This window comes from Hyperoodon ampullatus, assembly GCF_949752795.1.
Source record: "Hyperoodon ampullatus genome assembly, chromosome: X".
Lineage (NCBI taxonomy): Eukaryota > Metazoa > Chordata > Mammalia > Artiodactyla > Ziphiidae > Hyperoodon > Hyperoodon ampullatus.
In genome coordinates this window covers 5,428,413-5,500,501 of record NC_136913.1, presented here as the reverse complement: position 1 = coordinate 5,500,501, position 72,089 = coordinate 5,428,413, and positions in this window count along the sequence as shown.

The window sequence follows — 72,089 nt, the reverse complement described above, 5'->3', positions numbered from 1 at the left end:
TGGAGAATATGATCAGGGATACATCCTGTGTTTTTCTAGGACAAACCTCAGTTATGAATCAAAAGGAAACAGCGGGCTTCCCTGGTGGCGCAGTGGTTGAGAGTCCGCCTGCCGATGCAGGGGACGTGCGTTCGTGCCCCGGTCTGGGAAGATCCCACATGCCGCGGAGCGGCTGGGCCCGTAAGCCATGGCCGCTGAGCCTGCGCGTCCGGAGCCTGTGCTCCGCAACAGGAGACGCCACAACAGGAGAGGCCCACGTACAGCAACAAAAAAAAAAAAAAAAAAAGGAAACAGCACAAATATTTTATTGAACTGCTATTATGTACAAGGTATTTTCTTAAGTAGTGGGTATGTTAAAATGATGACTAGTATATGACACACTCACTTTGTTTTTATTTTTTTGCAGGGATAAACTGATTTTTTAGGGTAGGTGTTCTGCAATTAAACTGATCTCTAGTTAAAGCCATGATAATATCACACAGAGAGTATTTTATTATGGATATCAGGGATACATTGTGTGTTTTTCTGGGACAAACCTCAGTCACGAATCTAAAGGAAACAGCATAAATATTTTATTGAGCTGCTACTATGTCCAAGGTATTCTTTTAAGTAGTGGGTAGGTGACAATGATGACTAATATATGACATACATACTTTATGTTTTTATTTTTTGCAGGTATCAGTATCTTATTCTTTTTATTGCTGAGTAGCACTGATTATGGGACTATACTACAATTTGTTAATTCATTCTCCTGTTGGTAGACATTTGGGTTGTTTCCAGTTTGGGGCTGTCTTTTGGGGAGCGTACCCATTTCCCTTGGATATATACCAAGGAGGAGAAATGCTAGGTCATAGGGTAGGTGTGTGTCTATTAGGAACTTCCAAACAGCTTCCCAAAGGGTTTGTATAACCTTACACTGCCACCAGCAGTGCATGAGACTTCCAGTTGCTCCATATCCTCTCTGACACTTGGTAATGTCAGTCTTTTTAATTTTAAGAATTCTGATGGGTGTGTAGTGGTGTCTTTATTTATCTTTCGGTTGAAGTATAGCTGATTTACTGACACGTACACTTTAGAGTGTGGCCGTCTGTAATGCCTACAAACATGTAACGAGATAGGGTGAAGATTTTGGTGACACTATAAGTCAGTTAAAAACAAAAGGTCAGGGTAGTCATAGGGTTTGGAGCAGGTTTCAGGTGTTACACAGCTGGAAGAAAGTCACCGAGGTGGGAGTGTGCTCGGTGTACTTGGAGGATGGGCAGGTTTCTGTGGGGCTGAGATTTCAGTGTCGGGGAGGGCGGGTGTGAAATGAGGATAAAGGGTGGACTCGGCCTGCCTAGGGGATCCGCACGTCAAGTTGAACGCTGGAATATACTTTATAGGTGTGAGAGGCAATTAGAAGTTGAACGTTGGAGTATAATTTATAGGTGTGAGAGGCAATTAGAAGGCTTAGCTCTACGGAGGTAACTCGCTTGACATATTCGGGATGGATCAGAGTGGGAGAGACCGGAGGCAGAGACAGCCGTCGGAAAGTGAAAGAGAGGCTGTAAGTCTGAGCAGGGAGGCGGGGAACTAGAAGCGGATCCTACGAGTCCCTGAGAGATCAAATGGGCAGAATTTCGCTACTGAAAGACATTAGCAGCAAGAGTGGAGATAGTTCTGAGGTTTTGAGAAGAGCCAGCGGCCAAGTCACCAATTCAAACGGGAATAAGAAAGAGTCGAGCTGTGGGGAGACACTGACCAGCCAGCTGGCCACGTTAAGACTCACAGAGCCTAGGGAGCCGAGCGGAGAAGAGGCAGGTTTGAAACAGACACCAGCCGCCCAGATGCAAGCGGTCACGGGAGAGACACCCCTTTTTAATTTACAGGAGACCTAGCTTTGATCTGACCAAGCCCCGACTCTTAGAGTTTCCCTTGTCCAACTTGACAGTTCGATAAAGTGGGTTGTACCGACACGGTATGTCACTGACTTCTTGCTTAAATATCATGTGTAAGGATTTTACTAGCTCGTAACCAAATGTGGTCTTAGGTGAAGCTAACAATGCTTCAAAACCACAGGGCAAGAGTGAGGGAGGGCACTGGCAAGAGACGATCAGCGTGACACAGCCGTATAAATCACCTCGCAGCGGACCAGCAGATATCAACGCCATCCAGTGTGACAGTACGTGAGGCTGACCTGGTTGAAATGCTAGCTTGGTGAATCTCCCTGTATACTCTTTTACGAGGAGGTTCTAAATTATTTCTGTTGGCTTCACCCACAGTTAAAACTTGCGTCCTGGAATATCATTTGCACTTGTTGACCCAATAGTTTCTCCTTCTCACACAATCAAAAATAAACCTTTCCCCTTAACGTTATGCTATTGCTTTACATGTTTTATTTGTAATTTTTATTTATGCTTATTGTAAAAAATTAATGTTTTTGCTTCTTCAAGTTTAACGATAAATTAATTGTTAGGAACCAAAGACATTTCACCAGTCATGAAAAACATAAGACAAGTTGGCAGTCTGTTCTGTCCTCTATATGTGTATTGGCCTTCCCTTAAGTCAGTGCATTTGAAAAGATAATGCATGTGTCCAGCACGGTGACTGGCCGATGTGCAATTGATAAAGAGTTCTACTCTTCCCTTGCCTCCCAGGTCTCTTACTTCTAACTCTTGTAGGTGGTGTTATGTTTCACACAGTTCAAAGACGGTTTTGGTCCTAGCCAGGCTGCCACGTAGTTGTTGGAGCTTAAAAGAGCATTTACGTTCTCTGGTCTCAAAGTCTTCACATACAGATTAAAGGGCAACTCAGCTCCTTGCTCTCTGACTTGCTGTCCAGCCAATCACATGCTCATTTCACGTTCACCCTGTTCCCTCTCCCTTTCTTTGTTCCTCTTCATGAAACAAAATTGACTTTCTCTCCTGAAAGACTCTATCTTTAAGCCAAGTCTCTAATGACTTTTATGGAAAGGAATCAAGCCATCCATTCATTTAATTTACCATCATTAAATACTTATTAAGTAACAGGCCCAGTTTCAGAAACTGGGAATACAACCATGAACAAAATAGAGCAAGCTCTACTTTCGTGGAGCTTACGTTCCAACGTGGAGAGACGGAAAACAATCACGCAGTTACAATATAAATATATAGAATATATAACAGGGCAAGTGATAAGGAAAGCTAGCAGGAAAAATGTGCCAGCTTATGGGGATAAAGAGGGATAGGGTGGGTGGCATTTATGACAGAGCAGCCATAGAGAAAAGTCTCTGATAGTGGCAGTAAAGGAGGGGGCACTGCCAGCACCTGGCGGGGGGAAGGTCTAGGTAGAGGAAACAGTAAGCAGAAACACCCATGAGTGCACAGCAGTGTGCTTGGCTCCACCTGTTTACAACAGGTAAAGAGGCTGAAATGACATCGGAGAGACAGCTGGGCACAAGACCACGTAGCTGACGCTGGTACAGACTCTGGATTTCTTTCCGATAGAGAAGGAAAGCAACACAGGGCCTTGTTATGACTGACACTGAAATATGTGAGTACCATAATATATCGTTGAATATGTAAGAATGATCATTTATACATTAACAGACTCACTGTGGCTGAGTTGTAAGACAAGAGTAGAAACGGGTAGACCAGTCAGACGGCCCTCACGGCCCTCAGGGTGAGTTATGCTGCTTGTTTGGTAACTTGGTTTAGGGTGGTAGGGGCAGCAGTGGTGAGAAGTGGTTGTATTCTGCAGGGAGCTGGAAGACACAGCCTGCGAAGTACGTCAAGGATTTAGATACAGAGAGCAAGAGCCGCAGGGAGCTCAGAAACGGCCCAGCTACCGAGGAGGAGCAAGTGGACAGAAGCTGCCCTTTGCTGCAAGGGGCAAGGCTGCGGGAGGATCCAGATGCTTCTGTGGGTTCAGAAGCTGGGTGGCTGTGGGGTGATGGAAATCAGAAGTTCTCACACACGGACCGTTTCTCTGTGTGAAGAAACAAAAATATAACTACAAATCCAAATCCTGCTTTTACACAAGCATCGGGGTTATGGGTTTTGAGACGTCCTGGGCAGTGTGACTTAGTTTATACTCGGCGTGCCGGGGAGATGAGGCAGTTTCTAAACTCCACTCGCTCCAGGTGGCGGAGGACTAGACACAGAAAAGACACACTGCTCGTGATTCATTCAGCAAACGTGGATGGGGCGCCTGCCATGCGCCCGGCACTATCCCGTGGCCTTGGGGTGCAGCAGTGAACTAACGGACCGTACCCCTGGGTTCAGTGTTGAACTCGACACCGCCTGACAGAATGTGCCCTGTGCTTGGCACCCTGCCCCTCCAGAGCTTCGGGGAGTAAAGGGCCGCCCGGTGCTCCCTCCCCACGCGGTGTCCTAAGGGGCTGTGAGAACAAGCAGCGTCGGGTGCCATCAGGGGACCCCGGCGGGTCGCCCGTCTGCCTGCCCTCATCCTTGTACCGACCCTACCCCTCCTTCAGCCTGCCTCCCGGTCCCTCCCCACCCCCCTTCTAAAGTCCCCCACGGTGCTTCTGCACCAGGCTTGCATGCTCAGCAACCCCTCTTCGTCCTCACATCTTCCCCGGAGACTCTCTTCACCGTCTTTCCTTGGCACAAACCTAGTTTCTGCAGGATGACACGGCTTCGTGTGCAGCCCTCCTTCTGCTCCCACAGCTGACAGAGGCGGCAAGGCCTGGAGGTGCCCCTCAGTGTGCTCTAACCTCTTTCAACCGAGCGGTCTCTCCTTTGCGCTCCGTGTCAGGGCCACTCTTCTCCGTGCTCAGCCCCAGTGCCCGCTAGCGTCCTTTCCGAAAGCACAGCTGAGCACCCTCGTGTGTTCCGCCTTGATCGCGCTCTCCTTGCCCCGCTTGCCTCCGAGCCCTCTGCACATCTGTCTTTCGCTTCATTTACCAGCTGGAGAAAACTGCTTTCGTAGGGCCCTGCGATTAGGTCAGTCCTGTCCTGATCATCCCCTCTCTGAAGCTCAAGTGATTGGGAACCTGAATTCCATGTGCGAAGTTCCTTTTGGCGTGTACACAATGCGACAGAATAATGACAGGAACACCTGGGGCAGACGTCACAGGTGCCGTCTAGAAGTCCACCTGCCGTGCCTCCCGATGAAAACTTCCAAGCTGATGTTCTGTTCTTACCAGTGGGAGTGCGACTTAAGGGTCCTAACCCTGAAATGGAAAAACTAGCATATGTGTATAGGAGGAGATTGCTGACTGATTGAACTCACTTCCAGACTGTATTTTCATCTAAACATGGCCGACAAAGTCTGCTAGCAGCTGACAATACTTCCAGACGATACAACAAAGTCAGGCCACAAAGACCAAGAGGAAGCAGCCAGATAAAATGAATAAGGGGGCTGGGAATGAAAGCAGGAGAAAACTGTGCATCTGTAAAGATTTTATTTTTTTAAACAATAATGAGAAGAGAGCAAGTGCCAGACACTTGAGGTCTATGTTTTCGGCTGATCTCAACTCATTGATCTAAGGAGCAAAAGGTCAGACGTTTCAAGGGATCATTACATGGTGTTGAGTTGGATGAATCACACCATTCGTCATGGTGACATGGATGAGGAGGCCCACAATGAGTGATGCTAGGCTCAAAATAATACTCTTTTTTCACATATACTTTACATAGACTCAAATGTTTAAAAACAGTGGGGGAAATTAAACAAACACTAGGTGGCTGTTTCTTCTATGCTTTTAAAACAACACTTATTAAACTTTTTTTTGTTTGTTTGTTTTTTTGCGGTACGCGGGCCTCTCACTGTTGTGGCCTCTCCCGTTGCGGAGCACAGGCTCCGGACGTGCAGGCTCAGCGGCCATGGCTCACGGGCCCAGCCGCTCCGCGGCATGTGGGATCTTCCTGGACCGGGGCATGAACCCGTGTCCCCTGCATTGACAGGCGGACTCTCAACCACTGCGCCACCAGGGAAGCCCGAAAATCCCTCTTTGAGTAAGCCCCTTTCGTCTTGTTGCTTTGGGGCTTTACCCATTCTGGCGTATTGAAAGCAATCTTCCGTGAAAATCTCCTTCAATATTCATCACAGGTTGCTTCCTCTCCATCTGGCTCCTTTCTCTTACCTTCTCCATCAATGTGCTCTGACAGACCTGATTCACCTTGTCCTTGTCCATTTTCCTTACCGCCTGAAGCAAATCTAGCATCAGTGCCTACCAATTCTGCCTCTATAATATCTTGATAATTCGTGGTTTCGCTCTCAGACACACTGTGCCACTTTTTGCCTCTATTATTTGTAGCAGTGTCTTTGCCTGTCTCTGCTCCTACAATACTGTACCTACAGCAGTATGGCTGAGTACTCCATCATGAAACACTGCTCCCTTCTGGCTTCTTTTACTGTTACTTTTCTCTTTTGTTGTTACTGCTATTGTTGAACAGCTTTATTGAAGTATAATATAGATACAAAAAACCGCATGTATTTAATGCATACCAGCGATGAGTTTGCATATGTGGAAACCTATGTATGCATACACTCAGGAAACCACCACCAGTCACTAAAACTCTCTGCTCTCAAGGAGATTACGATTTCCTTTGAAAAATAAGTCAGGCTCACTTGAGCACCAACAACACGTTAGAACTGGAAGAATTCCAGAAAGACCGAGCCGTGTCTGTGTGCACATCAGCAGTCTTGGCCCCCGTGGGAGACTGGCTCAGGCCCCCAGGGTGGAGTGACAGCTCATTTCTACCTCCCTGAGCTGGATGCATGGACAAGGGGAGGATATCACCTATTTTCAGCGCTGGAGTCAGAGGACCCCAAAGCCTCAGCACTTAGCCATTCGACTGAGCTCCTGCAACCGTTCATTTGACCAATGGCTTCTCTGCGAATACCGTTTCCTCAAGGTGACTGGCCTCTGCATTTCCATCTGGGGTGGGTTCTCTATCCCTGTCAGCCTCCATCCTAGTTTAAGACAGTTGTGTCTAGGGTTACCACGGGCTGGATGGCTCAAGCCTGGACATTTTTTGAGCAAAAGGGTTTATACTCAGGCCTTGCTCTGAAACAAAGGGCAAAACCTAAGACTGTCCTGGACAAGCAGGGTTCTTTGGCCACCTCATCTCTTACCCTATTCTGATCTACCCAAAACCTCTGTTTGTCACAAACAGAAAATGATCAAAAAAGGTTTTGTCTAATGTAGTTGTGTGGAAAATACTGTCTTGATAAAGAGGCTATGGCAATAAGCTAAGGCTGGCGTCGTTAAGAAAGGTGTCTCGGGCTTCCCTGGTGGCGCAGTGGTTGAGAGTCCGCCTGTCAGTGCAGGGGACACGGGTTCGTGCCCCGGTCCAGGAAGATCCCACATGCCGTGGAGCGGCTGGGCCCATGAGCCATGGCCGCTGAGCCTGCGCGTCCAGAGCCTGTGCTCCGCAACGGGAGAGGCCACAGCAGTGAGAGGCCCACGTACCACAAAAAAAAAAAAAAAAAAAAAAAAGTTAAAAAAAAAAAAGAGAAAGGTCTCTCTTGGAAGGAACGAGCTTTGGAAGAAAATGCGGAGTAAGCCATGCGCTCTGTTCCTCTAGTTCACGCAAGGGACTGCTTCTGTCTAACGAGTCTTTTTACTCAAGGCACACACATCTGCACCGCATCTGTTGTCTGTGGATCCTGACGGGCTGTGACCCTCGCAAAACAGGCTCCGAGGCTCACACTTGCTGTCCAAATTCACACACTCAGCAGACTACATTCTGCAGTCCTACATTTTGGAGGTGAACACTGAAATGTTGATTGAAGAGACAATGTGAGTACAGACTTGGCTCCAAAACTATCCAAACTGGAGGGAGGGGAGATATAGCTGAAACAAGAGCGACCGTGAATGCATGTTTCGAAGCTGAGTGATGGGAAGTTTATTATACTATTTTCTTAAGTTTTGTTATTTGTCTAAAATCTAAAAAATTTTTAAACATGCTTTTTACCAGCCCTTTATATCTCTTACACCCAAATTCAATCATGTCTTCACGTCTTGAGTCAGCCGATTTGAACTTGGCTTATTGGTGATTTCCATTTCCACTTTCCAGCTCTTTATAAAACATTAATATGCTGTTTAATCATTTCACATTTGCACAATGATTACCTATCATGGGTTCCTTACTGTCCTAGCACTGTGTCTAGAATAACCAATACAACATGACTCCTGCCCGCAAACAGCTAACAGTTGCACAGGTGCCCACAGGCATGGAGGTATGCATACAGGTAGGCAGGTGTGACCAAGTGTCAAGTGTGCTTGGCTTGTAGTCCACAACAGGAGCCGTGGTGCTTTGTAACTGGGGTGGCGTGGGGTGTGAGAACTCAGCAGACAGCAGGTGACCTCTGAGTAAGGAGATATCTGGTGACACCATGCTAGGCAGATGGAGATTCAGGACCAAGAATTGAGAGATGTCATCTACAACTGGAAACAACTCTAAGTGACCACAATATTGTTTATTTTGTACACTATATATTGACAGTCATCATTCTACCTATAAAAAGAGGATGAAGAAAACTGAAGAATTATCCTAGGTGCAAGGCCACCATCGTATGACAATTTACAATATCTCAAAACAAAGTTAATTTTAAAGATCTATTTTTTCTCCTTAAATTTTTCATTTTACTAATTTTGTTAAAGTCCAGCTCCTCCTTTCTTAATATTCAAGGCTTACTGCTCTGCATAACTTGGAGAAAGAGATATTTGAATTGAAATAACACTGCCTAGTTCTCCGTGAAAATCCCAAGCGAATATTAATTATGAACAGTGACGGAAAGTTTTATTCCCAGATGCTCCATTATTTTCTGACTGCACCCAAATCATGGTACGCCACAATGTACAAAGTACATTAAACAGACACACATGCCCTGCTGCAGCTGCTTGGGTATCAGCATTCTGTTATCTTCATGGACAACTGCCATGTCTTCTCATGATAATGGTAATAATCAAGATAACAATTATGCCACTATTCACAATAGCACTAAGAGATAGTACTGTTTCTTGAATACTTAACCCCCTGAAACCAATTTATGTAAGTTATCTGTCTTTAGTATCAACACATTATGATCAGAGGAATTATTTAGTCCATTTTACAGGAAAGAAAAATGGGACTCCCTGGAGTTTATATAAGTTGCCCCAAGGTGCTCATCCAGTAAGTGACACAGGTGATGAATCTACAGCTCTGGAGCTGAGCTATTGCTTCTTCCCCATTGTGTAACCACATGTCTATGTCAGGGACACAGCAAGTACACAATGATCTTTAAGCCAGTAGATAACACACATTCCAAGATAACAAAATTCTAATTAGTAAGGTGCTTTTCTCGTCCCATGTGGGTAACAGCTTAAGAACAGTGATTGAAAATCAATGGAAAACAAATTAAAAGGTTCAACATTATATGCACAAATGAGATTATTTACGAATTCATATTCTATGAGAATTTTGCAAATTTCCAAGGGTGAAATATATTTATCTTGTATCTTGACTTAGGAAAAAAATTATTTCACAAGCACCTAGGTCATTTTGTAAATTGAGTGTGTGGTTAATGGAGCGTGAATTCCCTCAATTAGTGCTTCCCTGACTTGCCTGATGATATAGGAAGCACCTTGGGAAACTTGTAAAAAGTACGTATTCTTGGGTATTAATAAACCTGGGAACACCAAAGCAAAGCGTCTACGGGAATTAGTTCCCAGCTTAGTGTGTCAGTCGTCTAATCCACGTCGATTCAGGACAAGCAGAGAAAGGAATACACAAAAACAAAGATAAAAACACAAAAGCATTTTCAGGTTAGTCTACAGTCCCTCAGTTATCTTTCACCAAAAATACTAAAAGAAGGTAGAAACAGACATCTGCCCATCCATGTGCTGCATTTGCAATTTAGCAAATTTCCAAAGACCAAATATATTAATTTTGTAACTTGACTTTACTGCTTAATAGGAGAAAAAAAATCTCCCCAGGCATAAAGATAATTTTTTTAAAATTTGCATGCAGATCCTGGCTTGAAGTATGCACGCAAAAAGACAACTATGTGATACCTTTCTAAGCTTGAGTATGATAAAAAGTTTCCACTGCCCAAGACTTATCTTTAAGAAAATTTGCCTTTGTACAGAAAAGCAAAGCCATCTTCTTTATTCTACAAACACAATGCCATTCGACTAGAGGAAAACTGTCAGGGTAGAAGATGATGAGTGTGTCCCAGACTAACATTATCAACATTTTCAAGTATTCTGGATACTAGGTTATACTCAGAATCAGTCTCTAAAAAGAGCACAAGCTTTTCCTGCAGTCTCCACCTCTGTTCCTTCCCACCAACCATGTACAGTTTATAGATTTCACAGTCTGAAGGCTCAAAGGCACCTTTATGAAGTGTCTCTACCTCATAGAGACATATCCAAAAAATTACATTAAAAAAATTACAAACTGTATGATTTCCCCCTACCAAGAGTGATAGTCATTAGAATCAAACAGTAGGATATAACCCCCAAAGATACCAGACATTAAAATTATCAATGCAGAATATAAAATTAATATGTATTAAATATCTAAACAAAAATAGAAGGAATTAACAACATGAGTAAGAAACAAGATACCATAAAAATGGCCAGGCAGGGCTTCCCTGGTGGTGCAATGGTTAAGAATCCGCCTGCCAATGCAAGGGACACAGGTTCAAGCCCTGGTCCTGGAAGATCCCACATGCCACGGAGCAACTAAGCACATGCACCACAACTACTGAGCCTGGGCTCTAGAGCCCATGAGTCAAAGCCCACATGCCACAACTACTGAAGCCCCTGTGCCTAGAGCCTGTGCTCCACAATGAGAAGCCACCGCAATAAGAAGCCCGCGCACCACAACAAAGAGTAGCCCCCACTCGCCGCAACTAGAGAAAGCCCGCACGCAGCAACGAAGACCCAATGAAGCCAAAAATAAATAAATAAAATAAAAATGGCCAGGTAGATTTTTGAGAGACTACCAAGTAAAGTGTTTTAAATGAAAACAAAAAAAAGTTGAAATTAAAAAAAAAATCAATGGAAGGATTATAGGCTGATTAAGATAGCTGAAAAGAATACTAATGAATTATAATATAGATGTGTAGAAATAATGTAGACTGAACTACAGAAAAGTGAAGAAGTATAAAAATTAAACAGAAGTTTTAGATTTAACTGACCATATGACAAGATCCAAAATATATTTAAGTGGATTTTTTTTTTTGATGCAGAAGAGGCAATACTAAAAGAAAATGGTTGAGAACTTTGCAGGTTTGGTGAAACACACAAATCTTCAGAATCAAAGATCAACCAATCTCAAGCTGGAAAATTAAAAAGAAAGCCGAATCATATGCTAGTCAAATTGACAGTATCAAAGACAAGGAGACAGAAATTTTGAGCCGAAAATGCATGTAACAGAAAAAAAATAGTTAAAGATTCCTGTGCTAAGAACTCAAACAAAGCAGTTGAAGAAATAGAATAAACTCAAGGAAATTACTCAAAGAAAGTAAAAGGATGGTAATAATAAAGATAGCACTGGGGCTTCCCTGGTGGCACAGTGGTTAAGAATCCGCCTGCCAACGCAGGGAACACGGGTTCGAGCCCTGGTCTGGTAAGATGTCACATGCCGCGGAGCAACTAAGCCCGTGTACCACAACTACGGAGCCTGTGCTCCAGAGCCATCGAGCCACAACTACTGAGCCCACACGCCACAAGTATGGAAGCCTGTGCACCTAGAGCCCATGCTCCGCAACAAGAGAAGCCACCGCAATGAGAAGCCCACGCACCACAACAAAGAGTAGCCCTGATGGCCGCAACTAGAGAAAGCCCGTGAACAGCAACGAAGACCCAACGCAGCCAAAAATAAAGATAAATTTATTTTTAAAAAAAGATAGCACCAACTGATAAGTAGAGCAAAAAGACATGAAATAGAGTAGAACAGAGCGAAGTACTCAATTTTTTAACAGAAAGGTAAAATTAATAATCAACTGGAAAGTTGACCCAGAAAAAAAGGAAAAAAATAAATAAAGCACAAATAATTGATGCTGGAAAGAAACTGGGAAGGTATCTACATTATACGCAAAATTTCAAAATTTAAATCATACACATTCCTTTAAAAACATTAAGACGAACTCAAAAAGAAATTGAAATCCTACATCATCTGATACACGTTAAGTAAAAATGGTATAATTACGTTTCTGCATAACGTGTGTATGCGTTATATTTCACAAAAAAAATTTAGAAAAGGAATATCACAGCAAGGTAGCAGGATACAAGATTAATATACAGAAATCAATTGATTTCTCTATGCTAACAATGAAATATCAGAAAGGGAATGTAAAAAAATAATACCTTTTAGAATTGCACCAAAAAAAAAAATCTTAGAAAAGGAATATCACAGTGTGACCACAGCTCCCCAGATTTCTTCTTTCCTTAGTTTGTGATGCAACCAAAGAACTCTTTCATGCACCCAACAGAGCAGCCAATAGCCATATGTAGCCACGTAAATTACTTAAAACTAAATAAAATTTAAAACTCAGTTCTTTCGTCATGGCAAGCACATTTCAAGTACTCTCTAGGCACATGTGGCCAGTAGGAGACTTTTTTCTTTTTTAAGACGTTTTTGATGTGTACCCTTTTTCAAAGTCTTGATTGAATTTGTTACAATACTGCTTCTATTTTATGTTCTGGTTTTTTGACCACGAGGCATGCGGGGTCTTAGCTCCCCGACCAGAGATCCAACGTGCACCCCCTGCGTTGGAAGGCGAAGTCTGAAGCACTGGACCTCCATGGAAGTCCCGGGATATTTTGCTAAAGAGATGCTGGGTTAGCTTCTGCCAAGGAGAAATTCGCAGATGAGACAGTGAAATGCACACCGTGAGCAGAGGAAGGGTCTTTCGCACGGTCAGCAAAGTTTTCTGTAAATCTTAAATAAATATCATAGGCTCTGTCAACCAAAGAATGTTTTTCACAACAACTCAGCTCTCCCGGTGTCTGACAAAAGCAGCCATAGACTGCTCGCCCATGAGGGGCCATGGCTGTCTTCCAATAAAACTTTATTTACAAAACAGGCCGTGGGCCACATTCGCCCCAGAGGCTCAAGTTTGCCAACCCCCAGAATAGCGGGAGGGGCACGCCGTGAGAACAGCGGTTTCACATTTCCTCGGAACGCTGGTCTGCTAAGATGAGAAAGTGACTGCATTACAGGGGATTAATATTTATCCCCTCGTGGTACCTGCTGAAGCGCAACACATTCAACCAAAAAAAAAAGAAAAAAAATCCGACCAGGCCTTTTTTTCTCTCTCTCCCATGAAAGCAGTCCTGCACTCTAAATGCGAGTAAGGCCAGTTGAGATGTTTATCATCTCTTTCCCTCACATTATGCTTCACAGATTCCCTTAAAGAACGTACAGGGATCACATGGGTCGGGCTGGCTTGAACTGTAAAGCTACCTGGGGAAGGTCATGTCCCTTTAACACCAATGTTTTTCAAACCTAAGAGGCTCTCCTAAGAGGCCAGCAGCTCTGATGAGGCGCTGGACTGAGGAGCCCCGTTGGAAAGGCGGCAGCAGCTTGTTAAGGAGAAGCCCTTGACCTCTGCCTTCCACGCCTCGAGACGAGCCTCCTGTCATCTCTGGCCCCTCGTTCTACACCTGCTCCTTACTCCAATGAGGAATAAAAGCTCTGCGCCCTCTTGACTGTCACAGAGACGCCGTTTGGAAGGCCTGAACTCAGAGCTCAGGGCATACAGATTCAAAAAAAGCCTCCCGCAGCCTCCCCAAAGCAGAGATTAATTTAGCAGCAACCTTGGCCCCCTAGAGACAGAAACACTTAAGGCTATGCTGCTCTATCGGATGCCTTTACCAACAGCAGGGGTTGCAGGCACGCGAGGGAAAACACCGCTCACTGCTCAACAAATGTGAAATACAACACCAGCACAAGACAAACAAAGCCTGTGTTTATTGAGAAACCATTTGGTGAACCGCAGTGATTTCCTTCATGTGTAGGGCTGGGGTTCAGGCATGGGTTTCCCTATAAAAACACGGTGACACTGTCTTTGACGTAACTCCTATGCCTGTCTCCACTCAGCTTTGTCTTCCCGGTTGCTTGTTAACAAAGACCATCTATGTGGAGAAAACCCAAGGACAGCAATGACAAAATCTGGACTGCTTTCTGGGTGCGTAAATTTAGGAAATGTACACTATAATTCTTCACAAATTGGGGGTAATATTTAGTCACCTCTTTTATGAGTTTTGCACAAAGTTGATACTCATTAAATAATTGCTGAATCCATAAATAACTCTCCAGCTGACATTACTATCTGACTCTACCTCTGTTAACACATACTGTGTCTCAACCACATACTGCATCTTCAGAAATGCCTTAGATAGACAGATAGATACATACATACATACATAATACATATATTCATAGACAGATGATAAATACATAAATACTAGAGACATGATAGATAGAGGCATACATAATACATGACAGATAGATGATAGATTGATAGATACGAATAAAGTAAAGGATCATTTATTCAACAGCGCTAAGTCTCAAAGTCTCTATATATAATCTATTTTTCAGTTATCCAGATAAACAAATTGAAGCTCACAGAAGTTAAAATGGGATCCGATCACATGGATAAAAAGGAAATGAGTTGTATCCCAACCCTTGACTTCGCTTGACTCATATACCTGTTTTCTTCTTCTGTTTCCTTTAAGAGTGGGGTTACAATGACTGATTCTTATAGGGTATTTACTTAGATGAGATAGCTTAGGACTATGTATTGCTTCTACATAAAAACTGCTACCATGATACATATATGTGTATCATATACATGTGTTCTTTTTTTTTTTTTTTTGCAAAGACTTCCTTCATTTCACATAAAGTTGACGTCAGATGCTCCCAAAATTCAAGATTAATCAGGAACAGAAAGGATCTTTACAGGATCTAGCACAGGAAGAACCATCTTCCAAAACTTTAACAGATTTACTTAGAGTATGTATCGGCTTATCTTGAATTTATATCTTCAGGACAGGGTCAACAGAAGTCCTACGTGCAGACGTGTGCAGAGTTGGGAGTCCTGGGTAACGGGGACTTGCCCCACTTTACTGACGCATTTGAAGTGGGTGGTTCCCAGGCTGGGAGGAGCCTCCTGGCACTGCGGAGGCGTCCACGTGTGGGCGCCCATCCGGGTCTGGCTGTGCCACTTCAACCTGCCACTACACCTCTAAGCCTGGCTCCACCGGCATGCAGCAGAGGGCACTTTTTCTGATGTTTGCTCAATCACCTTTTTCTGCCAAGACAGGAATGTCCTTGGCCACTCTCCCAGGCTTTTCAAGGTGTCAGCAGCACCTCTGTGTCTGCAGAGGGCCCACAAGTCCAGTCAGAATAGATACAATACACTCTCTTCTGAATTTGTCTACATGCGTCGCTCTGATCAGTCAGCTTTAGCTGCTGCTTTAGAAGGTAACCTGATTTGTCCTTGCGATCAGCCTTGCGTCTGGAAAGATGTGTGTGTGGTGAGCATTTGCTGTCAGCTCTAAATTTCATGTCACTCCCTACCACGAGAGAGAGCCACTGCTTGGCCGGAGGGCAACTCTCCTAAGACTTTCTAAGCTTTATTAGTTATGGTGACTATGTTTCTCCCGGTCCCACGGACACTGATATTCTTTGTGACGGTGCAGAGGCCAACCTTCAGAGTCAAATGTCTGCGTCACATTAAGTGACGTTTGCAACAAGCAACCTGTCCAGCATCACTGGAGACCTGAGAAGCTACAAAGGAAACGAACCGCATGGCACTTACATTGTTTAAGAAGTGAATCTACTTTTTTCTATCCACGGTAAAAAATATGATGTTCCAAAGCACACGGACATATACATTTTCTGACAAGATCTTTGCCTCCATTCTTGAGTGCGTTTTGATGTGAAAGGCCCTAATATCCAGTAAGAATGCAAAACATGCATTGTCAGAGCACGGCAAATCTACTCCCTAAGTTTTTTCTTCAAAAATAACAAAGTTTTGTCTTGCTGCTGCTTATAAACCCACCTTATGGGGCTTCCCTGGTGGTGCAGTGGTTGAGGGTCTGCCTGCCGATGCAGGGGACACGGGTTCGTGCCCCGGTCTGGGAAGATCCCACATGCCGCGGAGCGGCTGGGCCCGTAAGCCATGGCCACTGAGCCTGCGGGTCCGGAGCCTGTGCTCCGCAACGGGAGAGGCCACAGCAGTGAGAGGCCCGCGTACAGCACAAAACAAACAAACAAAAAAAACCCCATCTTATGGTTACCAGGGGGGAGGGAGGGGGAATGGATAGTTAGGGAGTTTGGGAGTGACATGTCCACACTGTTATATTTAAAATGGATAACTAACAACGGCTTACTGTAGAGCACAGGGAACTGAGCTCGATATTATGCAACAACCTATTTGGGAAAAGAATTTGAAAAAGAATAGATACATGTCTATGTATAACTGAATCACTTTGCTGTACACCTGAAACTATCACAACATTGTTGATCAACTATACCCCACTATCAAATAAAAAGTAAGAAAAAATGAAAAACAAACAAACAACTCCCCCTTCCCCCCAGCAGGAGAGGCACGTGGCAGGAAGGCTTGGAGTTAGGAAGAGGCCAGACTTGCAACGGGACAGTAGCCCTGCAACATAGTTTTTGGAATGACTGGAAACTGTTTTTGAGGGGACATTGAAACTCTACATTGTTTCCTCTCATCTAAAAGAAAAGGTGCACTATACATCCTCCACAATCCTCATCTCTATCTCTTCATGCACCTTCCAACAGGGCACAGAGAGAAGAAACCACTCCCTCGTCGCAGCCTGCAGGTGGGGCCCATGATTTTGCACACATGCGTAGCAGGCCTCAAATTCTGCTAGCGTGATTGTGTACAACGTGCTAACAGGAATCCAACAGAACTACAGCAATGCCGTGAGCGGAGACCCTGAGCTTTGGGACCTGAACAGCAGTGGAGACGGATCCTTCTCAGAAATGACTGTATCAGCCTGATAACAAAGGTACACATATCCTGATCGGGATGGGACAGGGACCAAAACAGACCCCAGAAAAGGGTCTGGCAACACAGAGGACTGGACAGGTAACAGAGGAAGGTGATGTTCTTTCTCCCTCACCTTTTCCTTCCACAGATCTTTATCAAAGGCCTGCCCTGGGCTGGGCAACACAGCCCTCATAGAGCTTAGCCTACAGGGGATCCCAAGCAGAAGAGTCCCCACCCCAAACCTTGCTGAGACCTCTGTCAAGTTCCTGACTAACAATAAATTCTCAAATGTGAACACAAGAATCACACTGTGTTTTTCCTGTACATAAGCTGTGTGCAGACATGCACACATACGCTCATGAGGAAACCGTGTCCATTTTGCTGTGCTCACCTAATACCTCCTTTACAGCCCTACGTACCTGAACAACTTCCGGGATCACTAAGGACACGTTCCACACCAGGAGGACACCGTGGACAGTGGCCGCTGGGATGAGTGGCAGTGAGATGACTTACAGGACGTGCCTACCGGGCTTCACTTCTCTTTGCAGGAGCAGCTGTGAAGTCAGCCTCTCGTGACCCAGAAAGAGGAGATCTTTGTCCCCGGTCTGTCAGCGGGCTCTCCGCGTAACTCTCCTTTACCTGGATTCACTTGCCTCGCACCTGCACAACTGCCTTTTATAAGTTTACACTCTCAGATAACACAGTCTTCTGACACAGAAGAGACAGTGAATAAATAGGAACTGTGGGTGAACTAAATACCTATTAGATATAGGGATATAATTTGAATTTTTGAGAGAGTAACCAAGTCAAAACAATTTCAAGGGCCAATGGCGCCAATTATACCAGCCTATAAAGCCTGTGAGAAAGGGGCCGTGATTTAGATTCTCCAATACGCTGCGTCCAGGCACTGGAGCCCTGGTGGTAAGAGGTAGCCAGGAATGGCATTCTAATCTATTAACTCCATCTATTAACTCACTGAATGGAGAGCCAGGCTACAGACCTTCCAGTTAACGTTCTGATCAGCCTCATCAATATCACTCCCTTCTGTCTAGAAAGCTTAGTGAAGACAGCATTCATCACATGGTAGCTTTATTTTCACAGCATCGTATACGTTTCGCACTAGAGGTGATGTCGTGCATCATGTTCTCCAGCTTTTATTATTTTATAGATGAAAAGACTGCAGACCCCAGAAGATAAATGAAATCCTAAGTTTCATAATCCTTTAGTGGTGAAGGAAAAACTAAAGCAAGATGCCTGGTTCTTTTTCAGCTAAATGTTGGATGGTCTTCAGCTTTTATTTGTTTGCATTTCAGTTAAATTCATATTTTTCAGAGTTTTTTAGCCTAGACCTGTGTAAGTCTTCTGTTCTGACCTTGGCTTGAAGCAAGTTGACAGTAAAGTTTATGTCTTATGGACCTGGGAAATAAATAATATGCTATTTGCAAAGTCAACATGAAGGTTGCCTCAGTAAGAAAAATAAGCCAAAGATGTGATTTGGCCTCAATTACATAAAACAAGAAAGGATTCAGTCATTCTTTTCCATTTAACTAGTGTTGTTGAAGCATGATACACATACTTAAGAGCTAAACATGTTTGAAAGCATGAGCTTAGCTATCTGTGGGTACATCCACCCTCTTTCTTCATACAGTTCCAGAAAATGATGAAATACTTGCTTTGTTCTCTATGTGGAGGAACGCTTCACAGAAATACACCCTACTTGACAGGATGATGCTCCAGGACACCCTTAAATCCTGCCCATTCCTGACCTGACTCCTCAGCATTAGACAGAATCTATGAAGCACTGCACCACCCATAAGCAAAACTGACTGAACTGCAACACTCCCACATGCCATTGGGGAAAAAAGTAGGGCCCTTGCAGGCTTGGAGTGAGTCCTGTGTACTTTCACTACACATTCACACCCTGTATACACACCTAAATGCGGCCCTTCTTACAGCTCATGCACGTATACCCCTGAAGAAAGCTAAATTCGCACACAGGGAATACCATGATAGGTCCTGGGAGGAAGGTCCTTTTGCTTTAAGGCAAAAACAGATTTCTGCAAAAAATGATAATTTCTTGTCTTTAGGGGAAAATTTCATCTCCACATTTAAACAAAATTATGCAATAAGAAGAGTACATTGAATAGGGCTGGCACTAGGTTCACATTTGCCTGTATCACCCCCCTGGCAGGCTGTTAGAAAACGTGGAGAAACTCTATTTCTCCAGAGCCCGCTCCGCTTCTCTGTACAGGCCTTTTCCTCCGTCTTCATGTATGCTCAGATCACCCCCACTTTAAGGGGGAAAAAAAAAAAGGGCTTCCCTGGTGGCGCAGTGGTTGAAAGTCCGCCTGCCGATGCAGGGGACACGGGTTCGTGCCCTGGTCCGGGAGGATCCCACATGCTGTGGAGCGGCTGGGCCCGTGAGCCATGGCCGCTGAGCCTGCGCGTCCGGAGCCTGTGCTCCGCGACGGGAGAGGCCACAGCAGTGAGAGGCCCGCGTACCGCAAAAAAGAAAATAATAGATTGTACTAAAGATCAACACCTCATTGCTTCTTCAAAGTATGCTGCGATTTTTCTGCATTTCTGCTCTGTGCTGATAGCCACTCTCCACACCCTCCCTCCTGAAATGCCTGTGATACGACTACTATCTCTTAACTATGGACACAGATCTCCTGGTGTCAGGAAATGCCTCCAGTTGTCTGTTATTGCCCATCTCTGGACCTCTGGTCCACCCCGAACTCTGCTGGCAGCCTCTCCTGCACTGTGGCACTCTCCTGGCCCCATCGTGCTGGCCCCATCACTGCTGGCCCCATATCAGGTCACCCCCTCAACTGTCTTTCCTTTGCAGCAGGCTGTACCTTAATGCTGAGCTTATGCAAGGTTCTGTTGTGGTATTCTCTCTAGTTCTCTATATTCTCCCCTTTAGAAAATAAATCCACTTTCTTCTTCCACTGCGACCTCCATGATACTAAATCCCATGTAATCATTTGCAGACCCCATCTCTCACCCATGTTCTGCTCTTATATTCTTGGTGCCTATAGCCTGCTTGACTATTTCTTTGTCAACTTGAGCATATTGACCATCTTTATCCAATCAATCTTGATCGACCTTCCCCAAATGTGTTTCCCTCTTCTCCTCCAAAATATGTTTCTTCTTTACAACTTTCTTGCTAGTCACACCACAATTCTGCTAGGTTGCTAGAAAACTTAGAATGCATAGTTATCTTTGATGGTTCTATTTCCTGTTACTTCTGTTGGCACAAGTTTGCTGCATACCTATTAATCTAAGGTGACAGGCAAGATTCTTTGAAATATTCTTTTGACTTATTCCTTCCTCTATCTATCTCAACAGTCAATCCTTTTCTCCTTGGTCTACATGCAAGACTTCTCAATTCAGAGCAGGAAAATTCCCAGAGTCTAAGTCCCCAAGTCATTGGTCTGCAAAGCAGTCCTGGGCTACCTACATCCTGAGTTCTTGATATATGGAAAAAATTAAATAAAGCCCCACTTCATTACATCACTATGGCCTCATTTTGCTTTTACAGCTGGTATACCACATATTCTGGTTCTGCAACGTTGCCAACTTCGTACATTTTATATATTGCATTCCCAACTATATTAAAGAACTTATCAAGTAAAAAGAAACTAAGTATAATCTTCCTAGACTCAAATGGCTAGCTCCTTTAAGCTCAGTTTCATCCATTAGAACCTGCTTTTCAAATTGCGTGAGTTCCCTGACATCTAAGAGTTCAGAAGCTAATGAACGACCTCTATAAATAGTGAGAGTCATTAAATTAGGCATCCCCCCTCGCGTTACTTTAGAAATCACAACCTTTTGCCAAATGACGTGGAAAATTGTCTGAGTTACCATCATGTATCAGTGAGGCTTAAATATTCTAGGTATTTTTGGCAATCCAGTTCAGCTTCTCCACCTCAACCCACCTTGCATTATGTTCTTTTACTGTAGGACACGGTTCTGTGCCCTCCCTGACTCCACCTTTGGACAAAGAGCCATGCTCACTGGGTATCAGATTAGAGCAGGTGTCGTATTAGGTGCGGGGTCCAATCTAGGTGTTTGTGGATGGCTCTGCTATTCTTTCGAGGGGCTGTGACCAAACCCCTTTGCTCTCTTCAAGGCAGCTCTCTAAGGAGAATGTCACCACAACTGGGGTAAAGACATAGATTTTCCGGAAGGCCCCATGGGCAAGGCAGGACGGAACAGGAGCGCCTCAGGCTCTCTGCTCTTATCTTGTCCAACGGTTTCCTCTCACCAGTCAAGAAGCGCTGAGCGTCACACAGGAGAGATGAAAGACATCCCTGTAGGGCTTCAGACCCCTGAGATGACCCCTTTGTCATCTTTCGGAGGACAGCTCTTTGAGGGTGAGTGTCATCTTCAAATGGAACCTTTAATCTGTCCCGTGGAATCCGCCCTGCTCACTGATCCGTGTGATAAGGGCCATCAAGAAAGGAGTGCTGTTCACGCAGGACCTTCCGAGGAAGCTGAGCTCAGCCACACACCTGTCACCAGGAGTCTCTGCCGGGGGTACCTACCGAGCAGGGGCGCTGCTATCAATGGGGGCGGCGGCCCGTGTCAGCCTTAGTCTGTGACTTCCGGCCATCCGGGCAACTTCTCAGGCCCGACAAGAGAAAGCAGAAGATGAGAGAATGAGATTATGCGTTGGGAGCACAGCATTCACGTACTGGACTCTCAGTCAAGACAGACTCAGATGCACATATACACACGCCCCCCCAGTGGGGAACACTCTGCCCTCTGACTCCAAATACCATCCGCCTACTCTGAAATGACAGAATTATCATAAACCACAGAGCCTATGCAATTTAAATCATTTCAGTTGCATCATATATATTTATCTTTTTCAAATAACATTAAACTTCGTTAAAACTGTCCAGGATAATAATGCAAAAAAAAAAAAATGAAGAAAGAGATCTGTGTTCAAATCAGTAGGTTCTATTTGCAGAAAGAAGGGTGGGAAGGTAAAACCCAAGTTGTTACTTGCAACTATAAATGTAACAATAAAAATGTAGAGTTCCTAATTAACCCTGCATTAATTAACTAGGTAGTAACCAATTAGCTATTATTCGTTATACTTCCAAATAATTTAGAATTAGCCATAACTCCCCAGAGCTCCAGTGGGTTTTTACAAATCTCACGGTGTACAGATGTGCTGTGCATTGCAGGATAAGTTCCAAATAGAAGCAGAGAAATTCCTTTTTTTCCTCTCCTGGACAGTTCCCACATGGGGACATCTGAGCCATAGTTTGCTTTGTCCTTAAAACGTAAGGCACAGAAACTGATCATCAGAGGTCTTTTCCTGCTTCCACAATGCGTCCTGGCTGGTCTTTGGTAGAGTGTAAGCCTGTCTGAGACTCAGACTTTCACCTTTCACAAGGGACTTCTAGGGTGCTTATGGGGCTAGTGTTGAAAAGCCATTTTCAGAGTAGATATTCAAATATTAAATCACAAATGCCCTCCACTACACACCCTGTATAGACTTCAGGTCATTTTTTTCAAACTGAGTATATTTACAAAATTTATAAATAAGTTTGGGGCCTATATTTTTAAGCAGGAGATTAAATGCTATGTTCTCTCAGGCTACACTAGCTACATTAGTCCACCTTATTTAACTCAAATTTGGTACCCAATGACTACACTGTTCTTCTCCAAGTATTTCCTGATAACTGCCATACTTTGGGTAATCAGCTTCCCTGTCAAATGGACATCCTTTGTCAATGATAAGGACGGCTGTGCCTTGTTACTGACGGAAGACAGAAAAGCATGAACACTTGATACAAGGCATCCTAGTCTAGCTCTTGGAGTGTTGAGTTCTCTACAGAAAGCAAAATAAAATAAAACCCCAAACTTCAGAAGACAGAACACCGGACTTCATAAGTATTTCCGCAGTTGAGAAGCCTTTCTCTTCAAGGATGTAACACAACGCAGAGAAGAAGGAAGAACAAGAAGGAGACAGGAAGCTTATTTACGTCCCATCTTCCTCGTCATCTGCCTTCGTGTTCGTTCATTTATGAAATACAGAAACTGCAAAACATCTTGAGAACTAGTTTCTCTAGATTCACTTTTCTACGGTCAGCTTGATTTAATAAGCATCATCTCCAAAACTTCATGTGACTCTTGAAAAACTTGGTGTGATTTCCCACAATGGCCAGAGTTTCATCAATGTAGTCGTAACCTTCCAAATGATTCTTTAAGATATCTTCCATTTCCTCCAATCCATCATTTTCCCTTAAATATAAAATTTTCACTTTTGTAAAACTTTCTCTTGTAACTGGCTACTTGTGTGCCTCTAATGCATTTTACTTTTTTAGTATGAAAAAGAATCTTAACGCGTTAGAAATCCAGATGCCTCGTTAGCACAGTAGGTAGCATGTCAGCCTCAAAAAGTATTAAAAATCCCATTACTTCTTTCAAAAGTGACTTCGATAAAATAGTAGTTAACCTGGGCAATTCCAGGAGGAGCTAAGGCTTCTCAGAACAGGTACTACTAGGTCTTTCCAGGGTCTCCAGTTCTAAGACATAATCCTTAATCTCAGTGTATTGAAATATTGATCTGAAGAACTGACCTATTCAGTACTGAATGGAGTCCCTGAGATGTGATGAAGGAAAGAAAATGGAAGTAACAGTGTAGATACAAACCTCAATTCACAAACTTGGGTATGCACATAATTGAATCACCATTATTTTACTTACTTTACCTTAGCATTTATTTGTTCCTGTAATTCATGGAGCTGATGAAACAGTTTAGCTTTAGCTTCTCTTTGTGTTTAGGGGGTCATGGGGGTGGATTCAGCCTACTTCCCCAAGGTTCTGTTAAGTGTCTGGAGCTTGTGTTCTGGGCTCACACAGTAACAAAGGAGAGGATGTCAGGTGGCTGTGAGAGTGACAGTTCATCAGTCAGGGGTCAACCCAGTAAGCAGACCAGTAGAATGCCAACATCTATAGTTAGCTCTGGATCCATGGGAAATATACATACACATATGTGTGTATATATATATAAAATTAATATGGAGATGGATGAGATATACCTATGTATGGTATCTGTATCAATACTATATTGACAGATAATATGTATCATATAGATATATCTATAGATATGTAGTATATAGACTGATAAATGTACATAAGATCTAGAAAGATATAGATATTACATATATTCCATATACATAAATATAGGGCATATCCTTCTATCTATATACCATATATATTCTCCATATTTTATATCTACATCATATATATATATACACACACACACATATATCTCCCTATCCAATATATCCTATAGATACAGATAAACTGATTCTACACATAAGCTATACTTCTCTCCAACCCGTCACAGGTGTTGTAGAGTTATACCCAGTTAGAGGGATTTGTTACAGAGATTTGCTGACACCTCTGCAGGGCTGGGCGAGCTGCTGCCGTGAGGCCGTTGTCTCTGCGCCCGATGCTTCCAGCTGGAGCCGGAAGCCCACAGGGAAGCAGTCAGGAAGGGACGAGGAGCCCCAGGTGGGAGGGCTGGGAAGCAGGCTGAGCCCACAAGCACTAGTAGAACCACGCAAGGGTGGACCGACGCTGGACAGGATTGCTGCCTTGACCCTGGCGATGAGGGCTTCCTGCAGAACGCGGGGACCCTCCTCAGAGAGCTGACAGACATCCACGCCTGACCTGTGACTCGGAGAAGCTGCCGCGGGGGGAGCCGGAGAAAGTGGAGGACGTGCAGACCCAGCCGCTGCCTCACACCAACACGGTGAGTCAGTAGATCAGAGACAATGGGGGTGACCCGCAAAATGGCGGCTGCTTTCCTCCCACCCTCCTGATTCCCTCCCCACCTCCCCCAAGGATGACCTCCTTTGTGGTGATTCATACAGGAAAGGGATTTCTGGGAAACATAATTCAGCCTAGCCATGCTGACATACTGCAGAGCCAACACAGAGGAGGATATGGCACAGGCTTCCAATAACTATGCCCCAAATTTTAGTAACAGAATCTCCATATGCCCATAAAGTTTCCCATAAAAGAGACTGCATTTCCTAGCCTCCCATGCAAATACATGCGGCTGTGTGGTTAAGTGGTGGCCAATGAACAGAAGCGAAGGATTACTTCCGGATAGTACCTTTTGAGGACTAGGAGGGATGTCATCCTTCCTCTTTCTCTTCTCTCCTTCTGCTTTCTAGAATGTGTATCTGAGGGTTAGAGACCCAGCAGCCATCTTAGTGCATGAGGCATGGCAGAGTGGAGTGCACAAAGAACCCTGGGTCTTTGATGATTTGGGAGGCCACCGCATCAGCCCTATATGGCCTCCTATATGTGAGTTAAGAGGAACTTTTATTGTTTCAAGCTACTACTAAATAATGTGTAACACTAAATGGACACAGAAGCCTTGGGAATCAGACATGGGTGCACCTAGGAGGTTTCTTGGAAAATCCTAGACTTATTCTCTAGCCCTATTCGCATGACTCCTGATGCTCTGAGCTTGAAGAACAGGGGAGCCCTATGCCTTTTCTGTGCTGGGCAAAGGAATCTTTTGCGGGAGTCCCTAAGGTCCTATGCTGCCTGCTATCTCCCTTGGGATCTGCTGAGGAAGCAGGGTTCCTATCTTAAGGATTTCCTGAAAAGGGGTGTGGTAAGGTTGCCAGGTAAATTACAGGACTCCCAGTTAAATGTGAATTTCAGATAAACAGTGAAAAAAAAATATTGAAACGTCACACGGCTTTGCAGCTTCCATCAGCTGCAAAAACACAGCAGTTACTGGAATGAAAGAGAAGAAGGAAGCAGGAAAACTATAAAATGAGAGCCGTAACTCAACAAACAAGGCATGTGAGGGCTATTGAATGTAAAGGCAAACATTCTGACGCAGCCCCATCTATCTTGAGAAGCGCCCTGGGTACCACAGGCTTAAACAGAACCAAAGGTTCATGGTGGTGATGCTGGATCTCTGGCCACATACATTAAATCTCCAGGTTCCACTTGAGGGTAAAAATATGTTATAAGTATTTTTCTTTTGCAAAAATGGATAATATGCTTTAAAGACACACGTGTTTTAAAAGGCTTCCGTTTTTGATAAAATTCTCACCTATGGGAAAGCCTCAAAGACACTTGCTTTTTTTTTTTTTTTTGCTTTATTTTCAATAAAGAGTCTTCTAATAACCTAAAATATTAATATGCTTTCCCAGGTGCCTAATTTAATTACAAGAAAAAGAAAAAACATGGTTTTATCTGTATTTACATGTCTCCTTTTTGTACAGCACACAGATATTTTCTGACATGTCATTTTAAAAACCTGAAGCATTTTGATCTGGAAAAAAAATCAGGCCAGCTACCTCAGTGAAATGAAACTAAGATGCTGTTGAGGTGTAGTCCAGGAAGAGGAGGGACGCTCAAGCGAGTTTTGAATCACACTGTGTTCACCGTGAATCCGTGTGTGATGAACCGTCCTCCTCCCGTCCGTCTGCTTTCCCCGGGAACAGAATCCGTTTAATGTCTTTAGAGGCTTCCATGTGCCCACGTATCTCAACAGCAACAGACCTGAATAGCACACTCCTTGCCACTTGATTGCAAAGTCACAGACAATATCAACCTTTTGTTTCCGCTTCAACAGCCTCTAGCACACTGGTCCTTGTATGAACTTCTTCTTTTAGGAAATCAAATGCCCGTGATGTCATCGGACTATCATGATTTCCCACCTACTGCATTCTTCACTGAATGAAACCTTCCCACAAACGTTTTCGTTGCTCTGGTTGTTGCTGGTGAAACCAACGCACCAGAGAGCGTACAAGCACGCTGTGCACAGCTGTCGGGAATAAAAAGACGCACAGGCAGGAATATGAATAAAACCTTTGCCCTGAATTGTCACTGGCATCCGACGGATGCTTTACGGTAGACGGCCTCTTGACGCCGACGGCTATAACCTAATTAATACAATTCTTCATTACTCACCCAAAACCAGAGACAGATTTGAAAACAAAACAAAGAAGGAGAGAACACCCGTAAGACACTTTTGATGACCTACCAAAGCTTGTGCCAAAAGCAACAACAATCATATGCTGAAATCTCTACTCGAGACACTGTCTGGCAGAATCTCTTCTGCTACTGTTCATAAAAATGAAAAGCAACACTTCTCAACATTCTTCAATCTCAGAAACGCCTTTTATTGAGTGTGACTCTGCTGCCTTATTAGATAGGGCTGGTTTGTATCACAGACACTCGGGGTCTTTGGTGCTAAAGTTAACAGTTTACTGAAACAAACGCTTCTAGTGTGTAGTGCAGGCCTGTCCTTATGAAGAAGTTGCACTCTTCACCATTTTACACCAAATCCTTCAGTTCACCTCAGTATTATACAGTAAATGACCCGTGTGCTGATGACTGTCATAAATGTTCACGGTTTTAAAAAGTTATATTCTGAAATGATTGCTTTTGTCCAAGGTATGTTTCTAAAGGATAGCAATAAAGGGGCTTTATTTCTTCCAAAGCAGCTCTGTTCCTGGGTGCAGATATTCGGTGTGTTATTTATCCAAGGGAATCCAAAGGAAAATGTCTTTAAAAGTTTCCTCCAGGGGCTTCCCTGGTGGCGCAGTGCTTGAGAGTCCGCCTGCCGATGCAGGGGACACGGGTTCGTGCCCCGGTCCGGGAAGATCCCACATGCCGTGGAGCGGCTGGTCCTGTGAGCCATGGCCGCTGAGCCTGCCCGCCCAGAGCCTGTTGCTCCGCAACAGAAGAGGCCACAACAGTGAGAGGCCCGCGTACCGCAAAAAAAAAAAAAAAAAAAAAAAAGTTTCCTCCAAATAATCGCACCTCAATAACTACCTGAATCCATTCTGCTCATGAATTTGGAGGACAAGCATTCAGGTTACAAGAATTTGGGTAGTGAAGGAGGCTTCCCTGGTGGTGCAGTGGTTGGGAGTCCGCCTGCCGATGCAGGGGACACAGCTTCGTGCCCCGGTCCAGGAAGATCCCACATGCTGCGGAGTGGCTGGGCCCGTGAGCCATGGCCGCGGAGCCTGTGCTCCGCAACGGGAGAGGCCACAACAGTGAGAGGCCCGCGTACAAAAAAAAAAAAAAAAAAAAAAGAATTTGGGTAGTGAAGGACGATGTATATATCCTGTTTAGCTCATATATGTTTGTCATACTTATTATAATGCCTCCCCCCCCAGTTTTTCCATTAAACTTGGCATGTGTGGTGATCATGTATAAGTCAGAGCAGATATCAGACTGTAGGTCTCATGTACAGTGTGAAGGAGAGAACATCACAGCTCATTTGTTTTTCAACAAACTATTCAACTCTGACAATTTATACTGAGTCTACTCAGCATTGTTTCATCCAGCTTTATATCTATACATACAGTATAATTTATATATAGTTATATAAAATATACACATAAACATATAAATATCTATGTTTATATAGATCACATACACCTTATAAAGGAAAGATTTAACTTGTGTTACGTGGAAGTTCTAGTTAACAGCCCAAAACAATTGAGTCATAAGGATTGAAATCAGAGCTCAGAGGATAAATGAAAATACAAATGGAAAGGCAAAAGCCGCAGGGGGAGGAGGCCCTGTGGGAAGGGACTTGAAGGAGGGGGTCTGCAGAGGTCTACTAACCCTAAAACGTACACGGCGTCAGAGCTCGAGCTGGGCGTGGGACACTCACCGAAGCTCACAGTCCGCCGAGTCCAGACGCTGCCCCTGACTCGCTCACAGCTAGGAGTCACCCTTTCACCACCAGGACGCTGACCTGCTGACTCCGGGCAGGTTTCAGAGAAGCCGCCGTCCCCCCCATATCCTCCCCTGGCCAGGGTCCCGCCCTCTTGCTGTTCCGCAATCACTCAGCCCCCCAGGGCTCAGCGCTCCACAGATTCTCACGCCCACTGATCCCAGGAGGTGTGAGAGAACACGCGTCACGAAGAAGGGACGCTGACGTGGAAAGGGGGCACAGAGCGGAGAGACACAGTCCCAGGAGGAGACAGAGAAGGAGGGAGGGAGGCGCCCAGGTCTGTGCGCAGGGCTGCATGTGCTCAGACTGTGCAGGACAAGACAGTGGACTCAAAATGGAAAAGCAGGGCTTCCCTGGTGGCGCAGTGGTTGAGAGTCCGCCTGCTGATGCAGGGGGCACGGGTTCCTGTCCCGGTCCGGGAAGATCCCACATGCCGCGGAGTGGCGGGGCCCGTGAGCCATGGCCACTGAGCCTGCGCGTCCGGAGCCTGTGCTCCGCAGTGGGATGGGCCACAACAGTGAGAGGCCCGCGTACCGCAAAAAAAAAGGAAAAGCAAAGAGACAAGAAGGGAAGTGCTCGCCATCCAGGCTCCGGAAGCCCCACCTCCATTCCCTCAGCACATCGAACTTTCCCGATCTTTAGAAAAGTACACGTGCATACACAAGATTCACACCCCAAGCCACAGAACTTTCCAGAAATTTCTTTGAGAACCTACTTACAACCCCTATTTACATTCAAGAAATGTCTTTGGGATTCATAGAAGAGACAAGTCCCAGATCTCAAAAGTAAACATATTTCAAAAGGGTATTACAATGGTAAATGGGAGTGTTTCTTTAATTTCTCTTTCAGATTGTTCGTTGTTAGTGTATAGGAATGTAAGAGATTTCTGTGCATTAATTTTGTATCCTGCCACTTTACCAAATTCACTGATTAGCTCTAGCAGTTTTCTGGTGGCATCTTTAGGATTCTCTATGTATAGTATCATGTCATCTGCAAACAGTGACAGTTTTACTCAGCCATAAAAAGAAACACAATTGAGTTATTTGTAGTGAGGTGGATGGACCTAGAGTCTGTCATACAGAGTGAAGTAAGTCAGAAAGAGAAAAACAAATACCGTATGCTAACACATATATATGGGATCTAAAAAAAAAAAAAAAAGAAATGGTTCTGAAGAACCTAGGGGCAGGACAGGAATAAAGACGCAGACGTAGATAGTGGACTTGAGGACTCGGGGAGGGGGAAGGGTAAGCTGGGATGAAGTGAGAGAGTGGCGTGGACATATATACACTACCAAATGTAAAATAGATAGCTAGTGGGAAGCAGCCACATAGCACAGGGAGATCAGCTCGGTGCTTTGTGACCACCTAGAGGGGTGGGATAGGGAGGGTGTGAGAGAGGGAGATACAAGAGGGAGGGGATATGGGGATATATGTATACATATAGCTGATTCACTTTGTTATACAGCAGCAACTAATACACCATTGTAAAGCAAGTATACTCCAATAAAGATGTTAGGGCTTCCCTGGTGGCGCAGTGGTTGAGAATCTGCCTGCCAATGCAGGGGACACGGGTTCTAGCCCTGGTCTGGGAAGATCCCACATGCCGCGGAGCAACTAGGCCTGTGAGCCACAACTACTGAGCCTGCACGTCTGGAGCCTGTGCTCCGCAACAGGAGAGGCCGCGATAGTGAGAGGCCCGCCCACCGCGATGAAGAGTGGTCCCCGCTCGCTGCAACTAGAGAAAGCCCTTGCACAGAAATGAAGACCCAACACAGCCAAAAAGAAAAGAAAAGAAAAAAAAAAAGAAATATAAGCGTTGTAAAATCAGAAAAAAAAGAAAAAAGATGTTAAAAAAAAAACCAAGCAAACATACTGCATGGCCCCGTGCCAGCACCTGAGCTCCTCTGCCTGAGGGCTCCCTCTCCCTGTCAGAGCCCACTTTACCTGCCTGGACCTGCTCACAGACTGACACACCGCACAGCAGCTCCGGTCAGTGACACACAGTTGAGCCTGTGTAAAAATGCTCCATCTTCCTTTGCCCTCAGGTGGGATGATTACGTGGTACGTTCCACTCTCCTGTGCAGAATCCCCAGGGGAGATTAAGCTCCAGTCACCTGTGGGGTCACCTGAGCGATAGCAAACACCCTGCTGGCCACCCTCCCTCCCTTGTCTCAGCCCCCAGGCCCTCCCCACCGTTCCACTGGACCCCCTCCCAAGTAACGAATGCATGGGCATCTTCTTCTCCGGGCTTTCTTCTGGGATAACAAAAACTCACACAAGAAGTCACTTTACACAAACACATGAAAGAATGCTCAACATCATTAATCATTAGAGAAATGCAAATCAAAACTACAGTGAGATATCATCTCACACCAGTCAGAATGGCCATCATCAAAAAATCTAGAAACAATAAATGCTGGAGAGGGTGTGGAGAAAAGGGAACCCTCTTGCACTGCTGGTGGGAATGTGAATTGGTACAGGCACTATGGAGAACAGTATGGAGGTTCCTTAAAAAACTACCAATAGAACTACCATATGACCCAGCAATCCCACTCCTGGGCATATACCCTGAGAAAACCATAATTCAAAAAGAGTCATGTACCAAAACGTTCATTGCAGCTCTATTTACAACAGCCAGGACATGGAAACAACCTAAGTGTCCATCATCCGATGAATGGATAAAGAAGATGTGGCACATATATACAATGGAATATTACTCAGCCATAAAACGAAATGAAATTGAGCTATTTGCAATGAGGTGGATAGACCTAGAGTCTGTCATACAGAGTGAAGTAAGTCAGAAAGAGAAAGACAAATACCGTATGCTAACACATATATATGGAATTTAAGAAAAAAACAAATGTCATGAAGAACCTAGGGGTAAAACAGGAATAAAGACACAGACCTACTTGAGAATGGACTTGAGGATATGGGGAGGGGGAAGGGTAAGCTGTGACAAAGTGAGAGAGTGGCATGGACATATATACACTACCAAACGTAAGGTAGATAGCTAGTGGGAAGCAGCTGCACAGCACAGGGAGATCAGCTCTGTGTTTTGTGACCGCCTGGAGGGGTGGGATAGGGAGGGTGGGAGGGAGGGAGACGTGGGAGGGAAGGGATATGGGAACAGATGTATATGTATGACTGATTCACTTTGTTATAAAGCAGAAACTAATTTAAAAAAGTCGCTTTACAGAAGGTAAGATACACATTTGAAAAGAAGGGGATTTCCTTTCGAAGACAAAGGGATACGATCACACAGGTCCTGGGAATGTAAGAGTAAAGAGTTCTTTGTTAACTAAGGTCTTCTGTAGAATATAGGACTTGGCGTCCTGATGGTTATGGAGAGAATGATTTCATACATTGAAGGGCCGCAAGCCAAGGCATGCACGTGGCCTCTAGAAGCTGGAAGACAAGAAAAGACTCCCTCTGGAGACCCCAGAAGGAACCAGCCCTGCTGACACATCGATTTTAGCCTGTAAAACCAATTTTGAACTCCCAACGTGAAGATCTGTACGGTAACAAAGGTGTGTTGTTTTAACGACCAAGTCCGTGATCGTTTGTGACAGCAGCAACAGCACAGCCACCAAGCTGATGTCTCTGGGGACACTGGGTGCTAGGAGTGAACTCATGTGACAGCTCACTCATTTGGGGAGGAGCGCTCTCCTGCCCATCTTCCCCAGATACCTTCCTCTTCCCTACCTGCCTTCATTTTCTGCTGCTGTGTAACCCGCTACCACAAACTAGGTGGCTTCCGGCAACAGTCAGTTATTAGTTCACCGTCCTCTAGGCTGTGTCTCTCATCCTGGCTATGGTGAACAATGATGAAGTGAACATGGGGATGCAGTGATCTCTCCGAAATCCTGGTTTTAATTCCCATGGCTCATTACCCAGAAGTGGAGTTGCTGGATCGTGTAGTAGTTCTGTTTTAGTTTTTGGAGGATCCCCTGTACCATTCTCCGTACAGAAGATGGTACATAGGATCCTCTTGTAAATTGGCTGCGCCCATTTACATTCCCACCCACAGTGCACAAGGTTCCCTTTTCTCCACATCCTCACCAAGCCACTCCCCCTCCTCCTCACAGCCTTGGCAGAGGTCTGATTTTTGGTTGTTCTACCCAGAGGAGTTAGGCTGAAATTATGCTGTTACTGTTTCTGGGTTTGTACATTTTAAGAGCGAATCTGTTTTTCAGACTAATCGTTTTGTGGATACAGAAAAATGTCTTCCGGACCATGTAATCCATGAACTCATGGCTATGAAAGACTGCTAATTTCTTTGATAGATATTTAACTGACTCCAAAAAACGACGGCCGAATAATAGGCCAATGTTATAGCTGATGTTGACTTGTGGAGAAATGGGACTTGGTGGCCATGGATTCATTCCTCAACTTGAACTTTTCTGACAGCATCTTGGGTCACCTGGATGATGATATAGGTGTTCCAAAGGATGGGATTTGGAAAGAATAGTCAATGAGTTAGAAAAGAGAAACCAGATCTCAACCATCTGGAACAAGCTCTTAAGACCAACATAATTTTTGTTTTTTCTAAAATGCGAGGGCACGAATATTATATCAACATTAACAGAAACTCAAAAATAACAATTAAAAAGGTAAAAAAACTCTACCCTCAACCTTGCAACCCATAACATCTTTTATATATTTTTGACTCAGTTTTCTCAACATTATTTTACTCATAGATATTATTTTAACATAACAGTGAAATATATAAAGCCTTGAATTTACGATTTAAAAAAAATCCATAAATATTAGATGTGGGAGAGTAGCATATAAAGTTACTTTAAAAAGTTACTTCACTATGAGTTCAATATAAATCAACAGAGTAATTACTGTCTCAACAGCTAATGCAATTCTGACTTCATTAATGAATCTAGGAACATGAGAAAAATAAATAAGCAATAACTCCATTCCTCAAGTTTAGAATACCCCGAGGGTGCTGTTCTCAGTTCTAAGCCATTTGACACGGGTATTAACAATTTGGACAGATGCTCTAAAGGGTGAAGCTCACAGCTGGAGCACGGGAAGCCCTCCAATGGAAAAGAGAGCTGGAAAAATGGAGCAAAGACCTGGAGTAGAGACACAGTCACAAACCTCAAATAACAGAAATTGTTTCATTTAAAGCTGTTCAGTGTCGCTGGCAAGGATGACCCAAGAAGTAAGGCAGCGGCATTCCAGAGAGATCTTCTGTTTCAGAACAAGCAGGAACTTTCGATCTGTTCAAAGCTGGAAGTGATTGTCTCAGAAGGTAATCAGTTCCTCCTGATTCTGTAATGAAGGCCTCTGTAGGGATTTTGGTGAGAGTATCTAGGAATGGGGTAGACAGCTGGCTTGGAAAAATTAAGTCCCTTCCAAATATAACATTCTGTACTCCTATGAGATACAGATTTCCAGAAACTAAAAATTAAATTTTTGGGCTATTCTCCTTCCCTCTTCTGCCCACCCTCCCCCTGTAGTCTGTGCAAAATGAGTACCATGGCTTAATGGACCAGGAGAATCCATGACTTTCCTACTTATATAATTCTAGAATTTGTTGCTGCTGTAGTTCTCTGAAAATGTGGACACCGGAGTATGTAACCCTACTTTTATAATGTAAACAGTTCTCTCTCTTGTAACGCACAGGAACAATGTTGAACATTTAGTCAAGTGATGGAAAAGAGACGTATTAAAAGACAATGGAATTGTGTTTCAAATTTTGGCAAAATATCAGAGTATTTCTCAACTAAATGAAGGAGAAAGCATTTGGCTAATCCAATATTTTCTAATTTTTATTTAAGACTCATTTTTCTCTTCTACTTGGCTTTGCTGTAACCTATTGAAGCCAAGAACAATTAGAACACAGAGGGGGTTTTGAAAATATTGGAACTTAATTCACAAAGTTAAAGGTAAGTGGACGTTATAGACTTAGAAGCCAAGCTGTGAGTAAGAAGTAAAATACATACCATAAAATGATTCCCTTGAAATTTCCTACTGTAACAATGGTCATAAAAATTCCAAATTTCATGAAGCCAAATATAACACTAAACACCTGACTAAAAGGCACCATATGAAACACACCATAATTTTTATTTTTGTAATGTTGAAGTAGGGTGTGTCAACACTGAACAGTTAGAACATTCCAAAGTTAATTTACCTCAACATTATTTAAATAGACACTTCTCCAATCTAACGAATGTTTGTGTGTCTCCTTCAAGCACTAATTGAAGGTCTTCCCACTTGACAATGGCATAGAATAGCATGGAGCCAACTGGGTGCTACTCAGGATAGCTGGGTTGGCACCCAAGAACAGAACAGGGGAGATTACAATTTAGGAAAATGGCCAGTAGCAAAGCGGTGCCTTATGCCCCCAAGACTCCATGATGACAATCCAAGACATTAAACCATTTACAGGGGGTGTCTCTAAGCCAGTATGTTTTTGGCAAACACACTGAATTGACACACCAAATTCACCCACATTCTTCTGAGCAGTCATCTTTAACACTTATTTTCCCCGCCCTTAATCATTTTTGGATTCTCTCCTCTTTTATAGTATCCTTATATAGAAGGATGCAGCCAAAAATCATTCTGGGCACAGAAAGGCTGGCAGATGTGGTGAAATAATGACTGCTAATTCAATCTGCAATATAAAAAAAACCATGAAATGTGTTCTTGAAATAACACTGGACAGCAATCACAAGACTTTCCAAAAATCATGGTTTGAAAAGTTTAGACACTCACCCCAGGCACCTCTGCAAAAACCTATCAAAATTAGGAAACAGTGTTTCGTAAATACCAGTCTGAAAACTGTCACTACTGAAAAAGAAATTTTTACAAACCCACAGAAGACTGACTCTGAAAACCTAATTTTCTAACATGTATTGACTCACTGAATGACTAGACTAGGATTTCTTTGCTGTTGTGTTTGGGAGATACAGGGAGTCCTGTAACTATACTGAAGGCTTGAAAAGGGACAGCAATATATTACAGGCATGTATTTTTCATCTTAAAAAGATCATTTTGCATGAACACTCCAATCTGCTAAATGCACGGACCAGCAACATGACGGATTTCAGTCGTTTGCCTGGAGCCACGCCTCACTGCCGGCAGGGCAGGACCTCTGTCCCCTACGACTGCGGTGCAGCTCTCACGTTCTTCCCCGCAGCTCACCAGTCAGGCTGCCCTCCTCCCACATGCCGCCCTGCCCCCCCAACTTTACAAAAAGCCAGCACCTCTCCCCACTTGTCTCTGCAGAGGGCTCTAGCGGTCCCTTTCAACCGCTGAACACCTGGCTGCTGTCAGAGCTTGGCCTGCCCTGGAACCGCCGGCCTGGGCTGTCCGTGGGTCCCCACCAGTCAGCTGCGGACTGTTGACACATCACTCCAACAGCTCCTAAGGGGCCTCCCGTCGTCTCTCGGGCGCTCTGCCCTGCAGCGAGTGTCGTTAGGGTGGGACATAAAAAAGGCTCGTTTGATGCCTTTTCCGGTTAGCGCTCAGTCAGTTCCCCACTTAAGCAACTGAGTGCATCAACCCCTGCAGCAGTCCTCATGTTTTAACAAAAGGTAGTAAATGCTTCTTTGAGAAATTATATGGTGAGTCAAAAACTCTCCTGAGAAAAGCTTTATGATGTATAGAAACTCCTCTGAGGCACCACCTTTAGAATAATTGATCTAAAAAGAGTATGTCTTGGGGCTTCCCTGGTGGTGCAGTGGTTAAGAATCTGCCCAATGCAGGGGACAAGGGTTCGATCCCTGGTCCGGGAAGATCCCACATGCTGCGGAGCAACTAAGCCCGTGCGCCACAACTACTGAGCCTGCGCTCTAGAGCCCGCGAGCCACAACTACTAAGCCCGCGTGCCACAACTACTGGAGCCCACGCACCTAGAGCCCGTGCTCCACAACAAGAGAAGCCACCGCGCAACGAGAAGCCCATGCACCAGAATGAAGAATAGCCCCTGCTCGCCGCAACTAGAGAAAGCCCGTGCGCAGCAACAAAGACCCAACGCAGCCCAAAATAAATAAATTTTTTAAAAAGAGTATGTCTTACTTTTCTTTCTTTTTTCAAAACCTAACATAATCCCTGACACTCTGCTCTAATCAATACGTGCTCTCTCAACTGAAACTTTTAATTAATCAAAGAAAGAACGGATGGATGGATGGATAGATGGATGACTCACTCATTTAATCAAGCAATCAATCAATCAGTGAAAACCTGGCTTGCTGTAGTGCTGGCTTTGCCACTGGCCAGAAAACTCCCTTTTTATATCATTTCCCTCATTTGTTGCAGGGACTTAACATGAAAAACTGAGATTCTGCATTTTATTTACAAGTTACCTTTTAAACTCACTTAATTTTATTGAAAACATATTTTTACAAAAAAAAAAATTGCCTATCTTGAGTTTAAATCAGTGAGGGGTCGTCAATATTGACTGTCTCCAAAGCTAGTGGTCAACTCAACCTCCTTATAGTAAACATGTTTTAAACACTCAGGTAAACAAAAAAGTTTTCTGAAGCAAATGTTCTAACAAGTGTCTGTCACTAATAAACATATTCTAGACTCCAGGTTATATAGGTCAATGATCTTTGGAGCTACGAAAAAAAGTCTTTCAATGCTACAGAGAGGGCACACTTTCAACTTTATGAAGATGAAATTCAGAATAAAAATAGATATCTCGGGCTTCCCTTGTGGCGCAGTGGTTGGGAGTCCGCCTGCCGATGCAGGGGACACGGGTTCGTGCCCCGGTCCGGGGGGATCCCACATGCCGCGGAGCGGCTGGGCCCGTGGGCCATGGCCGCTGAGCTTGCACGACCGGAGCCTGTGCTCCACAACAGGAGAGGCCACAACAGTGAGAGGCCCACATACCGCAAAAAAAGAAAAAAAAGATATCTCTTTAATTTTTAATAGCACTCGTGTAACTATTTATTGACCTTCGCCGTGTCCATCTAAAAAATGTTAAGTTACTATCTCAAAACAAAAGTGTGCACATATTCCCTTTTATCTTCAGGGATTTTTAATAATTGCTGCTTGAAGCCCATTGTTACTGCTTTGGCAACAAGTCTAAACCAAGGATGAATGTAAATTTGTTTTTAATTTTAAAATAAATTTTTTTAAATTTTTATTTATTTTTATTTATTTATTTATTTATGGCTGTGTTGGGTCTTCGTTTCTGTGCAAGGGCTTTCTCCAGTTGTGGCAAGTGGGGGCCACTCCTCATCGCGGTGTGCGGGCCTCTCACTATCGCGGCCTCCCTTGTTGCGGAGCACAGGCTCCAGATGCACAGGCTCAGTAACTCACGGGGCCAGCTGCTCCCTGGCATGTGGGATCTTCCCAGACCAGGGCTTGAACCCATGTGTCCTGCATTGGCAGGCGGATTCTCAACCACTGCGCCACCAGGGAAGCCCCTAAAATAAATTTTTAAAAAAATAAAAAAGGGACCAATGTGGGGCTTATAATTGGTCTAGGATCACTCGTAGCCCTACCCATGAGCAGGGTTCTGACCAATAAGTTTCTTTACGGTGGGGCTCTTGTGTGATCAAGTTTTGAATCTTCCACCGTGCCCAGCAGTGTCCTCTACGTATATTAGAGGCTCAGAAGTTCTTGATGAATGAATACAGAAGTGACTCTTGTTCCTACCCTTGTTTTCAGATAGGACCATCCATCACATCATCAGCTGCTGGACCAGCCCCACATTCACCAGCATTTGGCAAATACTCTATTTATATAGAGAGAAGACTGCAGTGGGCGGGATGCAAGTTACAGTTCACATTCTCTGACTTCAGGGGGTTTTGAGACCAAAGACAAGTGCACTCCTTAAGAAAAGGAACAACAGAAGGTGATAGATGAGAAATACGAAGAAGCTACGGAGACCGTGAGTGTTGAGGGACTAAAGCATGAGGAACCGTCGGCACTTCCTTGGCGGTCCAGTGGTGGAGACTGTGCTTCTGCTGCAGGGGCGCGTGTTTGATCCCTGGTCGGGGAACTCGGGGATGTCTCCGGGTGGTTAGCTGATGACCACCTGCGCGTGGACAGGGCCTGGCTTCGTGACAGTGTGCAGCAGATCTGCCGGTACGAGCGGCTACATTACAGGTCAGAACTCAGGACTGGGGTAAGGCAAGTCCTAAGCCCCTCAGGAATTAAGATACTACTAGGACACAGAGGCGGACACAAAATGATGACTCGGTGGCTAGCGGCAAGCACAGCCCAGTTGCGGATCACAAGTGTACACTCCAGGCAGACTGGTTTCAAGCCCCACTCTCTCGCCATGTCCCTCTCTACCTTTCCACCATCCCCTGCCCTGTTCCACAGGCGTATTTACTTCACTGGGAAGCAGGAAGCTTGGTTCCGGAGACCAACAGAGCACAGGATGTGCCTTGATAACTTGAGAGTCCTTCTCACCCACAGGCTAACACAACATAATGCAGCTTCTAAATATTAGACTCAATTTCCTTTGTGTGCTCCTCCAGTCCTCCCCCCGGCCCCCCACATGACAGCACTCTGTGCCTGGTGCCTCCTGAAACCCTCACTTATAAGGCTTGATGATTTCACCCCAGCTCCATCAATGTGTTCAAGAATCAGAAGCCTCCATGTCCTGTTCAACCCAAGTATTCGAGCACCTCCTAGATTTATCTAAGCTCTTGGCTTGTGTATTCAACTACCAACTACATTTATACAAAGAAATGCCCTGCCATGACCCCACACGAGTATATCCCTAAACTAGAATTATTTTTTCCCATGTGACAGTCTTCCTTCGCCCCTTTTTTCCAAGCCACGCAACAAACAACCTTGGATGTCTCCCTTCCCTTTCCTAAAACCTCCCTTTGACTCTCCTGAACACGCACTGCATCATCCCTTTGTTCTAATCCTACCGCTGTGTGTTAGCTCTGGGTCTCAAAATCTCCCTCCTGGAGGGGCGCACCCGTGTCCTAAATATCGTATCTCCCCTCACACACTACATTTATCCACACCGCCAATAGAGGGGTTTTCCTAAACATGACCCCGACCACGGAACTACCCAACTGAGACTCTGGAATAGCTCCCCAGGGTCAACTCGAAAAGATACAAAGCGGGGCATCACAGCCCTCTGCTGTGTGTCCCGACCAGTGCCACAGCCCCGTCTCTTGCCACGTACCCTTGCTCCCTGATGCATGTGACAAACTGCTGACTTCCATCTGCCTGAAGTCACAACTGTGTCACGGGTCCATGCCGCTGTTCCTAGCGCTGCCTGTACCAAACTACTTTTTTCCTCGTTGCCTGGACTATCCTTTCCCAGTACCAATATCACCTGTTAAGACTGTCTCCACTGGGAAACTGTTCGTAAGCATCTTCTCAAGCATCACACAGAAGCCACCTCTCCGTTCTCTGAAACCCCAGGAGGTCAGAGGGCACACCTAGCACATCTATAAGTACCGAGAGCCTCATGCAGTGCCAGGCCCTTACCAGCCATTTGAGAGAAGTTTGAAGGCATAATGTAAACAACATTTTGAAGAACTGCAAGTCAAATGACAGGGCGTACATTTGCTCTTCCATAATCAATCCTTCAGTAAGACAGAAGCGAATATAAGGCCGAGTAAACACAACTACCCAAAATAGGCAAAAATGTATTCCCAAGAAATTTGCAATATTATCTGACATAACTCATATCTCAGGGCAGACCGTTAACTGCATATTGTTACTCCTGGGAACTTTAGATAAAGAACTATTTCTAATTTTACTAAGAATAACTGTTCCATAGTCATGTGATACATATTTAAGTAAATACTTTAGTTATTGTAAACAAGAACAACTTTTACAATTAAAAACTGTATTACCTTTAAATAACTTTACAGAAACCTTTTGAATTAAAGCTTCATGCTGCTCAGTTAAATGTAAAACCCTAGACATTCATACAAGAAAATGATCCACCATAATATCCATTCAAATTCCCTTCCCCAGATTGTTTTTCAAAAAATAATGAAACTGTGTCCTAAAGAAGTTAAGAGAATTTCCTGTGATTACAGTCTTGTTAGCAACAGAATTGAGATTTAATTGTTAGCAACAGAATTGAGATTTAAATCTGGTTTTTTTTTTTTTTTTTTTGGAAACCTAGTTTAATATTTTCGGCCTACTTCTCTATGTCACAAACAAAAACAACTATTATTAAAACAGCAAGAAAAATGCAACGTTCTCTGCTTCAAACACAAACATTCATTCATTCGAAAAAATAGTTAACAAGTGTGCCCCGTATATTTGGCAATATTCAGGAGGTGAGACGCAGGGGAACTGCACTGGAGTTGGCATTATAGAACGTGATTCTAGCACTGATGAAGCCACCTCCTAGTTATTAATGTGTTAGGAAAACCTAAGTGTTAACTGACATCTTACTCCTTCACAGTCTATTACTGGAATCTCAAACATCTTCAGATATCAGCCAGAATCTTTGGTGAGAGCTGCTGAGTTGCTCAAAATTGGCAAAGTCAGAGGCAACTGACAAATATTTTACACTGATTACTGTTCTAAATGTCTAAAGGAAGGAATTCTCGATTTCCTTTTATCTTCAAGACCAATTCATGGTATCTGTTTAAACAAGAATAGGAGACAAAGTTCGTGAATCTAATAGTTTAGGTAAGGATCTCTGCTGCCTAGGGGTAAGTTACAAATTCTTAATTGGTGCACTGCTGGAAGCCAGAAAACAGGAAATTGCCTTTCTGTAAGAGCTGCTACATAAATCAGCCCAAACCCACGGATTTTGACAACTGTGCTAAGATCTAAATGTGGATCTATTTCTAATCAGCTTTTCTTCCCTCACATCCAGGTGTCCGGGTTTATGTTTTAAAGTCCCTGAGTTCCTATAGTTAGCAAGGGCCATATGATCATCTTGGAAAACAGTCCAGCCCAGTGTGTATGGATAGAACACTGCCCGAAAGCACACAAGGTCTTCACAATTAAGTAGAAAACAATAAGTGACAGTGTCCTCTTAGAATAACAAAAGGAGCCCTAACATGCCTTTACAGTATGACTCAGCTGGACACAGAATGCACTGATGCGGCTTGTAAAAGCAGCATGAAAACACTCCACGTGGAGACTTCCTAGCCTGGACGTAGCTAATCTTTTCTCCGGAGGACAGCGCTTCCTATTCCAGGATGAAGCTCAACTGTCCACCAAGTGGAGGATATGGAAAGCTGAAACACCGACTTCCAGTTGTATTTTTTTTTTTAAGTGAAAGAAAATTGTCCGATGACACATATCAACTGTGTAATATTTATACATTCCAAGATAACTAAATAAAATAAAGTCAGCTAGTGTCAATAGGAGAGCTATTTCTACAACCTAAGTGGATAGCAATTAGGCTCAGGCCTCCATCTTAAACGGTCAGTGACTCGAAGTAAGCTATGGAAGTTTACCACACTTCCTCCAACTTGAATCCGGGGGCAAAGGGTGAATGTCAGAGAACAGAAAATAAACAATGAGATAGAGAAGGTTGAAATAAGTCTGGAACAATTTGAATATAGAAAGCATAGTAAGTAATCAATTAAGAAAATCAATTTTTGAAAGGCTTCAGGAAACATGGAAAGAACAGCAAATGTAGAATTATCTCAAGACAATACTATTTAGATTGAACAGGGTTTCTGAAACTTGGAACTATTAACAGTTGGGGTAATTTTTTTGCTGGGAGGAACCATTTAGCAGCATCACCATGGCCTCAATCTACGAGATGCTACAAGCATGCCCCTGTGGTGCAGGGGAAAAAAACCCACCTCTGGTTTAGAACCACTAATAGTTAAGTATTCCAGGGGTCGTTAAAACGTCTCTCAAGTCAAACAAAACATTAAGAAGTGGGTTACCCACTACACGTGTGTGTATTTTCACTTTTCATTGAGCAGTCAGCAAAAGTGAGCCTCAGTTGGGCTTCCCTGGTGGCGCAGTGGTTGAGAGTCCGCCTGCCGATGCAGGGGACATGGGTTTGTGCCCCGGTCCGGGAAGATCCCACATGCCACGGAGTGGCTGGGCCTATGAGCCATGGCCACTGAGCCTGTGCGTCCGGAGCCTGTGCCCCGCAGCGGGAGAGGCCACAACGGTGAGAGGCCCGCATACCGCAAAAAAATTAAAATTAAATTAAAAAAAAGTGAGCCTCGGTAGTACTTTAATGACTAGAAACCGGACCAAAGACCTCCCGTGAGCCCCTCAGCCTTCAGTCTGGGGTGGAAAGGGAAGAATGATGTGGGGAAACTGAAGGAAGCCGGCGCAGGACATGGTCTGAAGGAAAGCAGGGGGAGAGAGGAGAACTGCAATGAATCCTGTTGGGGCTGCGGAAACACTTGGTACAGGGGAGAAGAGTGGGGTGTGTGCTTGTCATGGGCCAGCACTCATTCCCTAAGTTACCAGCCTGGCAGCCGTCACCAAGCTCATGGCTGACATAACAATGGACAGAGCCCTAGGTCAGCCTGTGTAGGTGGGTGTGTGATTACAGAGAATGCTGGATTCCCCTCGGCAGTGACAGTCCTGTTGCTTAAGTGGTCTGAGGGCAAAAGGGCAGGAGAAACCAGAACACGGCAAGGTGAGAACTGGCATGTGATTCCTTCTCACCTTGGGACTTCCTTGAGATGCTGGAACTGTGGATCACGAGCTCATGAGACAGTTGCAAAGGTGGCACCGTATTGCTCCAAGAGAACCCAGGTGGAACGTGTATCATTTAAGCACCCACATTAAAACAAGAGAGGCTGACAGAATTTAAAGAGATTCATTGCACTGATCTTGCACAGCATACCATTACAATATGTAGAGATGAGTACAGACTAAAAAGTTAAGAGAAAAAAATCTAAGAAAGACACTGCCTGAAAAAAGAGTTAATGCATGAAAGAATGTATGAATACATTGTTGATTCAGTGGAAAATAAGCATTACATAAATAGTGACAAAAAGAAATTATAATCCTCCAAATAATATAGGAATCTGATAGCTAGTGGGAAACAGCCACATAGCACAGGGAGATCAGCTCAGTGCTTTGCATCTACCTGGAGGGTGGGAGGGAGACGTAAGAGGGAGGGGATATGGGGATATAAGTATAGGTATAGCTGATTCACTCCGTTATATAGCAGAAACTAACACAACAATGTAAAGCAATTATACTCCAGTAAAGATGTTAAAAAAAAAAAGGAATCTGAGTCCATATTGAGATCATTATAGAAAGGAGAAACGTCTTCCATACAGTACAATGTTAACAAAGGAAAGTAGAAGAAATGATGGAATTAGCACATCATTCTTTGGCAGCCATCATTCAAGAAATATCAATGGATGATAAAACTAGTGGTTGCAAATTTGATGAAGAGCAGAATGTATTCACACCCTCAAAGCCCCTCTGCACAGCACACTCATTGGTTACAACAGAAACACCTGTAAGTGTCCTCCTTAACCAAGTGATCATGTTTAAAAATCGCAAGTCATGGGACGAACGTAGCACCACAGGGGACTCAAGGAGAGTGCAGAATCCCACTGACGTTGGTCCTGCTAAAGACACACAACCCGAATCTAATCAAGAGCAAAGACAAGACAAACTCCAAGTGAGACCCAGCGGACAAAATACATGACGTGTAACCTTCAAAAATATCAAAGTCACAAAAGGGAAAAAAAAGGCTGAGGGAACCTATATCAGGTTGAAAGAGACCACAGAAACAGAAAAACTAAATGCAATGCACGATTCTGTACTGAATCTTTTTGCTATAAACATCACTATTAGGACAACTGGCAAAACTTGAGTAGGGTCTGTGGTTGTCCCGTGCCAACATTAATTTCCTGATTTTGATGGTTGTATTGTGGTTTTGTAGGAGACTGTCCTAGTTTGTAGGAAACACACACATAAGTATCATGTCAACAGTTGGCTTCAAATGGCTTAGGAAAAATAAAAATTCCTGGAATTTTTTTTGCAACTGTGCTTAAGTTTAAGATTATTTCAGGGACTTCCCTAGTGGCAGAGTGGTTAAGAATCCGCCTGCCAATGCAGGGGGCACAGGTTCAAGCCCTGATCCAGGAGGATCCCACATGCCATGGAGCAACTAAGCCCTTGCACCACAACTACTGAGCCTGCGCTCTAGAGCCCTCGAGCCACAACTAGAAGCCCTTGCGCCTAGAACCCGTGCTCCGCAACAAAGAGAAGCCACCGCAATGAGAAGCTCGCGCACCACAAGGAAGAGTAGCCCCCGCTCGCCACAACTAGAGAAAGCCCGCACACAGCAACAAAGAACCAACACAGCCAAAAATAAATAAATAAATAGATAGATAAATAAATAAATAAATATTTTTTAAAAAAGATTATTTCAGTCAGCTCTACCCACCACCAGTCCCTCCCATCAGGAAACTTACACAAGCCTCTTTGATAGCCTCATCCACAATAGGGCAGAGAGCAAAAGCAAAAAGAACTACAATCCTGCAGCCTGTGGAACAAAACCCACAGTCACAGAAAGACAGACAAGATGAAAAGGCTGAGGGCTATGTACTAGATGAAGGAACAAGATAAAGCCCCAGAAAAACAATTAAATGAAGTGGAGATAGGCAACCTTCCAGAAAAAGAATTCAGAATAATGATAGTGAAGATGATCCAGGACCTCAGAAAAACAACGGAGGCAAAGATCGAGAAGATGCAAGAAGTGTTTAACAAAGACCTAGAAAAATTAAAGAAACAGAGATGAACAATATAATAACTGAAATGAAAACTACACTAGAAGGAATCAATAGCAGAATAACTGAGGCAGAAGAACAGATAAGTGACCTGGAAGACAGAATGATAGAATTCACTGCTACAGAATAGAATAAAGAAAAAAACAATGAAAAGAAATGAAGACAGTCTAAGAGACCTCTGGGACAACATTAAACACAACAACATTCGCATTATAGGGGTCCCAGAAGGAGAAGAGAGACAGAAAGGACCAGAGAAAGTATTTGAAGAGATTATAGTCAAAAACTTCCCTAACATGGGTAAGGAAATAGCCACCCAAGTCCTGGAAGCGCAGCAAGTCCCATACAGGATAAACCCAAGGAGAAGCAAATAGTAATTAAATTGGCAAAAATTAAAGACAAAGAAAAATTATTTAAAGCAGCAAGGGAAAAGTGAAAAATAACATACAAAGGAACTCCCATAAGGTTAACAGCTGATTTCTCAGCAGAAACTCTACAAGCCAGAAGGGAGTGGCATGATATACTTAAAGTGATGAAAGGGAAGAACCTACAACCAAGATTACTCTACCTGGCAAGGATCTCATTCAGATTCGATGGAGATATCAAAAGCTTTACAGACAAGCAAAAGCTAAGAGAATTGAGCACCACCAAACCAGCTCTACAACAAATGCTAAAGGAACTTCTCTAAGTGGGAAACACAAGAGAAGAAAAGGATCTACAAAAACAAACCCAAAACAAGTAAGAAAATGGTCATAGGAACATACATATCGATAATTACCTTAAATGTGAATGGATTAAATGTTCCAACCAAAAGACACAGGCTTGCTGAAGGGATACAAAAACAAGACCCATCTATATGATGTCTACAAGAGACCCACTTCAGACCTAGGGACACATACAGACTGAAAGTGAGGGGATGGAAAAAGATATTCCATGCAAATGGAAATCAAAAGAAAGCTGGAGTAGCAATACTCATATCAGATAAAATAGACTTGAAAATAAAGAATGTTACAAGAGACAGGGAAGGACACTACATAATGATCAATGGATCAATCCAAGAAGAAGATGTAACAATTATAAATATATATGCACCCAACATAGGAGCACCTCAATACATAAGGCAACTGCTAACAGCTATAAAAGAGGAAATCAACAGTAACACAATAATAGTGGGGGACTTTAACACCTCACTTACACCAATGACTGATCATCCAAAATGAAAATAAATAAGGAAACAAAGCTTTAAATGACACAATAGACCAGATATATTTAATTGATATTTATAGGACATTCATTCCAAAAACAGCAGATTACACTTTCTTCTCAAGTGCGCATGGAACATTCTCCAGAATAGATCACATCTTGGGTCACAAATAAAGCCTCAGTAAATTTAAGAAAATTGAAATCATATCAAGCATCTTTTCTGGCCATAACGCTATGAGATTAGAAATTAATTACAGGGAAAAAAACGTAAAAAACACAAACACATGGAGGCTAAACAATACATTACTAAACAACCAAGAGATCACTGAAGAAATCAAAGAGGAAATCAAAAAATACCTAGAGACAAATGACAGTGAAAACATGATGATCCAAAACCTATGGAATGCAGCAAAAGCAGTTCTAAGATGGAAGTTTATAGCTATACAAGCCTACCTCAAGAAATAAGAAAAATCTCAAGTAAACAATCTAACCTTACACCTAAAGGAACTAGAGAAAGAAGAACAAACAAAACCCAAAGTTAGCAGAAGGAAAGAAATCATAAAGGTCAGAGCAGAAATAAATGAAATAGAAACAAAGAAAACAATAGCAAAGATCAATAAAACTAAAAGCTGGTTCTTTGAGAAGATAAACAAAATTGATAAACCACTAGCCAGACTCATTAAGAAAAGGAGGGAGAGGACTCAAATCAATAAAATTAGAAATGAAAAAGGAGAAGTTACAATAGACACAGCAGAAATACAAAGCATCTTAAGAGAATACTACAAGCAACTCTATGCCAATAAAATGGACAATCTGGAAGAAATGGACAAATTCTTAGAAAGGTATAACCTTTCAAGACTGAACCAGGAAGAAACAGAAAATATGTTTCAGAAGTAATGAAATTGAAACTGTGATTAAAAATCGTGCAACAAACAAAAGTCCAGGACCAGAAGGCTTCACAGGTGAATTCTATCAAACATTTAGAGAAGAGCTAACACCCATCCTTCTCAAACTCTTCCAAAAATTGCAGAGGAAGGAACACTCCCAAACTCATTCAATGAGGCCACCATCACCCTGATACCAAAACCAGACAAAGATACTACAAAAAAGGAAAATTACACACCAATATCACTGATGAATATAGATGCAAAAATCCTCAACAAAATGCTAGCAAACAGAATCCAACAACATATTAAAAGGATCATACACCATGATCACGTGGGATTTATCCCAGGGATGCAAGGATTCTTCAATATACGCAAATCAATCAATGTGATACACCATATTAACAAATTGAAGGATAAAAACCATATGATCATCTCAATAGATGCAGAAAAAGCTTTTCACAAAATTCAACACCCATTTATGATAAAAACTCTCCAGAAAGTGGGCATAGAGGGAACCTACCTCAACATAATAAAGGCCATATACAACAAACGCACAGCAAACATCATTCTCAATGGTGGAAAACTGAAAGCATTTCCTCTAAGATCAGGAACGAGACAAGGATGTCCACTGTCACCACTATTATTCAACATAGTTTTGGAAGTCCTAGCCACAGCAATCAGAGAAGAAAAAGAAATAAAAGGAATACAAATTGGAAAAGAAGAAGTAAAACTGTCTCTGTTTGCAGATGACATGATACCATACAAGAGAATCCTAAAAATGCCACCAGAAAACTACTAGAGCTAATCAATGAATTTGGTAAAGTTGCAGGACACAAAATTAATGCACAGAAATCTCTTCCATTCCTATACACTAATGATGAAAAATCTGAAAGAGAAATTAAGGAAACACTCCCATTTACCACTGCAACAAAAAGAATAAAATACCTAGGAATAAACCTACCTAGGGAGACAAAAGACCTATATGCAGAAAACTATAATACACTGATGAAAGAAATTAAAGATGATACCAACAGATGGAGAGATATACCATGTTCTTGGATTGGAAGAATCAATATTGTGAAAATGAGTATACTACCCAAAGCAATCGACAGACTCAATGCAATCCCTATCAAATTACCAGTGGCATTTCTTACTGAACTAGAACAAATCATCTTAAAATTTGCATGGAGATACAAAAGACCCCAAATAGCCAAAGCAGTCTTGAGGGGAAAAAACGGAGCTGGAGGAATCAAACTCCCTGACTTCAGACTATACTACAAAGCTACAGTCATCAAGACAATATGGTACTGGCACAAAAACAGAAACATAGATCAATGGAACAAGATAGAAAGCCCAGAGATAAACCCACGCACCTATGGTCAACTAATCTATGACAAAGGAGGCAAGGATATACAATGCAAAAAAGACAGTCTCTTCAGTAAGTGGTGCTGTGAAAACTGGACAGCTACATGTGAAAGAGTGAAATTAGAACACTCCCTAACACCATACACAAAAATAAACTCAAAATGGATTTGAGACCTAAATGTAAGACCAGACACTATAAAACTCTTAGAGGAAAACATAGGAAGAACACTCTTTGACATAAATCACAGCAAGATCTTTTTTGATCCACCTCCTAGAGTAATGGAAATAAAAACAAAAATAAACAAATGGGACCTAATGAAACTTCAAAGCTTTTGCACAGCAAAAGAAACCATAAACAAGACGAAAAGACAACCCTCAGAATGGGAGAAAATATTTGCAAACGAATCAACGGACAAAGGATTAATTTCCAAAATATATAAACAGCTCATGCAGCTCAATACTAAAGAAACAAACAACCCAATCCAAAAATGGGCAGAAGACCTAAATAGACATTTCTCCAAAGAGGACATACAGATGGCCAAGAAGCACATGAAAAGCTGCTCAACATCAGTAATTATTAGAGAAATGCAAATCAAAACTACAATGAGGCATCACCTCACACCAGTTAGAATGGGCATCATCAGAAAATCTACAAACAACAAATGCTGGAGAGGGTGTGGAGAAAAGGGAACCCTCTTGCACTGTTGGTGGGAATGTAAATTGATACAGTCACTATGGAGAACAGTATGAAGGTTCCTTAAAAAACTAAAAATAGAATTACCATATGATCCAGCAATCCCACTACTGGGAATATACCCAGAGAAAACCATAATTCAAAAAGGCACATGCACCCCAATGTTCATTGCAGCACTATTTACAATAGCCAGGTCATGGAAGCAACCTAAATGCCCATCGACAGACGAATGGATAAAGAAGTTGTGGTACATATATACAATGGAATATTACTCAGCCATAAAACGGAACGAAATTGAGTCATTTGTTGAGACGTGGATGGACCTAGAGACTGTCATACAGAGTGAAGTAAGTCAGAAAGAGAAAAACAAATATCGTATATTAACGCACATATGTGGAACCTAGAAAAATGGTACAGATGAACCGGTTTGCAGGGCAGCAGTTGAGACACAGATGTAGAGAACAAACGTATGGACAACAAGGGGGGAAAACTGCGGTGGGGTGGGGATGGTGGTGTGCTGAATTGGGCAATTGGGATTGACATGTATATATTGATGTGTATAAAATTGATGACTAATAGAATCTGCAGTATGAAAAAATAAACAAACATAAAAAACAACTAAACTTTCTTTGGGTTATTTGTATGGAAATACGTTAATATAAATGTTTTAGACATTACATGAAATTTCTAAAAATCTTATATATTCTGGTATAATGTTATAAGTCATAATTCTAGTTATTACTTTAAAATGTATATCTCAGAAGTAACTAAAAAAAGATTATTTTAAAATAAAAAACAAAGTATTATACTTGGATTAAATTTCTTTCAACCAATGGGAACTTTAAAGGACTTTAGAATAATTAGAAATATTTTGCTAACACGTTGGTGAGAATACATGTTCCTAGTCAGTAGAAATAACTTGGGAAATAAGTAAAGTTTACTTCTGCATAATAAAAATACTTAGTATTCAAAGACACTGGATTTGCTAAGGAGTTTGAAAGAAGAAATATTGCCTTACAGGAAAAATACCCTTGATTATTTTTTACTATATATTTTTTAATGCCAAGGATAGCTATATTGCTGGTACAATTATCTGCTTTAAAATATTTTTCAGAGCCCAGCTGTTTTATCTGATTAAGCTGATTATTAAATGGATGTGTGTATGTGTGTGTGTGAAACACATATTATTCAAGTTCAAATAGCTTTACATTAATGATTGTTGAACACCTTGTTTGGACCACAAAATCCTGAAGCACATTAATTCTGAGTTACTAGTCAGGTAGAGTTCAAACAGTCCAGGTAGCTATCTGGAGCAACACCAGGAGGGATCTTTAAGCAATGAAAGTTATGTTAGAGAGATGGGTCTCTCCGTAGCTTCTAGACACTCTTTTAAGTGGCCAAGTCTCCCACACTAAGGGGCTAGTGACAAGCCTTGGTATGAGGAAGACATTAATTCAGCTCAGCGATTCTCCACTGGGGGTTATTTTGTCCCCCGGGGACAGCAGGCAACGTCTGGAGACATTTTTGGTTGCCACAACTGGGGCACGGGTGCTACTATCATCTAGTGGGTGGAGGCCAGGGATGCTGCTCAGCACCCTCCAGTGCCCAGGACGGCCCCCCCCCAGAGAACAATACAGCTCTGTCGATAGTGTGGAAGTTATGAACTGCTGACCTAAGCTGTTGTCAAACTCACCCCCTTTGACAGAAGGGGCTTAGCATAGTTTGGTCCCCCTGGTTTACCCACAAAGTGGGTAGATTCCCACTTTGTAGAGTCAGAGAAGGAGATTCCAAGGGACTCAAAGGGGAACAGGGAAGGATTTGAAGAAATACTGTAGTGGTGTCCTAAAAGGATATTATTTTTGATCATACTTTCAAAAACCATGTTTTTATGATTATTGAAAATTATTCTCTGGCGTGCACAGAGTAATGGGCAACATGATCTCGTGGACTTTGAGTGCAATGATGCCACGGCCTCACAATATTCAGTCTACAATCAGAGTGATGCAGATCTCAAGGAAGGTTAAAAAAGTTTCTCACATTTGAAAATACCATACATTTCACGAGCCAGAGGTCATGTGGTAGGGAGCTGGGTTGCTATAGAGGTAGCGGCAGAGAGAACTCTAAAAAGAAGACAGAGGAAAATGAGGGGGAGACATTGCTGTGCACTTTCCAAAGAGCTGTGGAATGTGAACCTTGAGAACAAATCCTGCGAGTGAGAGCCTGTGCTGTCCTCCATTCACACAGCAGCTAAGCCTTCCAGGTAGGCCATACTCTCTTGCATCTTGTTATCCCCGCAAGACGGTTCCCTCTTGATGGGTTTTCAGAAAACACATGTGTGGCAAATTCTGATTTGGGGGTAAAACAAGTGAATTCATTATATATTTGTCAATAAGCAGAATTTAAAAAAATTTTCAGGCAACCTCAGCTCTTTTTACTTGATCCAAAATGATGAATTACGCTACCTCTACTTGATTTCTAAAAGTTGTTTGAAATAATAGGTTTTTAACCCATAGCTACTTTTTTTTTTAATTTTTAATTTTTTGGCCACACTGCACACCATGCGGGATCTTAGTTCCCTGACCAGGGATCAAATCCTCACCCCCTGCAGTGGAAGCTCAGAGTCTTAACCACTGGACCACCAGGGAAGTCCCGACCCATAGCTACTTTTTAAATTCATTTATTTCTTATAATACTACCATTCTTGCATTAAATATCAGAACCTATATTTCAAACTTCAAGGTCTGTAACTTAGAAGTACCGTTCCCCTGAAACGCATTACATCTCAGATATTTCAATGGAATGAATATCGTGTTTCAGATCATGGAGAACCACAGGGGTTAAACCCAGTCAAGAACCTTAGGGGAAAACCAAAACCAATACAGAAACTGCCCTGTAATTATTTCAAACCTGAAGACCCAACGCAGGTACAAACAAGGCAGGAAATTTGGGGCCAGAGATTCAAGATGTGGTTGAGAAAATTCCAGAGGAAAAGAAGTGGCGGAGAGGAGGAATCATCCAGGGTAACTGACCTTTTTTTTATTTTTATTTATTTGTTTTTTTAATTGGAGTATAGTTGCTTTACAATGTTGTGTTAGTTTCTACTGTATAGCAAAGTGAATTGGCTATACGTATACATATATCCCCTCTTTTTTGGATTTCCTTCCCATTTAGGTCATCGCATAACTGACTTTCATGGATAGAAGCCTGCACATTTGAAGTTCATCTTTATGGGCGAGAAGCTGCAAGACCCATAGGAGAGGTGGGTGATGGCCAGAGGGGAAGCGGGAAGATCTGGTCCAGCCAGGACTATGACTCGCCATGGGTTACTATGTTTGCTTAGTAATGAGTCCCCTTGGCATCCACATAGCATTCATTCCATAGCTGTTTATTGAAGCCACCTGCGGGAGAGCTCCTGCACAAGCCATCAGTTGCCTTCTAGTCTCTGACACACCTTTTTCCTACCCTGCAAATACTAATGGCAGTTACTAGTCACCGAACGCTCACAAGATAGAGCCACTGCTCATGACTGTATGATGCAGACATTGCTACTTCCTAATCACAGTCACAGAAACAAGGTTGAGAAACAAATGTGGCCCGAATCACAGAGCTATTAGAAAATGCAGCCAGGCCTGGAAAGGTGACTCCTGCGATTTCTCACTTCCCACTGAAATACCTTTGAGCAAAAGAAAGACAATCTCTCTCACTACCACTGAAAGCTATCTGACCATGCCTGTCCTCAGAAGACACAAGAAGAACCTCCACTCACGATAAACATAATGGAGGTAAGCAAGAAAAAACAGTAAGTAGCTACCTAAAGCCAAATCAAGCTACGTGGAGACCATGGATAATCTAATAAGTGGGGACATCTAGAAAATATATTCCCTAAATATCTATGCCCGTGAACTATTTTTTGAATGGAGGAGGAAAACTCTCTTAATACAGATAACCATGTGCATATTCTTCTGTGTTTGAGGTAAAAAATGTATTTCACGCATGCAACGTAATATCCTAACTTAGTTGGCAGAGAACCACTCATCCTTATTAAGGACAGAATTTAGCATCGTGGATAGAATTACAAAGTCTGCTTCTAGTTTACCACACTGCCCCATGCATTATTAATTTGCAGAATTTCACATGATTGAAACAGAATATTTCAGTTGACTGTCAACTGCCTCAGAGTTTGAGGGTCAGCCAGAAGTCTCTTTGTTTAACAGGAGGAGCGTCTTCTTGTTTAGTATCTCCACTTGAAGACACTGCATCTCCTTCAAGGGGGAAAGCGGTTACACTCCTCTGGTCACTTGAGAAGTTATATGTAAAAACAGGAATTAACTGACTACTTACATCCAATTTAATTTTTTTTTTTGCTCAGGAGCTGGTATTCTGGAGAGTTAGCTGGCTGGTCTCCAGCTTAATTCGAATTCTGAGAATTCCTGCACACAAGTCATAAGTCAAAGGACCTTGCTGACCCACTGTATTATCCGTAGTTCAGAGTCAACTGCAATTATTCCGCTAGGCAGAAATACGGCGAGGAAGCAGGCTGTGAGGGCCTGGTGTGCTGTTCCAATACCCTCCCATTGCCTGGTCTTTCTACAGCATCAGGGCTTGTGACACCCAAATACAAAGTGGAATTAACAAGGCAAAGAAATGAGTTACTGAGAGAGAGGACCAACTTTAGGCACACTCTCAGGACAGAAAGGATATGGCAAGTATACAAAATGTCTCCAGAAAGAGGAACTACACAGAGAAGAGAGGGCTGAGGTGGGACTTTGGGATTTTCCTGAGTTGGAATTCAGAATGGTGTAGAGATCGTAAGGACTCATTTCCTGCAGAACAAAATGAGTGTGAGACCGACACCCACACTCGAGCCAACAAAACGTGTGTTCTAAAGGTGGCAGACCTCACTGCAATTTAAAAAATACAAGTTCTTTTTAAAGTGCATCAAAAGAACAAAGTCAGACTGGCTCAACACTCTCCCCCACCATGTTAAGTACCAAAGACATTAGACCCAAGTTAATCCGCTCTTGAGGAAACAGCTCATGATCCGAGAATTTTCTGCCCATCTCACTTGTCATTCAGGGAACAGGAACAATGAAAGATCATTTTAGGACGTGTGGGGGACTGACAGTATATTACCCGTGAGAAGTAAATTACACTAACCTCTCTCGTATAAATAAACCTGAAGTCAAGAATATGACAGTTGATATGGAAATAGTTGTGGCAACGTCAAAAAGCTTGTAACAGAAAAAACTCAACACACATGCTATTTATATGGTCATAACACTTAATAAAAATGTATACATAATGCTTGAAAATCAATGTAAAAGATCATTTAAAGAGAATCCAGATGCAAAATTCTACAAGAAGCAAATGATAACGAACAACTGGGAAGACGGAGGAAACACAAGAACACTGAAAAGTAAAATTTTATTAATCCTGGTGACCACTGAAGACAAGGGGATTAAAGTGTATTCTTTAAAATATAAGGGTAACCTCCAGTAGAAAGACCACAAGAATCACATGCATTCTAGAATTCTAGGGAAAGAACAACAACAACAAAAGAGTCTATGTAGGGGAATGGGAACATAAGCACACACACAAGAAACTATAATAATCAAAATAATATATGCAGAAAGACAGAATTAAGATTGCACACATAAGCTTAAAGACTCCAAAGTTCACCTATTGAAAAGTCACAGACGAAGTGAGAGAGTGGCGTGGACATATATACACTACCAAATGTAAAATAGATAGCTAGTGGGAAGCAGCCGCATAGCACAGGGAGATCAGCTCGGTGCTTTGTGACCACCTAGAGGGGTGGGAGAGGGAGGGTGGGAAGGAGACGCAAGAGGGAGGGGATATGGGGATATATGCATATGTATAGCTGATTCACCTTGATATACAGCAGAAACTAACACACCTGTAAAGCAATTATACTCCAATAAAGATGTTAAAAAATTAAAAATTAAAAATTAAAAGTCACAGATGAGAAAATATACAGGGGCTTCCCTGGTGGCGCAGTGGTTGGGAGTCCGCCTGCCGATGCAGGGGACACGGGTTTGTGCCCCGGTCCGGGAGGATCCCACATGCCGCGGAGCGGCTGGGCCCGTGAGCCATGGCCGCTGAGCCTGTGCGTCCGGAGCCTGTGCTCCTCAACGGGAGAGGCCACAGCAGTGAGAGGCCCGAGTACCGCGCCCCCCCCAACAAAAAAGAAAATATACAGATACATAATTTCCTACTTTACCTAACAGGCAAATAAAGGTAAAACTAATGATAACAATAAAATAATAATGATAGAATAAATTACCATGAAAAATATCTCGAGAATGTGATGAACATATAAAATTATAAACTGTAACCAAAAAGTAACTGGGAAAAATAAATGTTTGAAAATACTCTTGAAATTTTTAACAACAACAACAAAAGTAACATACGATATGCACCATCATACGTTAAGGGTACTATCCAGATGCAACAATTATAATAATGTTTTTATTTAAGTAAATTCATATGGATAGTTTCAATACCAATAGTACAAATAGCTAACCTTGTTATGGAGGATCCAAGTTTAAGCGTTCCATTCAAGATAATAAGGAAGACTATATTATTCACTGATACCTTTTTGAACAATAAAATTTGAGCTCATGGGCACAACAAATTCCTTTTGCGATGGCTGAGAAATTAAATATAAAAGTTTTTGAGAACTAGATGAAAATATGAGTGAATATTTATCTCATATTGCAATACACAATGATCTTTACAAACAGAAAACAAAATAGGTTAAAATTTTCACTACATATGAATTTAACTTTTTGCATTTTAACAAAAACATGGGAAAAAAATTTACTCATTAAACATCTAGGGAAAAAATGGGCAATCTATGTAGTGGAAAAGATTTTGTATGGACTGAATGTTTGCATCCTCCCCAAAATTCATATGTTGAAGTCCCAACATCCAATGTGATGTATTAGGAGGTGGGGCCTTTGGGAGATGACTGGATCGTAAGAGAGGAGCCTCCATTGTGAGGTTAGTGTCCCCCTAAGAAGACACATCAGTGCTCTCTCTCCCCTGTGTGATGCCATAAGGACAAGCTAGCAGTCTGAAAGTCGGGAAGAGAGCTCCCACCAAGAACCTGACTATGCCAGCACCTTGATCTGGGACTTCCAGTCTCCAGAGCTGTGAGAAATAAATTTCTGTTGTTTAGACCCCCCCAGCCTATGGTATTTTGTTATGGCAGCCCAAGCTGACTAAGACAAATGTTAAAATACCTTTAATAAGCAAAGAATATTCAAAAGTCACTAGGAAAGTGCTGTAAAACTTTGTACACCAAAAAAAGGTGCCAGTAACTATTTAAAATAATTTAATCTCAATATTATTAACCAAAATAATGAGATATTTCTCATCTATTAGATTCAATAAGCATTAACAGAAATACGGAATAACCAGTGAGTGAGAGATCATGGAAATAAGCCCGTGCATATTCTATTGTTAGGACTTTAGTCAGCCTTTCATTCGTATAATGTTCCTGAGTTAAAAGTGGAAAAATATATTAAACATAACTCCATGGGGTGACAGGGGAGAGGAGGATTAATGACCAGAACCATCCTATTAAGAGAGAAAGAACTGTGCAGTAAATGGTATCAGGACAACTGGCTAGCAATCTGGGTCAAATAAAAGATTCAGAGTTTCACATCATATCGAACAGTGACTTTAATCCTCAGTGATTTAGTGAATTTAATTAAAAATATAGAATGCCAAGATGAGTGTCTCATCTCTTCAAGGTGAAGGATTTTTAACCTTTTAAGTAGTGGAGGCAAAGAATCATTTTCTATTATAACGATACATAATAATTGTAAGTATATATAATTATATATAAACTAAATCACAAGTTTTTTAGAAACGTATAAAGGTTATCCTAACCCTTCAAGAATTAGCCCATGTAGCAACGTTACCAGTCATATTTCTTACAAACGTGCATTCCATTCCTAAACATTTGAACCAACTGTCTTCTCCTACATCAGTGTTTATGTATTTTCACTCAAATTAGGATGTGAATTCCTCCTAAGTAGGAACTGTCTTAGTCATCTTTGTCTACTCTACAGGACACAGCTTTGTAATTAATAGGTGACTTCTATTTAGATTTAGAAAAAACATTATATATTTATTTTAAATTTATATTTATTTTTACTTTATGTTCAACATTTTGCTAACAGTCCATGTCAGAGTGACTCCATTCCCATGCTTCCCTGGAATCTGCTTGGCCCCCTTTCCATAATGGATTTTTTTTTAAAGCCTAGACCTCCGTGACTTTCTAGAGCTCCACTAATGATTACAGCTCCTCCCATGTCCTGCATCCTTTACATCAGTGGTTCTTTTCTCTGGACCATCCACCCCTCTGTACCAGAAATATTTCATCGTACCTTTAGGTACCGTAGTCTACCTACATATATTATTATAAATATTATAGGAAACAATGCCCATTGCAATGCAAAGCAGAAACAAAGACACTATAATTTTTTATAATTGTTTTTAAATATATAAATACTTGGGCACGATGACAACAGAATGCAGAATGAGGTTGTTAGACAGGGTTGCTCCTGTTTTTAAAGAACAACTTAGATATAGGAGACGTAAGACACTGTTCAAATGAATAATGATACTTGCGAAAAAAACGGACATTTTGAAAACGGATAAGTATGTTGCTGCCTAGTTGTAAATCTACCGAAAATACATAATATCACGTGCAGCCTGATACGTATCTACCCACAACTCAGAGAGCAAGGGGGATTTTCAAAAATGACGAGATCTTCTCAAGCAGTGAACTCTCAAGTGGTATTCCCAACGAACCAAAGTAAAATATTTCTTCGAGTGACCTGCAGGTTGCATTCCTCCAGTACTCAATATATGTTAGAACCGTAAAGAGAATGTCTTGGGTTTCTATGTATAACAAAGTTAGCTTTTGGCTTTGGAGAATCGTATATAACTTTACCCTGTGGGGCATTCAAAAGCTGTGAGTGACCTGGGGCCCTTCTCTATTGAGTTACTTCATTGCCTGTGGAATCGCGCCAGGACTGTGGCAACTAAAGCACCTCTGAACACTGTTTCAGAATGTTGCTATTTCTTCTGATCTTTCTTTTTGTTTACTGGGACCATTTTGAAACACAACTTGCTCACATTCTCAGCCTCTTCCCCCTCTTGTTAGGTCCTTCATCTGCCCCTGTGTTTACCTTTGTATGGATTAACATTTGCAAATGGACTCTATTTTTAGTAACACACATAGATACCTCTCCTCAGCAGAAAATATAGGTGATTTTTTTAACATCTTTATTGGAGTATAATTGCTTTACAGTGTTGTGTTAGTTTATGCTGTATAACAAAGTGAATCAGCTATACATATACATATATCCCCATATCTCCTCCCTCTTGCGTCTCCCTCCCACCCTCCCTATCCCACCCCTCTAGGTGATCACAAAGCACCGAGCTGATCTCCCTGTGCTATGTGGCTGCTTCCCACTAGCTATCTATTTTACGTTTGGTAGTGTATATATGTCCATGCCACTCTCTCACTTCGTCCCAGCTTACCCTTCCCCCTCCCTGTGTCCTCAAGTCCATTCTCTAGTAGGTCTGTGTCTTTATTCACGTCTCTTGCCCCTAAGTTCTTCAGATCATTTTTTTTACGATTCCATATATATGTGTTAGCATACGGTATTTGCTTTTCTCTTTCTGACTTGCTTCACTCTGTATGACAGACTCTAGGTCCATCTACCTCACTACAAATAACCCAATTTCATTTCCTTTTATGGCTGAGTAATATTTATAGGTGATATTTTTATTAGCTGAGTTAATATGAATTTAGTCAGAAGGGTTTTGGTAGAAAGAATGCAAGGAAATTCAGCGGATGAAAACTTAAAGAGATATAAACTGATAAGCTCATCTATTTCATTTATTTAACGTGAAATGGTATTAAACGAAGATACATTTTTTAAATCTTGTGTCACAATACACAATGTAATACTTCCGTACGCCAGAATTGCCAGAATGTTCAGTCATCACATTAGAAAAGTTAAACTTACTCGAAAGCATTAGCTATTTGTGTTCTCCTTGCGTAAAGCACTTAGCTCCTCCTATGAATGAACTGGTTCTCATTCATCCAACAAACAGGCTGCTGTTGCATGACTGGCCTGGGGTGACACTTCTGCGGGGATGGAAATCCGGTAATAAACTCCGACGCTATCAGTGCAGTATTGGGTAGCTTGAAGCCTGGGTTTCAAATGCTCCTGGACAGCGGCGGCCGTGTATTCCTGCTGTGACTGTGGATAACATTTCAGGACAGAAGGAACTCATCTGTCCCCACTGATACGGTGTTGACAAGACTTCTCAGCTTCTCCCAACCTATGAATGAGTCCTAATAGAAGGGTGGAATGAAGGCAAATTCCTCCAGCATTTAAACTTGATTAGGAATGCTTATCTGCACGATGACAGATGCCAGCCATTCTCTCACAGTCCAAACTGTCACCATACCATGAGCTTTAGGGAGAGCAATTTCATCTCAGATTAGCTCATGGTGGTGAACATTTATTGAGCCCTATCCATGCACGAGGCACTGCACAAAGTGGAAATGCAGAAGCGAACATAAAAGGATCACGCACGTTGCTGTACATGAGGAACTCCTCGGTTATTAGCCATCAAAGTACTTTCACTCCTCAGCGTGAAAGAAACGAGAGCCCTTTCAAGCGTGAGCTGGTCATAGCGCCGCTAAAATGCAGAAGAGACAGCAGAGGAATCACATCTATTTGGCAGCACAGCCCAAAGGTGGCTGGCACCTTCCCCCAGGCCATACATGTCATGATGCATCCAAAAGAGCCAAGGCATTGACAGTGACTGTAAAATAAAAGCTTTGGGGTGCCACAAAGGAGACAGCTTCATCAAGAGACTAAAGAGGGACAGAAGGTAGAGAAAATCCTCCCCTTCTAGAGTCACATGTTTTCTTGTCCAGTGAGAAGGAAGTCTATTACATCAGCTGAAAGTCTTAGAACATGTAGTTCAAGCACGTGGCTGTCCGTCCACCATCTGTACCCCAGCAGTGTTGCCTTCAGCTAAACCGAGGGGCGGCGGTCACGTGATGAGGAACAATCAGCTGGAACCAATGTCAGCAAGCCAATGTGTGCCAGGGAGGAACGGGAGGGTCTCAGCACCACCTGATCTAAGCAGCCCATCGATGTTCCTTTTCCCACCGTGAATAGAAGGTGAGATGGGGTCACCTGCTCTCTCTCTCTCCTGCAGCTCCCCTGTAGGCAGCCATGCCTCTGAGGTGGCCACAGGCCAAGAAGCAGAGACCTGAAATGGGGCGTCCAGCCCAACCAGAGAGAAGAGAGACGAGCTCGGGGTCAGGGACATCTGGAAAAGGAGAGAGGGTTCCAAGAGGCACAGAAGACAGGAAGGTAGGGACAAGCAGGTGCCTCTCACAGAAGAAGGGGGTCACAAGCTCACTTATTTGATAACAAAAATGACGGATTATATTTATGTCGCTCCAGGTCACGTGAGGGAAAATCCTAGAAGCGGAAGTGTTATTTGTTAGCTTTCTGAATAAAGCTAATAAAACCTACAGGTATCAGATTTCCAACTTGAATAAGCCTGGGTGTTTTGGGGGTTTTTTGGTATAGAAATTTTAAATTTTTTTTTTATCAGAATCATAGTTACCAATACTGTTAAGCCACTGACATAAACTATCACCTTTATTACATATTTTCTTTATGTGCATATGTGTTGTGAATACGTGTGTGTGTGTTGACAAATACAGACAAGCCTTAAAAAGTTCTTGGGATTTTGTTAGGTACAAAGAATCTGGAGATTAATGTGGGGCCTACTAACATCTGTATAATACTGAGTCTTATACAGTCTTATATCCCCTACGGAAGGATAAAATATCTATTCTTCTTTTCATCCTACACTAAACTTTCATCATTTTCTCTGGGTGTTTTTTTTGTTTGTTTTGTTTTTTTTTTGGTCATACTCCAAAAATTGATGCTGAGATACTATGGGTGGGAGATGATCTAGCTTTTTTTTTTTTTTTTTTAGGTAATTGCATTAGAAATGTAAATTATTATGAAAATAAAGCAATTTTAATTTTCCCCATATCTCTTCAATCTAGGTGAAATATTTCTCTCATGGTCTTTGTTGTGCTGAGTTTTGTCACTCTATGTGCCTTGATTACATCGTAGGATAAATTATGTAGCAGCAGAAATAAAAATGCAACTATACATGGAAAACCCTCCCAGTCTCGGTCACTCAGAATTCAGCACTCCACTTATGCGCCGGGGGCCGCCAATACACTTGTCTTCCACGTGGGTTTCACGGTTCCTCACCTCAGCTCACCACGTCTAGATTGGTATCATTTGCTGAATCGTCTTTTCTTTCCTTTACCCAAGACATCCCGTGGAATCTCATTATTAAACTGATTTCGTTCTTGTCTTTAGGGCTGCCAGCTACAAACTGGCACTTGCCATCTGCCTCTACAAGGATGAGGTCACTGGTGACTGCAGTCGCTGACCTCTAACACCCCCTGAAAGGAGTTCAGGGCAGAGATCAGAAATGAGGCATTTGTGCTCTGGAAAAACTGGCAGAACAGGCCTGCAGAAAGTTAGATCTTTTCAGGAGAAGATTTTATGAGCCCAATTTCTTGCATCTTCTCATATCTAGAAAAGCGCTAAAATCATTAATGGAGACGTCTGCCCCTCGTGACCAGCAGCAACGTTCCGCCAAAATGTACGCTTTGCTGCACATATCCTCCTTCACTAAAATCACACGTACACTGGCCTCCGCTCTCCCTCCTCGGAGCAGTTCCTCAGAGCTATCTGAGAGGCTGCATCCCAGCTTACAGTCCTCATTTTGCCCAAAATAAAACTTAACTCACAGCTCTTACGTCGTGCATTGTTTTTCAGTCACCAGACATATTCTCATTTGTTCATAAATCTAGTTTAGCGCAAACTTATATTCACGCCCAACCAAAGCCTGCCTTCATACTCTTATCTACCCACTTTCCATGGTCGCCTCTGATACCTGAGAAAGGGAACGTGGACAAAAGGAAACTTAGAACAAAGTGAAATTCCTTGTTCCCGTGAAGCTCCTTCTCTTGTTAACTTCCATTAGTCTCATATCTGCCTGTAGTTTTTCTCCATTTTTTTTTTTTAAGACGTTGGGGGTAGGAGTTTATTTATTTATTTTTGATGTGTTGGGTCTTCGCTTCTGTGCAAGGGCTTTCTCTAGTTGTGGCAAGCGGGGCCACTCTTCATCGCGGTACGTGGGCCTCTCACTATTGCGGCCTCTCTTGTTGCGGAGCACGGGCTCCAGACACACAGGCTGAGTAGTTGTGGCTCACGGGCCTAGCTGCTCCACGGCATGTGGGATCCTCCCAGACCAGGGCTGGAACCCGTGTCCCCTGCATTAGCAGGCAGATTCTCAACCACTGCACCACCAGGGAAGCCCTTTTCTCCAGTTTTTATCTTCAGGGTTCGTGTGTTCTCTTTTTTAAAATTCTTAACCCTCTGCAGCAAGAGTTGCCAAGAGCTGTCATCTTCATGTAGCAATCAGATTGGCTTCTTCGGACTTCCTCGGGTATTTCTTTGATTCCAGAACCATTTTAACACTCGCCTAACCCCCAAAGATTTCTTCTTCAGGGGAATGAAGGAGCCACTAGGTGAGAACTAACTTGAAAAGCATTTCCCAAACATTTTTTTTCCTCTGTTGAGCAAACAATTGAGTAATAGCAACCTTAAAAGCCAAATAAAGGTTTCCAAAATAAATGCTTGCTTTGCCAGAAAATATGTGTAAAGGTATTTCAATAGCTGCAATAAAACAAATACTTGCATGATGGGTAAACAACACATCAGAAATATTTTTGCATTCCTTTCTGAGCACCTGTGGTTACTCAAGCTTCATGTCTGACCTGTCCAAGGACTCAGGAGATACTGGGGGAAAGTATTTTTCCTTCCTCCCTACCACATACAGTGAATTTAGTTAAAAAGTATTTCGTTTGCCAAGAGGATTTTTCTAGTTAATATACACCCATTTCAAATTGTGTGCAGTTCCTTGCAATTCAGTCCTCACAGTGGCAATGTGACAGAAAAGGATTGAAAAAAGTAGAAGTTGGCGCCACTGAAAAGCAATTACAGCAGGTAATTTGATTTGACTGTGAAGTGCCTCGGGAAAAAATATTCCCACCTAAATTCCCATCAGGAATGTGCGCTGTGCTCACCGGTTATCACCAGCACAGTGTCATTTTGCTGACTGCAGTTCCAGACAATTCATCCTTCTATGTGACAAGAAAGTCTATCAACATCTAGTCAGGGATACGACAGTTGGCTTAACTGACATGAAAAAGGTTGATTTGGTGTCTAAACTCTCATGAAGTTTAACAAAAAATAAATGTCATCCCTACGGCACCTACTTTAATATGTGTTATAGTGCAAAAATATATCTCCAGAAATACTTAAAATTTAACCTTATCTGGTCTACTTTTCTCTGGAAACTAACACTTACAATCCCATACATTTAATACTGTTGAAAATTCTACTCGAATAGAAATCTCAATTATAATTCCACCGATAGTTTCTAAATGGCAAGATTTAAAAATTATATAAAAATTCTACAATTTGCTTCAGTGGTTCTCAAGCAGAGGCAAGTCTGTTTGTCTCCTATTTTCCTAAAGAAACACTTAGGAAGCTCTTACTCCAAGACATCTCAGTTCGATGAATCTTCCAGAAAAAAAACGATTCAAACATTAAGTGAAATTAAATCAGAAATATTCAACTTCTGTTCAATTTCTTTTAAAGTACTACATGGACTTCAAAGTCAAAGGTGAAATCTACATGACAAATGAGTTAGCAGTCAACCTGCATTCTAGGCATTACGGGTACTTGTCAAATGGAGGAATTGATGTTTCTCATCTCTAAAACTTTGATAGAATGATTTTATTACAGACTCTAACCTTGGTTGCTTATTGAACTAGCATCACTTAAAGAGCTAACCTTATATAAAATAAGAGTGTTAAAATTGGGGGCCACCTTAATCAAATCAGCAGCAGCAACGGGACTGATGAAAATAATGTGCCTTCTGACAGAGTGCAATGAAAAGAACAGTGCCTCACTTCTGTGCTACCCCTGGCAAAGACGTGCAGCCCAGACATAACCATGAGGAAATACCAGATAAACCCAAACGGAGGGGCATTCCATGAAATGACTGGCTTGTAAATTTCAACTGTGCCAAGATCAAGAAAGTCAAAGAAAGATGAGGAAACAGATCAAAGGCGAGTAAAGGGACGTGACGACTCTCGGCAGTGCGTAATTCTAACTGGCTCCTTGTGCTCTAAAGGACACTATTAGGACAACCGGTGAAGCTTGAATGGGGTCTGATCATTAGAAGGTAGTAATGTATCTGTGTGAGTTTCCTCATTCTGGTGTTGGTACTCTGTCTACAGACATGCACACTACACTCTTCAGGGTCCAAGGTGTCAGATGGGTAACTTACCTCCAAACGTTTCCGGAAAAGAGAAAGTTCTTTGTACTCTACTTGCAACTTTTCTATAAGCTGGTGATTGTTTCAAAATAATATGTGTAATATTTCTCAAAAAAATATATATATATAATCTCAAAATATATATATATATAAATTATTGTTTTGGGGCCTCCCTGGTGGTGCAGTAGTTGAGAATCTGCCTGCTAATGCAGGGGACACGGGTTCCAGCCCTGGTCTGGGAGGATCCCACATGCCGTGAAGCAACTAGGCCCGTGAGCCACAACTACTGAGCCTGCACGTCTGGAGCCTGTGCTCCGCAACAAGAGAGGCCACCATAGTGAGAGGCCCGCGCACTGCGATGAAGAATGGCCCCCGCTTGCCACAACTAGAGAAAGCCCTCGCACAGAAACGAAGACGCAACACAGCAAAAATAAATAATTAATAAACTCCTACCCCCAACATCTTCTAAAAAAAAAATTATTGTTTCAAAATTATGTCTATGTACCTTTAAGTTGTACCAACTCAACCCCAATGTAACCACACTGTTCAAGAAAAAAAATTTAAATTAGCCACACCACAAAATTTAGAAACCAATATGAAATGTGTTCGGTTAAGGTTACACCAGTAAGACTATCTCACTTACCACTGAATGAGGCAGGTACTTCATAATAGCCAATAGGTAGAAACAACCCAAATGCTCATCAACTGATGAATGATAAACAAAATGTGATACATCCAAAGAATATTTTTCAGCCATAAAAAAGAATGGACTTGTGATATATGCTATAACGTGGATGAACCCTGAGAACACTATGCTAAGTGAAAGAAGCCAGGCACATATATGATTCCATTTGTAGGAAATGTACAGAATCGGGAGATCAATAGAAAGAGAAAGTAGCTTAGTGGTTGCCTAGGGCTAGTTGGGGGCTGAAGGCACTGGGAATCATAGATGAAGGATACAGGACTTCTTTTTGAGGTGATAAAACTATTTCAAAATGGACCATGGTAGGGTTTCCCTGGTGGTGCAGTGGTTAAGAATCCACCTGCCATTGCAGGGGATACGGGTTTGATCCCTGATCCGGGAGGATCCCACATGCCGCCGAGCAGCTAAGCCCGTGTGCCACAACTACTGAGCCTGTGCTCTAGACCCTGCAGACCACAACTACTGAGCCCGCATGCCACGACTACTGAAGCCCGCATGCCTAGAGCCCATGCTCCGCAATGAGAAGCCACCACAGTGAGAAGCCTGCACACTGCAACGAAGAGTAGCCTGTGCTCATCGCAACTAGAGAAAGCCCATGCACAGCAACGAAGACCCAAGGCAGCCAAAGATAAATAAATAAAATAAATTTATTTTTAAAAATACACTATGCTAAAAAAGAAAAGGGACCGTGGTAATGGCTGCACAGATTTGTGACTATATTAATAAAACACTGAATTGTACACTTCAACTGGGTCAATTTTATAGTGTGTGAAATATATCTCAATAAGGCTATTAAAAATAGGGTCAGGCTATATTTCTTTTCTCCTAAAAATTTTGTAAATTACGCAATGTACTCTGTTTATCCACTTGTTCATTTATTCTGCAAATACCGTGCCACTGAATGCTGCTGAACTCAAACACGGGTAAGAACAGACACAGCGAAGTGGCTGCCGAACATTCCTTCCTCGGTCACTATTCACGTGTTTATAAGTTACTCATGAACATGAATGGGCACATGAACATGAATGAGCACACGTGAAGAGAACCACGTGTATGGACTAGGCTCACAATCTCGGGTATCCACAGCACCGTTTAAACCTTTGTTTATTGAAGAGGGACAGCTTAGTGCATTCACTTAAACAACCTGCACCTTTAAATTGTGGCTTGACAAAACTGCCACATTCCCAGGGTATGAAATATTTGGAAATCTACTAAATACTACTGTGTTCTTGGTTTAAGCCACATGTACACAAAAACATACAGTTGTAGTGATTATGGTATCAGATGGACCCATTCTCCCAAATCCTGTTGTCCACGTCATTCTTTCTTTCATACTTCCCTTTCTCTGGCTCTCCCGCCATTTTTCAAATACATTGATGAGGGTACCAGAAGCACATTTCTTTGGAATTTGATTTTGATTTCTTCTCTTATTTTAGGAATGTAGCCTCCAGAGAAATTTGTTTTAGCTTCCTCTTCCTCAAAGGCTACTATGACCAAGTGAGTGAGTGTCATTTTTCTCTTAGAGTCTCAGATTTAAACCAACGGTTCTCTAAATCTAGTCTTCCAATCAGCAGAAACAGCGTCACCTGGAAGTGTGAGAGAAATGCCGATCACTGAGCTCCACCCCAGACCAACTGAATGGGAAGCTGGGGGCGGGGCCAGGCAACTCGTGTCTTCCTAAGTCGTCCAGGTCATCCGATGAACACTAAGGTTTGAGAAACAATGACCTGGATCATTACTTCTCAAAGTCAAGTGTGTGTGGATGTCACCTGGGAACTTGTTGAAAAGGCAGGCTCCATCCTGATTCAATAGGTTCTGCTAGGGCACAGAAACCTGAGTTTTTGGAAGAGCTCCACTTGCTTCTAACTCAGGTCCCTGGGGCATGGTGGGTAAGGTCAGGGTCACTCTCTCTGATGCATCAGTGTTTACGAGAACTCCCACCACATCACATCGTGGCTTAAGGAATGGGATTCACTGGGAAACGGGGCAAGTTCCAAAGCCAAGGGCAGTGAGAAAAGAGAAGCCATTGCTTCCATCCACTCGTCATCCTCCAGAGAGATATTCGGAGACCAGCATGGCCGGACACACAGTTTTGGCACTTATAGCCCCTCCTGTCATGAGGAGCTGGGTGTGTGTGCAGCCCGCCCAGCCCCAAAACGCACATACACTCACACACAAACACACAGACACACAGACACACTCTCTCTCTCTCTCTCTCTGGGGAATGGAGGGAGAAGCCCCTGGATCTCAAACTGCCCACTTTCCATGCAATCCAGAGAGACCAGTGAAGGCCACATTGAAAGCTCAGCTCATTGCACCGCAAACGTCTACAGACCATGCTTGGAGAAGTGCCTTCCTAGACTATTATGCAAGCTCTGACCTTCTGGATTTCCTTAATATGTGGCTTTTTCCACCTCCCATCCTAGAGGAAAACAATTATTGAAGTGCCTTACTTGTGAGATCTCATTTCCTTTCCAACCCTGATCACAGGCTCCCTCCTACAAAGGGAAGGATGTGAGGTCACGGATGTGTTGATTAACTCTATGGGGGAACCCTTTCACCATCTACACGAACACCAAATCATCACCGTGTGCCCTTTACATATCTTACAATTTGATTTTTCAACCATACCTCAAAAATACTGAAAAAAAAGAAGAGGAATCCAAGTTAGAAGCACCCCTAAAAGATTTGGTCCCAACATGGCTCGGTAGATACACTATATATTAAATTCATAGACTCCGTATCTTCAAATGAAATTGCAGAAGAGGGTTAGGAGAGCCAGTAAAATGCAAACACAGCCTGGACACATGAAGCCTTGGGGTGACGTGTCCCGACTGAGGTTACCAGTAGAAGGGCTTCCACAACACAGCCAGCAGCCCAACACAGAGCCTCAGGTGCTCAAGATGGGGATGGGGCTGAGGACGGAGGGTTGACACAGATGGGAAAGGACAACCCATCCCGTACCACAAAGCCACCAGGCACCTGATTCCCAGGCTGCTTTGTTGAGGGCGTACATGAAACATCCTTGCACAGACGGAGTGTGCTCTCTACTGGGGCAGGGTTGAAAAGACAGGAGATAAAATGTGGGCCTCCACCCAGTTCTCGGAACCTCAGGATTCTAACTGTTCATCCTCCCACTGCGGTCGGGCAGGCCAAGTCATACTTGCATTTGAATCCCAGCACAGGAGACTGAAAACGACAAGCATTCTTTTTTACTTGAAGGGGAAATTCAAGTTGGTAACAATATTCCAACTAGGGTCTTTCCAAGGGGACGGACTCCAAGGTTTTGCGCGTAGGATTAAGTTCCTCAGTCCTGCGAGGTGCTACAGGGTGAACCACTTGCCAAAACGTTTACCCTTCCAGCTGACGGGAGAAAAGTCCTAATGCCTGTCAAAGGGGGACTGGCACGATTCCCTCAGAACCACACAAGGATCAAGGCACCCTTCCCCACATCTTCCACTAGAGACCAGCAATTTAGCTACATTTAGGACAAGTCAACATCACTTTTGCCTTATTAACTTTGTAATAATAATAATAATAAATGAAGCCCAGAAAGCTAAAACATTATTTTACTATTTGGATACCGTTTTAAAAATACACACTAAAAATAAGAATCTGGTGTTCAATAGCAAAAGTTCAAACTATATATATATATTTTTTAATAAAGTACCAAGATCAGTTGCTAGTATATTACCACAAACAAAACATGTTTGTGGCCACATTATGGAAAATATGTTTAAGCATTACGTCAAGAAGCCTAGTATTAAACTTATAACCAGAGGGCAGGGCAAACCCAGTACCAGTGCCTAGATTGGTCTTTTATATTGTAGGACAGTGCCCCCTGCAGGAACAACAAATATCCTTTACTTCAGAGTAAAGCTTTTCAGCCGCCTAAATTTTCTGTCAGATTTGGTTACTTAGTGAAGTAACAGACAGGTGAGAAGTCTTGTTAGGATATTTCATACTGAAATCATACTATGTTTGTAGCACTAATTCAGATCACATACAATGTGCAAAAACAAATCTTTAGTTTCTTCCTAAGAAGAAAATATTAAACCACATTATAAAAATTTCCACAAAGGGAAGCTGTTTGCCAAGCATACATAATAAACAGATACAAATCACCTTTAAAGCAATTAATAAATACAAGCTAAAGTTTACCACTACGTGCCATGTCTCTTCACTGTGCTGTGGGGAAATGAATCCCACAGTCAGAGAACTAATTAAAATACATCATAGGGGACTTCCCTGGTGGTCCAGTGGTTAAGAATCCGCCTTCCAATGCAGGGGATGCGGGTTCGATCCCTGGTCAGGGAACTAAGATCCCACATGCCGCGCAGGGCAAGTAAGCCTATGCACCGCAAGTACTGAGCCCGTGAGCTCTGAAGCCCACGCACCACAACTAGAGAAGCCTGCGTGCCACAACGGAGATCCCGCGTGCTGCAACCAAGACCTGACACAGCCAAATAAACAACTAATAAATAAATATTTAAAAAAATAAAAATAAACTACATCATAGTGTATTTCCGATTTGTTCTCTTTAAAATAACACTTTATCTAAAGTTATATGTTTACCAATGAATTATCCCTACGTTCTATTTATGATAGATAAAATAATCCCACAAATCCAGTCTATCCTGAGCAAGCACAGTTAAATTCTGAAAGGGGTGGGGAATAAAGCAGTTAACAGTAAAAAATAGATATTAAATAAAAAATTAGATATTTTATTGTCAACTAAATCGACAATAACAAAGTACATAATCATCCAAAATATTTCTCCTTAGGAATTACTTTGAGAGAGTACAGGTGCTGTAGACTGAGTTCTCTGGAAGCAGATACTGAGATGGATCCAGCAGGGGGGTACTGTCAACTGAAATTTTAAAAACGCACACCGTGACAGCTGCGAGTTTCAGTTTTATTCAGGGGCTGTACTGAGGACTACAGCCGGACAACAGCGTCTCCGGAGCTCCAAGGGGAAGCTCCAAAGAGGCAGTGGGATAAGCCAGAGTATATGTGATTTTCTGAGGAATACACACAGTCAAGCACACCTCTCAGGAGGTGGCTACTGCTGGTCACGAGGAACAGCTCTCTCCGTCAATGATTTCCGTGCTTTTCTAGGTATGGGTTGATAATTCTTTTCCTGAGATCTAACTACCGAAGGGCTTGATGTATCCCAAGCACAGAGCACCTCGGGCTGGTTTTCACCCTGAAGCCCTTTCAGCGTGCACTGTTGGTCAACTACGGCAGTGGTTCATGACTTAACGCTTGCAGAACCCAAGCGTGAGCATCCGTCTTTGTTTTACAGCATGACTTACGGATCGACACACGTGGAGAGGAGGGGAGAAGCAGGTGGTGGCGGAGGAGAAAAGCTGAGCTGCCACGCAGCCCTGACCAAGCTCTGGCCGAGCCCCGGGAGCGCGGGAGCAGATACACCTGTGACAGTCGTCCTGCACCGCCCTGGAGTGCTGGGGCTTTCTATCCCTACCCCAAGCACTCTTTGCATGGGGGTCACCCCGGGAAAGATAAGCGCTTGAGCAAAAGGATGCTCTGTAGCTGAAGCAACTCCCTCCTAACCACCACTCCCCACCACCCACGCTGGGCTGCAAGACCTCCCTGGAAGGGGCATCTGGGCGGACTGCCGCGAGTCCCCGAGTCCACCTCTGCTATCCATCCCTGCTTGGGGACCACGTCTGCCTCTTCTAGATCCTGGATCCTCCTCCCAGAGAAAATTTAGCACAAAGCCAGTAGGACGAACCACAGCCCCAAGTGCTGCATCTGGTCTTAGACACGCCCACCCTCCGCGACCACCTCTGCTGGCCGGCTAGCTGCCCTGATGGAGCAACACAGGTCCTCATCCCTGAGGGGTAGGAGCCCAGACACGACGTTCTCCTAAATGCAGCCTTGCTGCACGTCTTCATTTCGGGGAACGTAAGTCACTTCGGAGACACACCTCTTTCTCCCTCCCTCACCGGGTTAACAGCCACCCTATCTCATCTCATGACGAAGGTCTCCTCTTCTTGACTATTGGAAGCAGAGAGCCTCAAGTGCCCAGGCAGCAGCTGTGGCTCATCCTCTCACTGGATTCTTCCTTGTCCCCTGACAAATGTGTAGCGTCTTTGGGGAACAGCGCCTGTAATCCTGCAAAGCTGAGCACTACAGGGGCAGGAAGCATAGAGTCCCCCGGTGGATCAGGAGAAGTGATCGTTAAGTGGGGACCTTCCTGCTTTTACTCCTGGTTTCAGGACGTGTGTCATCTCATCGGAGACACAGTACCATATCCAGTCTTTGACTGTGTATACCACATACTGAGGACAGCAGCCCATCTTCGCAGGCAGCCTCACTGCCTGCCGTGAATTGATCTCGTCCTCTGACACCTTGCATTGTCCAGCTTCTATGTG